The 72,089-nt window shown below is 36.2% G+C and overlaps 1 protein-coding gene across 1 annotated transcript; it reads right to left on the bottom strand.

The window, feature by feature from the left end:
* Positions 1 to 17,712: 17,712 nt before the first annotated feature.
* Positions 17,713 to 52,293, bottom strand: rcn1 (reticulocalbin 1, EF-hand calcium binding domain). The gene is made up of 7 exons (XM_039749625.1): positions 52,064 to 52,293; positions 51,678 to 51,927; positions 42,319 to 42,512; positions 40,681 to 40,859; positions 37,938 to 37,998; positions 23,246 to 23,445; positions 17,713 to 18,234 (listed from the first exon to the last, which is right to left on the bottom strand). The coding sequence occupies exons 2-7, from the start codon at positions 51,896 to 51,898 to the stop codon at positions 18,127 to 18,129; spliced, it is 963 nt and encodes a 320-aa protein (XP_039605559.1). The 5' UTR covers positions 51,899 to 51,927; positions 52,064 to 52,293; the 3' UTR covers positions 17,713 to 18,126.
* Positions 52,294 to 72,089: the final 19,796 nt, after the last annotated feature.

Here is a 72,089-nt window from a genome sequence, read left to right as displayed (position 1 = left end):
TATAATGACAGCTTCCTACTTCTTTTTGAATTTCACATCCCCCTCATCTTGAAGCACTAAAGACACCCCACAGAGCAGCTGAATGACTAGAGTGACAGTGAAATGGAGCAGCACCTGGTGAATGAAGGAAGAGAGGCACCCAATGCCTGTGCCATTTCTCAGTCTGAATGTCAGGACTGTGCTGAAACTAAACATGTTGCTGAGACTTGTTAGTAGAAACAGAATTAACAAGACATTACATTTATTAACACAAACCATAATCCTAGTCTGAAAAGTTGAGTGGTCTTGGTGAAGAGTCCAGAAAAGACCTGCTTCAACCACCTGAACCTATGCAGCAAGCATGAGTATCTGCCTATCAAGATTCCAATGAGCACAGAAGAACACCATAAAATGATATACACACACAATTTAAAGGCACCAAAGAAAAAAAAAAACATTAAAAATGCTTAAATAATAAAGTCAAAGCACTATGTGTACGCTTTCACAGTAAGGATCTATGATTTTGGTTTGCATACCCCTTTTGAGATGACTCTTTCCTGCCAATCTCTCTAGATTTTTTATGTCACATTACAGTGACACCCCAGCAGATGCTGCTTCGCTGCTTCCATGGCTCATAGACACCACCGTCTCAATTTCTGTCCACATCCATCAATACAGTCAAGCGCCAATTTATGTCCAAGCAAGTTGAGGCCAGTCATACTTACAGTTGAAGGCCATATGTATACAAAAGGGTGATAACCGCCACTAAATGATACACTCTGCACAGAAGCACTGCGAGAAGCAGTGGTGGAGCTGCACAGCTGTTTTCCTGCACTAATGCTGCAAGAAAAAAAAAGGTCACAAACTAGCAATCAAGTTAAGTCAAGTTGGGAAGCATGCACTGGTACAGTGCATTGCCGCCCCCACTACACGGCGAAACAACTTGGGATCCTGGTTTGCAACCCCCCATGCAGACACACGGTCCAGTCCCAGCCTCTGGAAATGACCCTCCATCTGCCGTAGCCAGGTGTTACGTGGGCGACCTCTTGGCTTGGTCCAGCTACTCGGGTCCCCAACAATGAGGATCTTACGAGCCGAATCACCCTCGGGGAAACATGCCAAATGTGCCTCATTCAGGACTCGATGAGAAACCGCTCATTCGACACAAAGTCAAACCAATGGTACCCAAGGATTTTCCAGAGAGACACAGTACCAAAGGAGTCCAGTCTTCGTCTCAGGTCACTGGATAGTGTCCAAGTCTCACAACCATATAGCAAGACAGGAAGCACCGGGACTCTTGGTCCTTTTGCATAGATATCGGGAGCGCCACACACCCCTTTCCAGCAACCTCATGATCCCCCCATGCTCTCCCAATCCGTCTACTGACTTCACAGGAAGAGTCACCAGAGACAGGAATGTCACTGCCAAGTAATCCTCTCAATAAGGTCAACACTCCGCAAACAGACACACTGCTGATGGCTGTGCCCAAGAGGTCATTAAAGGCCTGGATCTTGGTTTTTATCCAGGACACTCTCAAGCCCAGACACTCCTCACTCAGAGACTCCATTGACTCTGCAAAGATCACAGCATCGTCAGCAAAGTCAAGATCCATGAATCTTTCTTCACAAACAGATGCCCCACAGCCGCTGGACCCCACGACCTTGCCCAACACCCAGTCCATACAGCATTGAACAGAGTAGGAGCAGAACACACCCCTGACGAACCCCAGAATCAACTGGGAAAAACGCAAAAACTAGGAATAAGTAAAACAAAATGCACTGTATTATTGGGCTCACTTTGTTCCAATTGACAGGGCACTGATTGTCTATACATTTTTTGAAGTCATGCTTCATGCAGCTGGCATGGCTTTTTTCAATCCGATCTGTGAATATGGTTTGCACTTTTTTCTTTCTTAAACAAGATAAAAAGTCTTGTAAATAGTAATACATTGTTCATTACTGTTATTATTATTTTACAGGATCTCATATGTTTTCAGATTCTTGGAAGGCCCTTTAAGGTTTGTTTTTATTGGTGCTGCTCCACATGGCTAATTCCTATACATTAGGCCCACACCACTTTTCCTTACATGACACTGTGTGCGGCCACCTAGACTCAAATATTGGTTTGTACTATTTAATATCAGCTGTTAAAGTATGCATAATGGTGGCCCACACCAAACTTAGAGAATGTCAGTTGCAATGACCTGTACTCTTTGTGACCAATGTAAGGCTAATTTGACATATGGCCACATGGCCGGACCCAAATGAAGCCGTAAGTCGGTGCATGACAATCAATGATAGTTGTGCAAATGTTTCTACATTTAAGGACTTAGTATGCAACAAGTAAGCTTTGACCTTCGTGATCTTTTCAAATCACTTGAAGGCATTTTCAGGATGTTTTTCTTTACGGTTTAGAACACGGGTGTCGAACTCCAGTCCTGGAGGGCCGCAGTGGCTGCAGGTTTTCATTCCAACCACCTTCTTTATTAGTGACCAGTTTCTGCTGCTAATTCATTTCTTTTGCCTTAGTTTTAATTAACTTGACTCTGGGCCCCTTAGTTGTCTCTTTTTCCTTAATTAGCAGCCAAGCAATAATGAAACACAAAACAAGCCACCACATGACCAGCTCAACTGTGCCCATCACACAATATCTGAAAATAAAGGGAGGTGAAGGTCTTGGCAAGGTTGATCTCTCAGGTCACCAAAACATCTTGACATGTTTTCTTAGAAAAAAAGAGAAAAATCAACAGTTTTGGAAATATCTACTGTGGCAGAAGGAGATCAGCAACAAGTAATGGAATTAAATAACGGGTTTAATTAACAGCAAGAATTGGCTTCTCATTAAGAGAGTGGTTGGAGTGAAACTGGTTGGAGTTTCAAATTCCAGTTCCAGTTAGCTGGTCATCTGTTGGTTTGTTTCACATCTCATTCCTGTTTGGCTGTCATTTAATGAAGAAAAGAAAAAAATCAGGGAATTTAATCCACAAAAACAAGGCTATTGAAATGAAGGGAAAAGAAGTTAATTAGCAGTGAAAACTGGTCACTGATTAGGAAAAGAGTTACAATGAAAATCTGCAGCCACTGCAGCCCTCCAGGCCCGGAGTTCGAAACCCCTGGTTTAGAATGTCTAATATGTTGTGAGTAAATAAATTTTTTTGTTCTGCTTTTGGTTTGAATTTTGGTTCCATCTTCATAATTGTTCTTCCCATTATTTTCAATGTATCCTCTTTTTTACATAGTAACTAACTTACTGTCTCCTAAACCTGAAATTATGTGTAAGTTCTTGTGGGTGGCACTGTAAGAAATCTTTTTAAAAGAACACTTTTTAAACGTTTTTTATTCTTTTTAGACTTAGCATTTGGGCTTGTAGGACATTTGCCATAATCGATGGCAAAAAACGATGACTAAACTCGTCAAACAGCACAAACTATTTCCTTAACTCTGTGGTTTTTTATTGTAGCACTGTGAAATAGTTGGAAAAAATCTTGAAGGTGCTGGTAGGCCTATAAAAATTTACAAAAAAAGGAGCATTATTTTACATTTCTAAAAAATGCTTGCTGTGACTTCCTACAAAATACAAGCAGACAGACCAATGCCTCATACCATGCGCAACTAAAACATTTACCACAAGACAATGTAACAGCACAAGCCCCAGAAGGCAGGAGATAGTCAGCAAGATAAAAATGGAAAGAAAGCAAAAGTATTAAAAAAACATTAAAACAACTATTTTATAGCTGACACCAGTAAAGGGAAATGGGACAGCCATTTGGGCTCCTGCTGTCTGTGTGTGTGTGTGTTTACATGCACTGTAGCCTGCTTAGTGTTACCCTGGAAAAATTAGACCAGAAACTATTTTTTTTCAACAACAAAAAATGTTATATGTAACAGAAACATGGAAATACCAAGGCACCACGGAAAGGTATGTCTCGTGTCCACCGCTGTACTGAAACAGATTTAGCATACACTAGCTGCATAAGCCCATGCTGTAAAAAGCCGAGGCTCCTAGAAACTATTGAAATTGTCAGAAAAAGACTGAAATGCAGAGTTGGCAGTTTTGTTTTGCGGACATGCTTGTCTATCGGCGGCTAATTTCTCTCTCCTGGGAGGTTTTGCTTTGCCGATGTGCTTGCCTCGCTTGTGTATTAGCGGCTAAGTGAGTTTGTCTTTCCTCAGCGGATTCACTTTAGCAATGGAGTCGCTTTCTTTTAGCTTCCTGCTGTAGCCTCGTACTTCGTTCTTCTTCTGACTCGTTAACTTGGTGCCGGGGCGGCACGGTGGCGCAGTGGTAGCGCTGCTGCCTCGCAGTTAGGAGACCCAGGTTCGCTTCCTGGGTCCTCCCTGCGTGGAGTTTGCATGTTCTCCCCGTGTCTGCATGGGTTTCCTCCAGGCGCTCCGGTTTCCTCCCACAATCCAAAGACATGCAGGTTAGGTGGATTGGTGATTCTAAATTGGCTCTAGTGTGTGGGTGGGTGTGTTTGTGTGTGTCCTGCGGTGGGTTGGCACCCTGCCCGTGATTGGTTCCTGCCTTGTGCCCTGTGTTGGCTGGGATTGGCTCCAGCAGACCCCCGTGACCCTATGTTCGGATTCAGCGGGTTGGAAAATGGATGGATGGATAACTTGGTGCCGCCTTGCCGGGTCTTTGAGCTTCATGCTGTAGCCTTGCACTTCCGGGCCGGATAGACAGACACATACACTTCCACGTGTAGACGTTTATATAGAAGAGGCTTTGTGTGATATGTTTTGAAACAATCACCAATGTAACTAGGCACTGTTCAAGCAGATGTCGAAGTATTTCTTGTAATATTCTGAGGTTCCTTTGCATAGCATGTAGAACTTAATACCAGATAATGCCTATTTGGATGTGATGGACTCATGATAGCCTTCCGCTGAAATGCATAAAGCTTTTATGTCACACAACATACACCTTCTGCATATTTTTCATGATTGCTTGATACACATTCCACAGTTTGTACGGTTCCAATGCTGTTTTTATTGGCTTCATCATGGTCATCCTCATTATTAGTGAAATGCAGGAATTTTATAATGAGTAAAAAAATTACACTCAACTCATACCTTTGCTGAAAATGGGTGTCTGCAACAACCAGTTTGTGGACCAGTACCATTATTGGTTTACCCATTATGCTTGGCAGTATCCAATGGCTGAAAAAAAAAACAAAAAACACATCACCTACAGTGACAGGCTGCCAGTGACTGCAACAAACTAATGGTTTTACTGTGATGTTTACATGGCATAACAATAGCAAATCGGTTTTAGAGAATATTATGTTCTAAAAATACTGTATGCTATGTGTTAACATCACGACTGTAATATGGTGTAGCATGTTTGATATTTACAGTTAAACAGTAACGTTAACTTACTTCAGTTATTAGTTTAGATATGCAGTCAGAAGGTTTACGCTGCACAGCCTCATCCATAGTTCTGCTGGAATGGTCAGTGTCAGTGTTTCAAGTGTATTGAGTACCAAAATCTGCATCTCCTGTGGCTCTTTGTTATCAACACATTTAACAGGAGATCAGTAAAATGGGTGTGACAGCATAGCATTTAATTCAAATGTATATTTTACAGTTCATCGCTTTGCAAAAATTAGCTGACAATTAATTTTTTTTTTTTTTTACTTTTAATTAATTTTATTAAAATTAAATAACATTCCATACAAGCAAGTTAAGTTTAACAAAGCTAGGTTCAAAACAAATCAACCCCCCGCCATCTGACAATTCTTTAAACCTCATACTAACTGCAACTTTAACGTCATAACTTAAAGTGACATTAACTACATGCACCAGTGGCAATGCATTATTTACTTTTACGATTTAGCCTAGTGATGTGTTTGTATGCTGTTTATTTTGAACTCTTGCAATGTATTTTCTGCACACACAACACACATTTATGTGATTGACAATTTTTTTAGGAGACGTCTCACACATAAACTCGGTCCTGTGGGCCCACTGTGGCAGCAGGTTTTTGTTCTAACCAGGTTTATAACAACTGATGGCACTGATCTCATTTAATTAACTGGTATTTTTTCCTCTTATTCTACATTCAGAAAAGCACAACAGCATGATTTTTACATTTATAAGACATTTAGAAACATTTCTGCTTTTGCTATAGATTTAAATGCTTAAATCTCCTTTGTTGATTTCATTATATTTTGCCCTTTCTCAGTGCAGATTTCCCCCTTCGTTTTATCTTATTAATGACAATTAAAAATGAGCAGAACAGACACAGAGGCAAACAACACTGAATAATGAAAAGCTCCAACTACTTTAGCGTCAGACCCACTAATTAATAAATAAAGGATTAATTAAACAATTAGAACAGCTGGAAAAGCAGAATGAAAATCAAGCCGAAAATATTGTTAAAAAGAAAAAAAAAACAAAAAAAACACATAATTCCCATATAACAGCTTGATACATACATACACATTATATATATATATATATATATATCCATCCATCCATTTACCAACCCGTTGAATCCGAACACAGGGTCACGGGGGTCTGCTGGAGCCAATCCCAGCCAACACAGGGCGCAAGGCATGAGCCAATCCCGGGCAGGGCGCCAACCCACATTATATATATATATATATATATATATATATATATATATATATATATATATATACACATACATACATACATACATACACACTCACACTATATATATATACAGTATGTATTTTTAACCAAACTTAGTTTTGTAATTTCTATTGTTCCCAAAACACAGACCTTGGGAAATAACAGTTCACTTAATTAGCCCAGGAGTCCAATTAAAAAGAGAAGTTGGTTGGAACAAAAACCTGCAGCCACAGTAGGTCCCCAGGACCGAGTTTGGAAAGCACTGGTGTACACTGTTTAAATCACCATTCCCAACTTTGAGCACCGCCTTCAAGAGGCACAGGATTGGTTTAAAAATGTGACACTCAGCAAGCCAACTAATTGTTTCCACTTGCATTTAGGCCAAATTCACTGATGGCTGTTCCCAGACATACAGTATGTATCATACGTCAGCCTCTGCAAGACTAGAAGAGTTCAGATAAGGCTTAATCTTTTATAGCATTTTACAATCTTTTATAATCCTGATGTCACATGCAGCACAGAACATGCATCATGTGCCTAGCAACTACACAGCATCATATGGACAAAATATTTTAAATGGCAGTACACATGACAAATTAACAAAGAAGGGCAATGAAAAGACTTCATTGAAATAATGGCAAAAATAATAAATAAAAAACTAAGAGTGTTCCAACATTTCTCTGTGTGTAGTACAGCTGAATCAAACACAGTTATTCAGATAGAAGTAAGAACAAAAACAGAGTAACACTAATAGCCACAAAAGAAAGTGAAAAAACCAGAGGCAAAGGTCACCAAATCCTAAATTAGAACTTCACAAATAAGCATATTGCTGAGTCACGCAAATTGTTTAAATGCATTGTTAAATGCATGCAGCATAATGCATTGCAGCCACAATGTTTGAGGCAGGCATAAATACTGCTGGATCCTCTGCCTTCTTTTTTGGGAGTATAAAGTCTCCAGCAGAAGGTCAAGGATGTCATTGTTATATGGGCCAGCCAACCAGCAGCAATTCGCTAGAAACTAGAGGCTGCCGTCACCAGGTTTTTGTGATCATTGGTGGTAGAAGACCCTTAAGTTTTTATCTACTTCAGAGATGAATGCAGGCCTTTTTAGTAGAGACAATGATTTACCGAATTTGAACACTCTAGGTTTGAAGCAGCTCAGCCCTTGTGTGGTTCTTGGTAAGATCTTTCAGGTGAGGCTGATTAACTGATGTGACAGAAGTGTAGCTGCCACTTCTGCTTCACAGCTCCATATATATACTGTATATATATATATATATATATACTGTATATATATATATATACATACATACACACAGTATATGTATGTATATATGACTATTTGACTATGAGACAACTGATAAACTCATTAGCTAATTTTTCCTGATTGTATTCATTTATGGCTTTAGTCTCAGGGGAGATAAAACAGAAAACTTCCCCTTGGGTAATGGAGCTCCAGGAATTAACTAAATAGCACAGTCATATGAACAAAGTAGTGAAGTGTAATGAAGTGATGGACATTTCAATCCACTTTACTGATTCAATTCTTCTCAACTTCCCAGTTAAGTTAATCAATATATATGATTATTTGATTCATCCATGATAAAAAACAAAACGTTTTCAGATAAGGTTCTCCTTGTTATGTTAGGTAGAATGCCCAGAGGGGACTGGGCGGTCTTATGGTCTGGGATCCCTGCAGATTTTATTTTTTTCTCCAGCCGTCTGGAGTTTTTTTTTTTTTTGTTTTTTCTGTCCACCCTGGCCATCAGACCTTACTCTTATTCTATGTTAATTAATGTTGACTTAGTTTGTTTTCTTACTGTGTCTTTTATTTTTCTATTCTTCATTTTGTAAAGCACTTGGAGCTACATTTTTTGTATGAAAATGTGCTATATAAATAAATGTTGTTGTTGAATGAATCATTATTTATAATTATATCTGTTAAATGATATATTACACATTCTGGTCATTCATAATGTATAGTATCAACCTCTTTAAAAGTATGAAACATGACAATAAACTGGAAATACACAATTAAGACACCAAGTTCAAGAATCGTAAGTGAACAAGAAATGTGCAACTTATTCTTGGTTAATGATTCACTTTGCAAACATTTGACTTGTTCTCAGGTAATAATTAAGTTCATGAAACAAATGAACAAGAATCGTGTTCAATGAGCTGTAAAAAGTTAAAGTAATGTTGAAAGCAAATAGTTGTTAGAAGTTAGAATAATATTTTTATAAGTTTTGGATTTATGTGACTAATTTGTTGAACGTAAAAAGGGACATAAACATTAGTTAAATATCATGTTTATATATTTTGTTTATGACAATTCCAATAATGAAATGTACAAAATAAACAATACATTCTAATATAAATTTGTTGTTACTGTATTGTACTTATATATGAGGAACAAGAGAATGATCGATGACAATTGATCAATCAATCAATCGAGTACTCTCTCGCCAATAATAATTTAGTTCTAACTAGAAAGAAGTCCCATCCGGGTCACTGTTTATACAGAGTTGTGCACATTTTCCTTGGGTACTCTGCCTTTCTCTCGCATCCTAAAGGCACGCAGCAACAGTTGTGCCTGGTGATGAACTGATATCTCTGACATTTTCAGCTTTGTGCCCAATGCTTTGAGTGGAGGCATTTTTTAGTTTTTTAACACACACGTGAAAGTGTTATTGTAATATTAATAACTAACTTTATTGGTGGGAATAAATAGAAACCGATTAGCACTACAGATTAAAACAAGTTCCTTTCAGTCTGCTATCTTAAAGGCATGACAGAACCCATACTATGTGCTCTTTATACTTTAGGGAAAGATATGTTGTTTTCATCCATCTGTCCATTTTCTGAAATGGCTTTTTCCACTGCTGAAGCCACACGTACAAGACAAAGCCCTGAACGTGACATGATGTAAAACAGCTTTTTATACATTTTTTTTAGTGTTCTACATTTGTGGGTTTAAATCTGTCCAGTTAGCATTTTCTTACTCTCTCCAGGTTCAGACGGGTTTTTCTCCAGGTATTCTAGTTGTGCCCCCGCCTTAAAGATTTATCTTTTAAGCTAATTAAATATGCTGAATTAGACCCTATCGGCGATTGCACCCCCTGCTGCACTTGCACACTGTCCAGGCGTGCGCTCCCACCTGCTGGGGCCAAGAACAGAATGGATAGCTGATATTGCAGAGAGTGTTCGGTGTCATTGTAAACTTACTTTTTTTTTTAGTTACAATATAAAAGTCACATATTTGTTCATGTGTTTTATGAACCCATTTATTTGGACTCAACATCAGGCTCAAGACAAAAACAAAGTCAGGTCAGGCTGACAAGCATAGATGGATGATTTGATTAAGGCAAAAATGTATACTTATTCCAAAAAACATTCAACAAGCACATCTGTATTGTAAACTTACAATCTATTTACTAAATACTTAACTGTGAATCCATTCTCTGAACCCAAGTTTTTCCATCCAATTTTCCCCAAGGCAAAAGACGCAACCCCATCTTGAAGGACACCTATCATAGGGATAATAAAATCATTTCTAGCAAAGTTTCTTGTTTATATTTAAAGAAAAATCAAGACAAGGCATCACACCACATTGATTAAGCATTGAAAAAATACAGTATTGTAAAAGGGTAAAGAAATACGTCTTTAGAGGCATTTTTTGGCTACTTCATTTATTACTGCCTGGGAACAAAATTAATTTCTATTGTTCTTTTTTCAATGGTGACCTTTGCCAGTTTACTCCGACTGCTGCCTGTAATGCTGTGTGTCAATAGTGTTTGCATGTCAGCTTGTCTTCCAATTAAATGATCTCTCTGTACAACGGTAAGAATTCTTGTAATTTCCACATATACTAAATACAGCACTGTATATTCTAATTAGATGGTGCACTCTCAATTACCATATAAATGCTGGTCAGGGAGGCTGTAAAATGTGGGGACAGGACTGACCAATTACCGACAATTTAGGATAAGCTTAGAAACAATTAGAGGTTGACACTTAGTGAACAGCTAGGATGACTGACAGCTTCATGACTATGAGACGGCAATGTCAATGGTGTTTATTTTGGGTTCTCCGACATGTTTAAATGTGTATATATTTCAAAAGCACTTCAATTCCTGCAGCTCTCTTATCGAGCCTCCCTTAATGTGCATTTCTTATTCTGCTTAGGTTTCCAAATTTAGTAAAAGCTCTAGCTGTGTTAAATTAGGCGGAAGTTCTTAACCTTTAGCTACTTTCCTTTGAAAAGGCTGTTTAGAGAGCAAATGTTGTTGCCAGTAGAATTCATCTGGGGTGGGAGAACACTTTATAAGCCTAACGTATTCTGCGACCCTGTCACCCAATGAATGGAGAAACTTTAGGCAGCAGAAAATTACGAAGGCTTCCTTCAACAACTCCAACCTTGGGCAGAAGAAAAAAAAAAGTTTTTTTTTTGGCTTGCAAATGTTTTAAACTTATTTAATTTTTTGAATTCTAAGTAAACCCATTTAACTTCACAAATTACAAGTAATTGCTTTGAGGGTCTATTTTGAATCAAGCATTTGGTCTGCTAATGGTGGAGTACTGCTGCACTCAGGTGTTCAGCTCTGCGGTAAAGCATGTTTATCTGTTTTCTTCCATTTCCTTGAATGACTTGCATTTATCAAAGTAATTCAATTTGTCGAGCGTGAAAAGGCGGCGAGGTAAACTCCTCAAAAAATTTGGCACTTATATTTATGAAAATGCAACGTCTTATTTAAAGGATGTTATTAAAGATGACAACCAATTGTTAAGCATGACAACAAAGCATATCGACTATTGGTGTTTATACTGGTGGAGGAGTGTAAATATTGCTCATCCTAATTATAAATGCCTTAGAGTTTGGAATGGTGGGTTTAGCACAAGAAAAAAAAGTCTTTCTTCTTTGATGGAGATTTCAGATTAACAGGAAAAAAACGGCACCTTTCACAAACCAGAAATGTGCCATCATGGTTCACATTCTTATTGTTCTTGTTGTAGTGGTTAAGGCTTTATACTAATAATATTATTTTGTTCTCAAAATGTGCAATATTAACTTAAGGTGCAACACTCTGTACTTTAGTTTGATACTTACATTTATTATACTTTATTTATATTTACACGATTACTTTATACTTGCTCTTAGTGTAACATGTCCCTTGTCTGTTTTTAAGTTGTAACACAAGCCATTTCTTTCGGGATTAATAAAGTTTTTCTGATTCTGATTTAGACTTCAAACCCTGAAATTGTGGGTTCAAATCCCACTACTTACACTGTGTGACCATGAGCAAGTTACTTCACCTGTCTGGTCTCCAAGTGGAAAAAAGAAACTTAACCAATTGCATTATAAATGTTGCAAGTCACCTTGGACAAAAGGCATCATCCAAATAATAATAATGATGGCAAAGAAAGAAAAGTTATTCAAGTGTTTACGGAGGAGTACCTGTATTTAAGCCTTCATCCTCATCTCGCTTGGTTCCCTTCCTTTAAGAGTCTTCTCAATCAAGGTCACTTTTCAGATAGCAACATTGCAGAATGTTCTAAGAGCTTTTCCTGCACAACTGGTGCCGCACTTCAACACAAGAGTTTGTGGACGCAGCTTTAGAGAAACTAATGGAACTCCCCAGGCACTTTAAAAAAAGAAAATCATTATGCAGCCTGACCTAGATTTTCATAACTCTTGATGTACCTTGCATTGGAAATCTCTCTTTTTTTTCTTAATTCACCCCCCACTCTCACCCTGCAGGAGTGCATGCTGTGAGTAAAATAGGACTTTGACTATTAGACTGTGTACAAATGGCTTACAGTGCTAACAAACTGTATAATAGTAAAGTTAATTTTGTACACTCAAGCTCAAGAGAAGATTTTTCACCTTTTAAAAAAGTGAATTCAAAAATCAATCTACTGTATTTGTGTGGGTAAGTATTAAAACACACACACAATATATATATATATATATATATATATATATATATATATATATATATATATATATATATATATACACACACACATACACACTCTGGCTCCTTGAATTGAGTGAGGTGGCCTCCTTTACAGTGTTTCTGGAAATGCTCCAGGTGCACCCAGATCCTCTTCTGTCAGCACTACTGGGTGTGGCAGTAGTCCGGGGCGCCAGAACTGTCCAGGCACCCACTAGCGGTGGCCACGGGCCCCAGCAGGGCTGAGCTACCAATGCAATCCAGGGGGTGGCCCTCTTGTGTTCTGGGCCAAAACAGAAATGTTTGTGATTGGCAATAATGGGTATAATGAGGTTATTAGAAATAAAGTTGATGCATTTAAAGTCAAAATGGAGGTAAAGAATTTAGGGGTAACCATTGACTCTGACCTGAATTTTAAATTACATATTAGTCAAATTACTAGGACAGCAATTGTTCCACTTAGGAAATATAGCAAAAGTTAGACCTCTTATAACATTGAAAGAAGCAGAAAAATTAGTTCACGCTTTTGTTTTCAGTCAACTAGATTATTGTAATGCACTCCTTTCAGGACTACCCAAAAAAGACATCAATCGATTGCAAAGGGTGCAGAATGCAGCTGCTAGAATCGTAACTAGGAAAAGAAAATCCGAACACATTTCTCCAGTTTTGATGTCACTACACTGGTTACCTGTGTCATTTAGAATTGACTTACTACTTATGGTTTACAAAGCCTTAAATAATCTTGCTCCATCTTATATTTCAGAATATCTTTCACCTTACACTTCCAAATTGTAACCTTAGATCTTCAAATGCGTGTCTACTTAGAATTCCAAGAGCTAAACTTAAAAGAAGTGGTAAGGCGGCCTTCTGCTGTTATGCACCTAAAACCTGGAATAGCCTGCCAATAGGAATTCGCCAGGCTAATACAGTGGAGCACTTTAAAACACTGCTAAAAACACATTACTTTAACATGGCTTTCTCATAGCTTCATCTTAGTTTAATCCTGATGCTCTGTATATTCAATTAATTATCATTATTATTCATGGTGGCTCCAAAAACCGTACTAACCCCCACTTTCTCTTCTGTTCTTTTTCCGTTTTTTTGTGGTGGCAAACTGCGCCACCACCACCTGATTAAAGCACCGTGATGTTCCTACATTGATGGATTAAAGGTCAGAAGTCCACATGACCGTCATCATCAAATTCTCCCCCTGAGAACCCTGAATACAAAGAGGACTGGTTGAGGTCATTTAGGTTAGGAAGAATGCCTAGAGGGGGCTGAGTGGTCTTGTGGCCTCGGAGCCCCTGCAGATTTCATTTTTTTCTCCAGCCGTCTGGAGTTTTGTTTTGTTCTTTCTGTCCTAACTGGCCATCGGACCTTACTTTTATTCTATGTTAATTAGTATTTCCTTATTTTAATTGTTATTTAATTTTTTTTTCTGTTTCTTCATCATGTAAAGTACTTTAACCTACATTACTTGTATGAAAATGTGCTATATAAATAAATGTTATTGTATCGCCATGAACATGTCCTCTCCCCCAGTCCTCCCATGAGATAGGCGTCTCAGCCATCTGCCACTCTCTCTATATATTATATATATATATGTATATGTGAATATATAAAAATATACCAGAGAATGCATATGGAGACATACATTTTAATATATTACAGAATTTTTTTATTTATTTGTTAATTGAGATTCTCTGTTTTGCAGTATGACTGCAGTTCTTGGATCACACAGCCCACTTTTGACCTCAGGGCATCAGACTAAAATCCCTCTAATGGTTCTTGGTGTCCACATACATTTAAGTCTCTAGTTGTCCTTACGCAAGTCCCAAACATGCCACACATTCCATTAGAAGGAGTGTATGATTCTATGCATGACTTCTGCCAAACATGTCCTCTAAAGTCATGGTTGAAACACTGAATCTTTTTACTCAAGATGCTCCTCTCACTTGGCCTGCCTAATGAACTCTCAGAGCATGAAGAGTTTTCTGCTCCCTAATTGCTCCCCTGCTCCAACAACATCATATAAAGGATATCTCCTGGTACCTGTGTGGCTCCCTCTCCTTTTTGGAAATTTTTTCCGAAACTTCCCCCTGTCCTGTGTTAACTTGGGTATGTCTTTACAAATTCTTGCCAGCTTGTCACCACCTTCAAAATGTTTTATATTTTATCATTATTAATAAATATTTTCTATACAGTATTAGTACTATGAATATTAATCTGCAGATCAGATCTAAAAAAAATGGAAATTCGCACACTTGACTTTGTTTGGGGTAAGCCTAGTGGCACTGTGTATAGATTACAAACAATTAAAATGTCTTGCTTGTTCAGATTTACTATTTTGTGTTTATTTACTTACAAAGCTGTGTATGAGTCTCTGTTTTTTATCCAGGCGATTTAAATTTACCTCAGCAATAATCTCACATTTTACTTAACTGTATACAAGGCTCATGTTAGGTAAATTGATGATCCTAAATTAGTGCTTTTGTGAGATCAAGTATGGTTAAGAAGTGGTATGTGGTGTACGTGGTCCTGGGGGACTTGTTCCGCAAAGGACAAACTTCCCATTCAGTGTTGGTTCCGGCTTTGTGACTGACGCTGCCCGGGCTACCTTCTAATCTCCTATGATCATGGACTGATATAGCACATACTGTAGAGAATAGTATGTGGAAATATGACTGTATTTAACTTTTCTTCTCTAGATGATGCACGGTAACTCTTTGTCTAATCGTGCCAACACTTTTTTTAAATAAGACAAACGCTGGAGTTTGTTTTTTTCCCCAGTAGCTTCCAAAACAAAGCAGCAACCCACCTTATGAGGAAGAGCAAGTCCATCACAGAGCATAATTTTGGGATACACATGCATGGAGTTTTGAGATGCTTATCAACCTAATCTTCATGTCTTTGGGATGTTAGAGGAAACTACAGTATCCAGAAAAACATGAAAAATGGAAACAATAAACTATTTTATATCCTGTGGATGTGACAAAATAATAAAACAGGCAAATATACTAGAGTATGGGATTGTCCATTGTAAACACACCATCAGTTTGTGTCAAGTACATTAAATCATGACGGGTCAAGAAACCCAAGTATGCGGTTGAGGTAACCCACCCAGATTATACCCTGCACAATAATAAGCTGAAACAAGTGCAATGGTTTGTACGCACTCCAGTCCTAGTATCTGATATGAACAGCACAACATGCATATCCTTTGCTATAACATTCCGTATTAAGACACATTGCTATGGTCATCATCATCAACTGAAATTAGTTATCCTATCATTGCACTTTGATAAGTCTGTAGTGGATTCACTATAAGGGCTGAACCTAACTGCATGAACCCTTTATCCTCTGTGGTAATTTAAAACTAGACAAGTATCCTCATGGCTTACTATTCAAGTTATCAAAGTGACACATTTCATGCTGAAAACACGAGTGGAGATATAATGGCTTACTATCTAAGTTATCTGAGAGTCACTGTAATTACTGAAAACATGAGTGGACATTCAATTATATCTTAAATGTACAGTATTACTACATTAAGCAACAGTATAGTTTTTAACTAAGACATAGCATATGGTCTGTAGATTAAAATGTATTCCAATCTCAAAATTATTACAGAAAAAATACGAAAAAAACATATTTTGCTTATTAAAAGAAACTGAAAAACACACTTAGGATGACAAAATATCAGTCAATTTATAAAAAGGTAAGTGGGAACTACAAAAAATGATTAATTTACAAACTGATGTAAAACTCAATAACAATTACATTACATGGATCACATGCTTCTTGCAATATGATAAAACAGTGTAGTGTACTTTGCCTTAAAAAAAAAAAAAGCTTAACAAATAATACATGATTTACTGTAAGAAGTTAAACAAGCAACATAGCACCCAATCACATTTCTCAAACTGGAAGACTTTCTGTGCTCTTCAGATAATTTTGGGTGACTTTTGGGTGAGGGATGGTAAAGAAACAGGCAACAGAATGCTGGATAATTATAAACAAACTTAAGACACTCACTAAGCCAATTAAAGTCGACATTATATACACTTAGTTATTTTACACATGCATTAATAAAACACATGAATCAATTATACAAATTTTAAAATGTTGTCTTTAGTAAGAAGCAAACCATATTTACACTAGGGGTCATCATATGTTTTGAAGGTCTAAAGAAATTAAAAAAAAACACAAGTTTGACCATTCTCTATCGCAATTTTCAGTTTCACTATATTAGCATTTTATTATGTTTTATACTGTCCAATTTTTGAACATACTATATAGTACTAGGGCTGGCAAACTATATATATTGTATGGAAATTTTCTAACCTTCAGAACCCTCTAAGATTTTTTCTTTTTCAAACTTATTTTCCTCTTTTTGACCACATCTACAGTATACAAAAGAATTTGGAGCTGCAGAATGGATTACCTATCCAGGATTAGTTCTTTTATGCATTTCTATATTGTGGAAAAACCAAGTACATTTGTTCCTTAGTGCAATTGAGAAAGAGGAAAAGGTTACTAAATGGGTTTGTTACTGTAGTGTACATTTGCGGTTTTTACTAGTTGACAGGAAAAAAAAAAAGTTTGCTCAGTTACTGTTATATACTGTATATTATATGTTATGGAAAATATTTCTTTTTGATTAGGAATGTGTATTCTATATAAATATTTGCCATCAAAGGATTCTCTAACCTTTATAAATGCTTGGGTTGGGTGGAATTATTTTGATGTTAGTGATAAGAAACCATTTATAGACAACAGAATTTCTTGTGTGAATATGTAGGAAGACTTGTGCTACTGTAAATACTTAGTCACCACAGAATTCCTGAATTTTATGATATATGAAACATAACAAGAATAAATATGAGTCATAAAGTGGTATATTCCTACTGGACTGAACATCTAGTTTCTAGAAACATCATGCTCTGGTCTTCAAAACATATTTCGATAATTTAATTTCCTGAAGATTCACATTATATACGTTAAAACATTTTGCTGCAAATGTTAAGAAATGTTCCATTAAGGAATGATGGAGTTAACACTGAAAACACACAGTGGAACAAAACATTGAAATCAAGCACAAAAAAGGAATACTAAAAGCAACAATAACCCGCTGTGGATGCTGCACAAAAGTATTGCAAAGACGTACAAAAATTGTAAAAATGGCATTGCATTATAGATTTATTACAAAAAACAAGGCTTACTTAACATTACTATACATCACTCTAAAAACTGCATATGGATTCACCTGAATTGAAGTGTCTTATCTTGAAGATGTCAGCCCCATAAAATCTCCAAACGACTAAGGAAAAGAAATCCATATCATATTTCCAGAGACACAAAAAAAGCAGCTTAGTAAATAGAAAGAGAAGAGGCTGCAGCACATAATCACAAAAGTTATGCTGGCGTGGCTCAAACCTACATGTAAGCAGCTAAAGGTCACTTTCCACTTAATCTGAGGTAACAAAATACTTTTGCCACTGTGCTGATGCAGTCAGTTAAAATACTGTTGAAAAGTGCCCAGTTGTACTCCACATACAGTTTCTGGCAAGAAAGGGACTCAGAAGTAAACCAGAGTTAAAGTTCATCGTGGTTTCTGGTGAGATCCTCTCCATAGTTTGTTGCTTGGCTCCCCACAAACATGTTCCATTTTTCTAAGATTTCTTCTTTAGTTAATATTTGATCCTAAAAAACAACATGAAAAATAATTTAAAAAAAGAGAATTTGTTTATATATATTAAATATAATTGTCAGGTCAAATGGACATTATTAATGATTGCTTTCAAAGAAAGTCAATATTTAATGTTACTATAAGCCATTTTGTTTCTGTGCTGTGTGAAACAGTACATTGTGTCTGAGGCTAAGGCCTATCCCAGAAGCAACAGGCACAGGGCAGGCAGCCATCTGATAGGATATATCTATTAATCCAATGTTGAGAAGGAAAAAAAAAAAATCAGATTTTTGCTGTTGTAGTTCCTGCTTTCTTTTCTTCTACTTGTTGTTTAGTAATAATGTGACAAACTCCTGATATTCATGAATGTGGAGCAATGTGTGAATAAACCCACACTGGAACATGCATGTAGCTAGACTGTAGCCATCCTCCTCAACTGTCTTTCTGGTGCCAACCATGGTAAATTTAAGATGATTACATTGTTTCCCATTATCAAGTACCTTTATTAAAGTGTCAGTATCACTGAATAAGAACAGTATACTAAACACTGATTAACTACACATACAATGCATTTTTGAAATTATATCCAAACCAGAAAAAGGACAATTACTTTTCACTGCAAAATAAAGTATATATTTCAATTTATGAAAATAATGTTTACTGATGTTATAGTATGAATAGCATTTATTAAAATAGGTTGACAAGATACACTCTAAGCTACACTATTCTATACTGCCAAGAGATAGATATCTATCCATCAATGACTCCATTGCTAAGGTACAAAGTCAGTAACAAAACTTTGGGCAGTTTCGAACCCCCAATGACATTCTAACCTATAGCAAAACAAAAGCACACCTATACACACATCACTTTCAATGGAAGTGATACTCTTTTTTTTTTTTGTATCTTTCTTCCCTCACCCCCCTTAACTTTTAAGAGTCACTTAATTTCAGTTGTCTCCTCAAATTACAGATGCCAACCTATTCATTTCTTTTACAGCAACAGACACAAAATAACAATAATTTGTCTTATGACTATCCCTTACCTATAAACATTAATCAGAATATTTAAACACGTAACTGCATATATAATACACTACCGTGGCTGTCCGTTTGTCTGTCCAGGATTTTAAATCACGTGTAGCAAGCAAACCGTTGAACTATTGATCTGAAATTTGGTACACATATACTACGTGACGTCTACTATACGCTTTCAGGTTGACGATTGACCTCCAGGGTTATTCCTCTTTTTATTTTTATTTTATTGTAGAATCAACTCTTGGCAGCGGCCAGCAGGGTGGCCATGCAGCACACGTGTACGGGCGCCGTTCTCATCCCTACCACCTTCGTTATCACTTCCCCTACCTCTTCATATCTTAAATCATTCTTGGAGCACATTGAAGACTTAAGTGCCGCTTAAGTAAAAAATTAAGGAACACGTACTAAGTAATTACAGTACAAACACTGACTTAATCAGTTTTAACGCGAAAAGATGCCAGCGAATGAAGAGAAGAAGCGGCTGCTAGGGTGGAGAAAAGAAGAGCTGCTCAGGAAGCAGCAAGCACATCAACATCTGAACAAAGGATTGCTAAACGTACAGAGAAAGAGAATGAAAACTATGAATGCTCAAGTCAAGTGTATTCACTGCATGTTATCGTGCAGTGCGCCGTTACTGGTAGTGTATATTATATTTGTACACCTCAGTGATGTGTAACAAGCAATTAATTGCAAATTAAGCTATCTTCATTTAATTGTTCTTCATGCTTACAATCATGGTGTATACGCTATTTGCCATGAGGAATTGTATTTTTAAGGTAATCATTTTTTATAGATTCTACAAAATACTTTGCCTCCTTTTGAGGATTAAACAGGGTTTATATGGCACTAGTCCAAATGTGAAAACAAAAGCCTTAAAACATATCAAATTTGTCTACAACAATGGGGCCAAAACAAGCCTTGTGTTTTTCTGAAGTATGCTTATGACAACTGAAGAAAAATGTGAAGTAATGCATTTTACCTCAGAGTATTTACACTATTTTACCCGAGATAACAGTAAACAGCAAGAAATCACAGATGTATCTAAAACTGTTTCATGATCATCCATTTCTGAAGCCAACTGTTGTTCCACACTTTGCCCAAATGAATCACAGCACTGCAGATGAAAGTGAAGGTGGATGAAAAATTGATCACATAGTAGCAAGCAACTGAAATGTCATTTTCTAGCAAACTGAATGCTGTGTAGATGAATAATTACTATGCAGGACGGCACAGTAGCACAGTTGCTGGTGCTGCTGCTTCACAGATCCAGCAACCTGGGTGTGAATCTTGCACCTAGTTGTTGTTCATGTGATGTTTATATGTTCCCCATGAGCAAGTGCAGGTTTTTCTCACACACCCCTGAAGACAAGCAGGTTATGTGACTCGATGATTCCAAATTAGTGTAAGTTTCAGTATGGATCGAGGGGTGTGCATGCGTGTGTGTGTGAGTGCGTGTTTAAGGACATGTATAAGTATTAACTTATGTGTCTAAATCCTACAAAAAAATGACAGAAAAAATTTAAGAAGGTGGCACTGAATTAGTTGGTGATGTATGATTGCAATACAGATAAAATTCACAGCATTTCCAATTCCTAGCAAATGACTGCATATGCAACAGACTACAGCAAACAGAGCCTCATCCTACAAGATATCACACCTGAGGTTAGTTCTGTTCTCAACATGCCCAAAGCCAAGCAGAGACAGGCAGATCTATCAAATATCCGTAAAGTGGCACCCATAAGCTCCATGGTCTCATGTAGAAAACCCAACACATAATAATAATAATAATAATAATAATAATAATAATAAAACATACCACTCTGTGCAACAGAAAATCATGAAGGAAAAGTAAACATAGGCATAAACATTCAAGAATGACTCTTCAATAGCTTAGCCTTTCATTACAGCTAACAGGCCTAATAAAATAATGTCATTAATGCACTGTGAGATTAGTAAATAAACTAAAACTACACCATGGCTGATGCATAATATTGCTAGGTTAAAATACATATATAAAAACAAAGTTGTTAACCCATTGAACTCACCACTAAGGAGTGGAACTCAACAAGTCAGGAAACTGAACCTCTTCAAAACCCTCTGTTTACATTTGTTCCTACATTCTGATACAATCTACACTTTTTGCCCAATAGTAATTTTTATTAAGTTCATATTTATTATGTGAAAATACATGCATTAAAAATGAAAAACACATGTATATATAAAAATACTTTTTTTTAAGAATTCACACTGGGTGGCAATTGAACATGGGATGGGAGGGAGGCTGCAGCAGAGACAAGCAACAAGATAAACAGCACAGGTGGACTTCCTTTAAAATGGCAGAAACTCAAAGTATTTTATTTTGCATAAGCAATTTCTGTTTTAAAATATGTGCATACTTTCAAGACACAGTTCCACATTCAAAACCATTATTTGCTTGAAAATAGACATATTCTGTAGGTTTCAAAGGTTTTGCTTTTGAGCTTTGACCCATGTCCCATACATGCCATTTTAAAATGTAAGAACAAGCGTGTAATTTTTTAAAATTTATAAAAAAAAAAAAATGCTATACTTAGGAATATAATTTTCTGTGGCACATTAATATATACGAATTACTGTGAAAAAATAGTTTAGCTTTGACTTGAAAAATAATGAGCTTATCCTTAAACAAGTCTCAATCTAGTAGTAATCACACAATTCTTGAATATATCCTAAGAATATATATTTTATCTTCCAGAGGTCTGTAACCATACTAGTGCATTGGTTGTTATAGCCGATTCCCAGCTCAATGAGACTGAATTTGAATTCCTGTCTAATCACTCCCAGTAAAATATACAGTCTCCATTTTTCTTCACTTCACAAAAGACAAATGCTACCTTAATTGGTACCTCGAAATAGGCAAACCAGTTTAGAGATACCAAAGTGAGTCCAAGTGTAGGAGTGTGAGTGAGACTTGAAATGGACTGGCTTAATAACCACAGCTGGCTTCTGCCTTGTACCCAGTGCTCAATGGATGTCTGTATTGTTTAGTAATTGTATTTAAATATTACTTTCAAAATATGTACTCTATTGAATATCAGTTTATATAACCTGAAAGCTTGAATAAACAATTAAAACAGAAAAATGCTTTTCTTTTTTGGAACAGGAAATGTTTGACACAAAGAAAGATGATGAAAAAGGCATGGATGGTGATTATAATCAATAATTCCTATTTTGTAGTTTAAAAATAGAACTTTATATGATAACATGCTCAGTTTATCTATTAATTAAAGATATGTTGGATTATCTTCTATATCAAACACAGGAATTATAATAGCAAGAAAGAAGACACATGTAAATGTAATGTACTATACTGTGTGAACATTTAAAATCTCTTTCATAAATCTTAATTTTGAATAATAACAGTACAAAATAAAATATTGGAAACAGACAACTAGCATCAATTTCATACTGACAGTAACAAATGTGAAAACCTAGTGTATGCCATTCAATGACTTATAATATCACAGGTTGAATAATTACTTTATAAAGCCTCTCAAAAGATTTGTTGGTCTCTGTCAGGGGGAGCTGGTGAGTGTCACAAAAATCTGTTGCTCCTTTGTTATACTATGGAATCTTTTTCTATCAGCAGCTGAAACATCTGAGCGCTTTGCTTCTGCTGCTTAAAGTATGAATGGAAAATGACTGTACATCCCACACAGAGTGGGAAAGCTTCCTGTTTTCATTCTTTTTGTTCTTCTCACAGGTGAAACAAGTCTACAGCATCTAACAATAAAACAAAGTGGTCACACAAACAGGACTGTATACTTTGGGACTGTACTGTATTACAATTACACTTTAAACATGAGTCTAGCTAAACAGTTTAAATATTTAGTCTTTATTTATTGGCTATAAGACGCCCCTCCTAGATCTTGTTTAAAACCTAAAAAATCTTCTAAAATAGAGCAAATCTTACAACAGTATATTGCCATCCTCAAAAAAGGGAGTTTACCTTGTCTGAATCTGACTCGTACATCAAATGTCTCGCTTCAGCCTGAGCATGATCATAGTCCTGGGGAAGAATCCAGTGTCGAATTTCATCTTTGTCCATTTTTCCATCTTTATTAGTGTCTCTGAAATCTGAAAACTGTTCTCTTTCAGTTTTAACCCAGTCAGGCTCTGGTCCACCTTCTTCATGAGAAAACATGTCAGCTAAATGAAGAAAAAGAAACCAACTTAATGGAAAAATATCATGCTACTTAGACACCTTATTACCAGTTTCTCTCAAAAGCCTGATTGCTAGATTGCAAAGTGGTAACTTTCCTAATGATGGAAGAAGCTGTACAGGATAAACAATTACTTAAAATTCTGGTATTAAGCAAAAAATACAGCGAATTTTCCCCTATTTCAGCAAACTTTATGCAAGTGATAAGACAATTATGACACAAGTAAATAAATACATACTGCAATCTGGGACAGCTTACTATGATACTTAGGGTGATGAAAGAAGTCACAAAATCAGCCGGAAGGTTCAAGCAATTTATAGAGAAAAACCTGATCTAAATCCGTCAAGTAGTTCTGTCGTGACAAGTGGACAGACATAACAGACGTTGGATTTTTTAATATATATATATATATATATATATATATATATATATATATAGATGGATGACGATTACAGTTATGTAGTATTTGTTTCTTACCAAAACTTATGCTATATGACACATTGAAATAAATAATAAACACTGTACAAATCTGCAAAAAAAGCCTACAGTTTACTAAGCAGCAATTTCAAATTAGTTTTTATCTTTTCTTTGTCCAATTAAAAGTGCAAGGTGTAACATTTTAAACAAGAAACAAACTGCAGCAGTTTTTAAACTCAAGCAGTGTCTGTTTTAACTTAAAGGATAAAATAAAGTTCTGAATTACGTAAAGTAGTTTTTCTTTCTGTTTGTCTAATTGCACAGCACGACTTATCCAATTTTTTTTCCAGTTTATTTCACCTCTCTTCACCTTTCTTTAACATTAATACTAAAATACCAATCACCTCACATTCTCTGACAAAACAAGATTCCAGTTGCTGCTGTTTGTTTACACTGCAGGAAAAAATGGTGCACTGGCTCAACTACCATAATACTGTGCATAAAGGTGCAGTGCAACTAAATTACTGTAAAGCTTTGAAAAGCATGGGGTGAAAATATATTTTTTGTGATTATCCTTTTCACTGACTGAATGTGTTTTAGTGAAACATAGGTTGATTTCGATCGGTGGTTGATCAATCAGAGCATCTCTATTCGTTACTGTCTTGATCCATGTTCAATAATCCAGGTAAGGAAATTCTAGAAAGTTGATTCAGTTCATCTGAACATAGTTCTTTTCCAGGGAGATACATTACATCACTCATCCAAGTGACTTCCTGAGACTGAGAAAGTCACTTGGATGAGTGATGTAACAGATCTCCCTGGAAAAGAACTATGTCCAGATGAACTGAATCAACTTTCTAGAATCTACTCATTACTCTTGGATTTGTTCATTCCTTTTAAATGTATTGCCATCCATTCATCTGAGAGGAGTTTGGAAAGCTTTATTGTTTATTTAAAGGGCAATGATTGTGTTATTTTCACATAATTCTCATCTGAGGCTCTACAATTTCCTGCAGGTATCTGTACTGGAGATTAAACTCTTTAATTTCTACAGATGAACAACAAAATTGTGCTCAGTAGTTAGTAGAAGAGAAAATGCAGTCTGTTACATGTCTGTAAAAAGCTACCCTGCTTCCTGTTGGCACACCTATTTCTCATATTTTGTCAGGAAAGCTAAATTTTCATTGCAATATTTTGAACACTGTAATATATATATATTTTTTAATTTTTAAAATCTTCCAATGAAAAGCATTGGAGAGTTTTCAGACTCATCTATCTTAAATATATTTAAAACATGACTACATTTATGATGTTTATGGTTTTCATTGAGAGATGTCCAAACCCACTCCTTTTGTGGATACACAATATAAGTTAGTTAAATAGTGGGGAGGCACGCATGCATGCTTTACCCCTGGTACATTAGCTCAACTTTATTGCTTAAGACAAGTTAACTGTAAAAGTAAAAAAAAAAGCAAAATGTCACTTGTCTACAAATTCATTTAAGAGGACAGGAATTATGCAAGTGTCACTCTGTGTAGAGTGCACCTATAGTGAATAAATATATATTCAGTTTTTACGATGGGTTACACTAAAAACAAGGCCTGCTCTCCATGGTCTGAAGATTTGAACAATTTTACCTTAAGACTTGTCGGTACACTGCTTTCACACTGCTAGGTGCCACTGCTCTACTTTCAAGCTGCTTCATGCCCATGGAAAGACATCTGAGACACTGGGTGCATTGTAATCAATAGAGGTAAAGATCATCATATTATACTGCCCAGCACAAGCTCCACTGTAGAATGCCCAAGATTTGCTGGCTGGTCAATCGACCAAGGCCTCCAGGACTATGACTGTGTCTGACTTTGTCAGTTATACTGGCCAATGACCCCCAAGAGGTTTATCTTCTCCACGGATGTTCCCAATTGGAGTTTAAGTTTTTCTCTCCTACGTTGTCATTTGGCAAACAAATGTTGTCATTTATCTTAATAACTATTTGGTTTTCATGTCTGTTTAAAAAACCTGTCTTTATGTGTATTCATTAGGTAATCAGTCATTTTTAAAGTTTGTAATTGTATTTACTGTATCTATCAACTTGCTACAGCACTCTGAGGCTGCACTTACTGAACTGAATTAAGACAGGTTTTCATTTCTTCAAGCACACCTTTCAAAAATTTTGACAGCAACACTCATAACAGTCACAAAACAATTACATTGACAATCATGTTGCGTTATTTTTAAAATGTTTCCTTTTCTTTTTCATAACTTCTTTAACACACTACTTCTCCGCTGCGAAGGGCGAGTATTTTGCTAGTTTACAATATACTGCATGCAGAAGAGCAGTATTGGAAAAAAATATATTTTATTGCTTGAATGATTGGTAGAATATGTTTTCACTTTGATTTTAACATTATGTCGATCAATAACAAAAATATTAATTGATTAATTTGGTGCTTCACACCTTAATAAAATTAATTTGGTTCAAAGGTCATAAATATTTGTACAGCCAAGGTTTATGTAATCAGACTATATCTGTATTACAAGTGAATATGTTATAAATCCTTAGGATATATTATTTTAAAATAATACAAATATGAAAAGTTCTAGCTGTTAAAATGTATTAACCCTTTCTGCCATTTTACGTCAAACTGCACAAATCTTCCACAGATGCAGTTAATTTAACTAGACAGACTACTAATTTTTAGCAAGTTGGCATGTTCAATTAACTGTGTCATAGAAGAGGCAGACCCTACCAAAATAATGTGGCCTGACCTTTCTGGGGTTAATATCATAAGGACTGTCAACATCTTAAAGCAGTGACGTTCAGCAAACCCATGTCTGAAGACAGTAGACAACACCACTCATGGCATAACAAATGCTGACAACTACCTAGTAATTACATGAAGGTAATTTCAGTGAATGGACTTTAATTACAGTGGAAATTGTACTTCCCTATTGTATTACCCGTACATGTAAAGCATTCAAATCAGTGGACTAAATAGAAATTATGAGAACAGAAGAGAGCTGTCATATTTTTTAGCTAGCACTGAGTTGCCTCATACCATTAACAGGTAATTTTTAATCACTGACCTGCAGGGAACAATTATTTGTATTCGTGTGCATTAAAATAATTCTAATTAGCTTGAAAGAACAGCCTAACCCCAATTGCTGTAAAGGTCCACTAACAAAACTGGAATATATTACATCTGCCTATATTTCCGTTTTTGTGCATTTCATTAGAAGAACCATGATGTTCCATTTTATAATGCTAAAAGTAAAAATCTTTTTTTTTTTTTTTTGTCTCAGTACTTGGGCGAAAGCTGAAGAAAAATCATATTTGACATCTACTGACCCATCCTGAACCTCTCTGTAATGTTTGGGATTTGATCATTGTTTACCCATGTCAAAGGGGACAGGAAATTCAAATTAAATGCGAACAAATAAGAATACAACCATTTTAATTTTCTCAACATAAACATTAAATTACAAATGAAATGCAGTTCTTTGATTTTAAGAACAGAAAAAAAATCCTGATTTTGTTTTTGACAAAATAGTAACAAATAATGTATAGTTAGTGAACAGAAAAGAGAAGTGACAAACTGAAGAAAGTAGAACTGGCCTACTCTACCCAACTAAATGTCTTTAGAATATAAAGTATAGAGTCTGTTTTCTGAAATTTAGAGTAAATTTAAAATTCAATCTGATTAAATAGAAAATAATCAATATTTATTATTTTCAAATTCTGTAATTTCAAAGCTGAATTCAAACATAAAAAACATTTCACAAACATAGAAAAAAACCCTTATGGATATTAAAAAATAAAAACTGGAGCAAATTGTACAGAACAAAGAAGCATGGCTATGACATTTTTAGACAATATTTGTCTGGTTTTCTTTTGTGAATTAAACATTCAGGGCAGACAGATTCCTTATTTGAAAAAGAATTGCTTGCCTGTTGACAAACGGCTTCAACATTTCAAAAACATGTTGAATTACTCTTCTAAATACAATGGGGAGAGGAGCTTTTTACATTTACCATTACTTGAACATTAATTTTGGGCTGTATTAGATACCGGTGGCCAAGACATATGTCTGCCATCACAGACAATAAAGGAAGAATTATTTTTAGTTAACCAAAAATAACTTAAATAGTGTTCTCAAAGCATAAGATACATTTTGTTTAAAATGTACCAATATGATACAAAAACATATTAATTTCCAATACAGTACACTTCTCATTAAACAATGTTTTATAAAGTGTATTTTAACAGGTATAGCTTTTTAAATTGCATACAGCTGATGTACTTTTTAGAAAAAAAAAGCAAAGCTATTAACTTTTTGCAACTATATTGTTTTCTTAAACAGAAGAATACTGCACATTTTGTCTTGTGGATACAGTTAATTAGATACATTTTTAACTTTACTGTTCCATAATAAGAAAATATGGTTGCTGATTCAGCCAAGACATTGTTTGGTATAGTACAACACCAAAGAAAAACATTATTGACATGTACAAATCTAGGAGTAACATGTAACGTTTCTCCTACTTTATTTTTGTTTACAAATGGGTACACTGGATCACGGAATGATTTGAACTCTGGGGTCACTGTATACAAATTAATTTTTTATTTATTGTTTCAAAAATAAATACAAACATGATATGCAAATAACTGGCCAAACTCAGCACCTAATTATTAAAATAGCCACAAAATATTACATACTCAGCAGAGATAATACAGTATATAAAAGCCAATGACACAAGAAACGTACAGCAATCTATACTTATCAATCTATCACTTAAAAAAACAATTAATGAAGCTGTTCAAAACCCATTACTTACTACCACTTGAAATGGCCCCTATGTTTCATACATTTTACAAATATCTCATTAAAACATCTTTTATATTAATAAGTAACTAGTAATGGAAAAGGGAAAAGAAATATGAGGGTAAATAAAAAAGTAAAGGCAATTTGGAAAATTATACAGCAATTAAAATGGGTAGAAGCTGACACAGTACAACATGTTCACAATGGCTTATGGGTAGTTTTAACACTCACAGGGCAGCACTCTGCCATTAGTCTAATTCAATCCAAGGTCAAATGTACATGAATGCTCCACTGTGGGATTGCACTATTGTTGGACAACACATCGTAGTGAGATTTCTTTGGGCAGAGGGAGTGAAACCTGCTTAAATTCCTCAAAGGATGTTCACTCAGTACAGAAATGAAAACAGCATGACTCAATGAGAAGTTGATGAATAGGTAGAAAAGTTTAAACTGGAAAGAACAAGTGTAACTGACAAAGCCGGATCCGATTAACTATCAACATCTCACATACAACCCCCCATTGACCTTTGCGAATACCTTCATCAGTGGAGACAAGTTGATTATGTTGTTCACCGTTGCTGCACATTTGGATAGCAGCTATGGATCTGCAACTGCCATAGTACATGATGGCTTAGTTGACTATACAGCTTACTGATGTGCAAAAGGTAAAATCCTTCAGTGAATTTCAGTAGGTTTCAATCCCTTTGCCCAAAGAAATCTCACTACAGCACACTGTTGAACAATATAACAGTCCTGCAGCTGAGGGTTCATTGTTCATCTGACCTAGGACATGAATATGCATCTTCTGGACTAAAGAGGAAAGGGACCATCCAGTCTGTTATTAACGCTCAGTTCAAAAGCCTACATCTCTGATGGTATGGGGGTGCATTAGTGCTTATGGAAATGGCAGCTTGTACATCTGGAAAGGCATCATCAATGTTGAAAGATATATACAGGTTTTACAGCGACATATGCTCCCATCCAGACGATGTCTTTTTCAGGAAAGGCCTTACATATTACAGCAAGACAATGCTAAACTGCATACTGCATCTATTACAGCAGAATGGCTTCACAGTAGAAGAGTCTGGTTGCTGAACTGGCCTACCTGCAGTCCAGACCTTTCATCAAATGAAAACAGTTGGCACATCATGAAATGAAAAATATGACAAAGATGGCCGAATACCGTTGAGCAGCTAGAATCCTGCATCAGAAAAGAATGGAATAACATTCCTCTCCCAAAAGCCCAGACATTTATGGACTGTTGTTAAAAGAAGAAAGGATGCTACACAGTGCTATGCATGGCCCTGTCTTAACATTTTTGAGACATGTTGCTGCCATCAAATTCAAAATGACCTTATTATTTTAATAAAATGGTAAATTTTCTCAGTTTAAACATTTGACAAGTTTTCTATGTTCTACTATGAAAAAATATGGGCTAATGAGATTTGCAAATCATTGTATTATGTTTTCATTTAAATTTTACACAGCATTCTAACTTTTTTTGGAACTGGTTGTATTTTGGTTGTATTTGCCTTGTTTCTACACACTGCCTAGAAAGGTAAAATGTTGCATCTATCTATCTTGCTTCCACCAAGTTATCACTGCCTATTCATAATTCATATTCCTTCTACTTGTATTTATCTTAATTTAGATTAAACCGCATTTTCAAAGTGTTTGTTCACTGTTGTGTAGGTCTTCCTAAGACTGGCATCAAACTACATGACTTTGAGTCAGAGAGCATTTCACACTTAATGACTGCAGTAGTTGGATGTCATCACCTTTAGAATGTCAGATTACATGACTAGGTATCACAAGGGATGACAGACGGATTGCATGACTACGTTTCAACTTGCTTCTGTGGAGTTTCAAACTTGAAAAGTACTGCAGACTTCATACATTCTGACAGCCATTTACTTTGCTGCCTGACTGCACCATTGGTTGTATGAATGTTTTCTCAGGTATGAAGATTGCAGCCACAGCCTCAGACTATCTGTCCCTTTTACATTCTGTTATGATACAATGAATATGAAACATCGTACGGAAAAGCCTTTCTTGTGTTTTTGCAATCCAAAACACTCATTTCCTTTCTCTTTTGTGGCCAAATTGTATGTACTAAATATTTAGATGAAAACTCATTTTTGTCAATTCTTACACACACACACAAGCCCAGCACTTGAACTTAACACCAAAATAATGGCTCATTGTAAAGCAATCCAACTAAGTTGCTGGGATGTCACAGTCTCACTACACAAACTATTGTCACAGGTGCACACTGTGTCAGACCATGCCTTGCTAAGATTATGTAAATAGAGGCAACATCTAAAAATTGCTACACAAGTCATTCTGTGTGACACTGGCCTAATTGTTATTGTTATCTCATAATTCTTTGCTATCCTCAGTTTTAAAATCATCTGAAAACTTCATAACTTTGTAACGTAAGAAAGTTATTCATTGTTTATCAAGTACTGTAATGTTACTTAGTGTGTAAAGCTCCAAAATCCATAGAAAATGTATGTTACACTGCTATATCTACTGCTAACACAAATGAACATCAGAAATGTTGCAATTACAAAAATAATTTTTTTGGGAATACCTATTTTAAATGAAAATCTGTAATCATACAAACATATTGAACTTGGATTTTCAACATGTGAAGTTAGACATTCCAGGATATGTTCTGGTAACAACTGCACAGACAGTCATACTGTATGTAATTTTTGTGTTACTGCCCTTGATTTTGCCTGTCAAAACCTATTAAAATGCAGCATTTCCTTTGTGAATATTTTCTTATATTTCTTTCAAGTCTCAATATTTAACCTTTACCTTCTTGAATAAATATAGCAGGCCAAACATAACTGTAAAATTTGAAAAAATTTTTTAGCATAGGAGTGAATGATCTGTAAAGCTTTTTTGTCGAGCCTTTCAGTGCCACACAAGTCTGCCTCTGCAAAAACAATACACACGATCTACAAACTCAGAGGCTGTTTAGTAGAAAGGCAGTTGTTCTTCCTCCCCCACCAATATCTCCTTTGTAAACTACAGAGGTGGGGAAAAATGGTTGGAAAATTATTTTCAAGGATTCAGCTTGCCTTCTTAATTATGCACTAAAAATTGATTCATTAAGCTCAAGTTACATGTCTGCCACAACAAGAGGAACAATGAATGAAACATTCCTTAAATATCATGTGGACCTGTTGCAGAGTCTGCTATGCACAGTCACACACCCATGAATGTCAAATAGGTCAGCTTTGATTGACGCTTGCAAGTGAATTTAGCCTGCAGTCAAGCAAAATTTGCTTTCTGCCTTTATGTCCACATGTGCTGCTCTTCAATTTGGCTGCAAGCCCAGAAAACTACCCATCAGGCAGTGAAAGATAGCTAAATTACACATTAGAACAAGTAACACATTTAATGCCAAGTATATAGAAAGGACATCACCAGTCAGATCAAGCTCAGGACGAATGGAGAAGCATGGGAAAAGAATCATTTGTTAAGACAGAGCACCACTAGACGACACTAAAGCCCAAACTTAATGCATTACAGTCTACCGAATATCTGTGGCAGAAAATTTAAATACTAGTATTTATGCAGTTAATGTATTGCTTTCTCATATGTAACTGTTACTGCATTAATTCTACCTTGTGCAGACTTTTTTAGCTTTAACTCAAAAAAATCAAGGCAAGTGAATATTTCTCATAATATAGATCTCTCTCCCACTCAAAAATGTACATCACAACAGGACAGGCTCAATCTCTGTAACAACACTTGGGTTTTGGCTCAATTACAAATCTCTTAAAAAATATATATATTGTATACTGTATATTAAAAGAAAGGTATTCCAGTGGGGGAAAAAAAGTTTGCCTTTATGCATTTCTTCTGATTAGTATACCTGGAATCTACTGGAGTTGAAGTGTGTAGAAAATAGCCTGCTAAAGTTTGCCAAATATCTTGGTGTCCTCAAATAAGATCCATTGATGTTTATGCAAGTAAATCAGTCATGGTTTCTAAGTCCTCCTGCCACCAGATGAAGCAGTGTGAGTGTGTTATTCACTTTATAAGTGGTGGTTTTCAAAAGAAGTGAGCAAAAGCAAAACTAAAGCATTGGTGAATAGTAAAAACACAGTAGCCAGCCTTTTCAGATATCTACTGCTTCATATCATCTCTGCTCTTCTTCAGCTACTTCTAAAGCAATGCATTACTGTCTCAAATACAATGATTCACATTAAAAGGCCTTGCTTTAAAAATAATTCAAGAAAATGGAATAAATGCTGTACCTGACCTAGTGCTGCTCACAAACAAATTTTCATTTAACCAAGCATAAACACAACTGCAGCACTAGCAGTCCCCAATTTTTAATATGATTCTATAGGTCTCTGTCCTCCTACCTAAAAAGAGATTTATGCCCATGAGCTCTGTTGATCCAGGAAATCACTAAGTCACTGTGGTATATGTGAATAAACATATCCAATTGAATATCTGTGATGATTAACCTGGTAATTTCCTGGCTTGTATATAGAAATGAAACTACTGAAACATTGTCTTCATTTGATGTATACTGTAATCCACTAGTGTGGTGAAAATATCGAAAATATTGTCACTTTAAAAGATTCAAGTATGTAATATGCAGTACTCTTAAACTCATAAGACACATACAATGTGTAGAATAATAAAAAAAGATAAACCACTAACACACTACATCCTTCATAAATATAATCTGATTATTACACAATGCCTTTCATGGACATTAACTCATTAACACTATAAAAGCGAAATTCTTTTATTATATTTCAAAACAGTATTTCAATGTCACCACTATCCAGACAGTTAACAGTTGTTATTTGAATATAATTCAAATTTATTTAACAAAGGCTTTAGTCAAAGGCAACAGCAGACATTCAGTTGTAAAACAACCGTGGTTTGTTTTATCCACAGTAGTTTTGGCATTGAGTTACTTCAGATACGCTATGCAAAGCTCCAGTATTTCACAGGTCTGTTTTTGTGCTGCACTTCAATGATCATTCTTTTGGTAATTTTGAATGGTTAGCTGATCATCTTCATTAGAATAATTTACAGCCAAACTCCTTTTCATTCTTTTCTATCTCATTAATCTGCACTTTGGTCTACAAGTGTATTTACAGCAGTTTATCTAAATGCTTCTCCAGTGCCCTCAAAGTATTTGGACGAATGGATGGATGAATGGATAGAACTTTGTTCCTAAGGAGAAATTTAGTTTTTAAAGAAACTAATTAAATAAATCAATATAAAGACAGACAATATATATACTAGGGTGTCAGAGAGAGGATGTGCAACATTGTTCAAAATGGTTCTTAATTTTGTTTTATTTCTCTCCTTCACTACTACTTCCAGGAGATACCGAGTGCATCCCAAAACTCACTTTGCCCAGCACACCACAAATAAAAAAAAAAAATCACAGTGGCCATCAAAAGAGTTGTAGAATGTCATTACCCACATTAAAGGAACACGGTCTCCTAAGACAAAGAGCTTGTTATGTCCTTTCTTATATATTTAATCTGTTTTACTAGAATAGTCCAGCCTGTCATTGATGTGGACACCTAAATACATGCAGGTGTGCACCACCTCCACATTCACTCCCTGTGCAGACTGGACATACAGGCTCTTTGGAGTGGTGAAAATAAATAACCAGTTCCTTTGTTTTTGCTAATGTTAAGTTGCAGACAATTTTTCTGTACAAAGAAACAAACTTTTCCACCTGACTCCTATATTCTGCCTCATCCCTCCTATTGATACACCTCATAAGTACAGAATGATCTCAGACATTCTGCAAGTAACATGACCTTGTGTTATATTTATAGTCTAATGGGCACAGAGAAAAGAAAAAGGAAAGGGGACTGTTCATTTAATGCTAAAATCTTTTCATTAAAGCAAATGGAAAATAACTTGTCATAATTCTGATCTTCCTTTTATTACAATACCTCAAAATCCCCACTTTAAAGAGCTGGTTGCTGTTTTGACACATTATGCCTTAAAAACGAGGAGTAATTAAAAATATTCAAGACACTTTTATTAAAATATTGTTGCATCTGTAAAAGAGAAAGTAGACAGATTATGCGGACCTTAAATTGATACCTTAATTATTCTGTTTTTCTGGGTAAGTCCACAGGAGCCAACTGTTTTTTTATTCTGGATGCCATAATATAAACATTACCCTGTCACTGCCCTTTGAACATCTCCAAAAATAAGTCAAGTCACCCTGTTACTATCTTACTAACTAACCCATATTCCTCTAAATCTTAAATCGCCCAGCTTTTTGTCACGAAAGCACTATGTCTCAAACCTATCACTCAACTCATCCTAAGGAGGTGCTCTGTGCATTCACTGAAGGTGCTTTACTCTGTGCTCCACTCCAACCATGCTTCAAAGTCCCAATATCTGTCCATACAACAGGAAGATATATGTTACAACATGTCTGTAGCTTGAGACACCAGCTGAGAGCTACAAGCAGGACCCACACAACATCATGCTTTGCAGACGCACTGTAAGTCAAAAAAAAAAAAAGTACAAAAATTTGTGCACCCAGCCAAAAGTACTAGACTAAAAACAAGATGATGGTGCAGATGTTTCCCTTTTATTAGGGTACACCTGCTCAGGATTTTGATTGCTGTTATATTTAAAAAAAACTGTTACTAGAGTACTACTACGATTTTCTTTTTCTTTTCGCTGTTGGTTTTTGTTTCAGCTGTAACCACTATTGCAGTCATTACCATAACAACAAATTATAAATAAAAAAAAAAAGGTCATACAATCATATGAAAAAGGCTGGGAACCCCTCTTAATTCTTTGGATTTTTGTTTATCATTGGCTGAGCTTTCAAAGTAGTAACTTCCTTTTAATATCTGACATGCCTTATGGAAACAGTAGTATTTCAGCAGTGCCATTAAGTTTATTGGATTAACAGAAAATATGCAATATGCATTATAACAAAATTAGACAGGTGCATATATTTGGGCACCCCAACAGAGATATTACATCAATACTTAATTGAGCCTCCTTTTGCAAATATAGCAGCTTCTAGACGCCTCCTATAGCCTTTGATGAGTGTCTGGATTCTGGATGGAGGTATTTTTGACCATTCTTTCATACAAAATCACTCCAGTTCAGTTAAATTTGATGGCTGTCGAGCAAGGACAGCCTGCTTCAAATCATCCCAAAGATTTTCGATGATATTCTAGTCAAGGGACTGTGACGGCCAATCCAGAACACTGTACCTCTACATGAATGCCTTTGTAGATTTCAAATTGTGTTTTGGGTCATTGTCTGTTGGAATATCCAACCCCTGCGTAACTTCAGCTTTGTGACTGATGCTTGAACATTGTCCTGAAGAATTTGTTGATATTGGTTTGAATTCATCTGACTTTAACAAAGGCCCCAGTCCCTGAACTAGCCACACAGCATGATGGAACCTCCACCAAATCCAACCAATCTGGTGTTGCAAGTAATCAGTATTGAGTAGTTACATGCATTCAAATCAGCAAAATTACAAGGGAACCCAAATTTTTGCACAGCCAGTTTTTCACATTTGATTTAATTTCAAACAAATAAATACTGCTTCACTAAAAATCTTTGTTTGGAAAACACCCCTGTACTCAGATGTTCCTAGGAAATTAAAGGCATACCACTGTTATATTTTTTGTTGAAAGTAGAGTAAATTATTATGCAGGCTGAGAGGGGTTCCCAAACTTTTTTTTTTTATAACACCCAGAATCATTAACCTAAGTTCAAATGTATTCCAACATATACTTATTTTTAATCTGAACATTCAAATCTTATCTTCCGGCTAATTTGACAGCTTCAGTTAACATTCTCATTTTGATAAAGTAACCCATGTTTTTACAACTATTCAAGTAAAATAATGAAGTATAGTCAATCCTCAATATTTGGGCGATAACTTTTGCCACTTCAAGTACTCACATGATTTTTATTAGTCGCCTCATTTTTACTTTCATGTTGGCAACCGTGCTCATTTGTGTGATGCACACAAGTCTATGGAGTGTCTAGTATCCTACTAGATGCTTCACTGGTCTTGTTCACACTACTGTTACAGAAAAAACAGCTGCCCATACATTTGTTGCAATTATGCCACCAGATCATAATGCAAATCATTTAGGTTCTAAGACCAAGTGTGTAAAGTCAGAGATGCAGCTTAGTAAAAAAGTAAAGGTATTAGATGAACTTCATGCTGGCAGTCGCCGTCGGCCACAACCAGTTGGCCTGAGACATCAAGGCTGCCGATCTCACCATCGATTACACACTCAATGTTAAATGTGAACAAACTTCTGCTATGCTCCCACACTCGGAGACTTGTAAGGATCTCGCTACTTTTTATCTTTGCAATTGGTCTAGAGGGAGAATCTTGTTTTGCGGTTTTCCTTATAGCATCTAGCAGAGTCACTTGAAATCAATTGAACTCGACTACAAAAGAATTACAAGTTGTAATAAAGTTTCTGTAAGTGAAGAAGTGCAAGGATCATTACCAAACCTCAAGGGGCAACAGCAAGGAGAATGGTATATCTGCCAGACTCCATCTCCCCCCGACTGGTCCTCTTCCCAAGCTGGCATCTTGCCTGAACCTTAACCCCATTTTTCCCATAGGATCAATGCTGCAGATTCTGTGGTTTCCACACCTCCATGGATAAAGAGAAAAGACTGTACAAGGCGTTTCTTTTAAACTGTAGCCTTTGACTTCAGAAGGAATGTAGACACTCCAACTATTGGCAATACCTATGGCATCCAACTTTTTGTACGGTGTAACATAAAAATAACTAATTACTTCATCACATTTAGGGTTTGTAGAATGCCCAGTGGGGACTGGGTAGTGTTTTGGCCTTTCAACCTCTATTGTTTTATTTTCTCCAGCTGTAAAAATTGTTTTCCTCTCCTAACCAGCCATCTGACAATAGCTTTGGATTCTTTTTTTAATACCATAAACATTAGAGACTTAAACACTCTTTGTTTAATAGTAATTTAAGCTATGCTTAAGTACTCTTCCATTTCTATTATTTATTTGTTCTGTGTATATGCATTTACCTTTTCTTTAGCTTTTTTGGTAATTTTAAGTAATTTCTTTACTTGTTACCCTTTGAGTTACACTTTTTGCAATACAATGTGCCATATAAATAAATGTTATTTTGCTGCTGTCAGTGACCTACATTAGGCAACACATCTTTATTAAAATAAAGTGGTACCAATCATAGCTTACCAATGTACTCATCTTCATCCACATATCCATCACCATTTTTGTCTATATCTTCCAGAGTTTCCTAAGAAATACATCACAACAATTTTAAAAAACACACAGTAGAACAGTTACCAAATAAACTTACTCTTATCCAAAATGTAATCTTGCCCTCATGAAGAAACAAGCAATGTCAATCTTTATAGTTAAGTTGGTGTCCAAAAGCTGAAAAAGTATTTGTTATAGTAAGCATTAGAACATAATCTTGAAAGAGTATGTAGGATTTACTGCTTCAGAGAACAGTACGTTTTCTTATTAACTCAACCAATTTTTCTATTTAGTTTGCATACTTTCCTTGCATTTTATAAACTTTATTTAAAACAACTGCTACCTTAATCAATATGAATCAGTGCTATATAAATATCAGTAGTAATAACTTTGACTTAATAATAGCATTTAATCAGATGTAATTATATTGCAATTTCCTCCAATGTATGCAATGCCTTTTAGATCTAAGCATAACTTTGGTAACTATTTACCACTGCACTCTACTACACAGGATTGAAAATGTACTTGGATTATTAAACAGGGTTCTTTTTTTGTCATCTAATATGTTCAACTCATTTTCAATACATACATACTGTAACTCGGAAGACAGTACAACCTCATTCCTGTCTGCATTTAAACATAATGTTCCTGTTACAAGACCTTTTTTTTTTTTATATACTACCATTTTCATATATAATTTACAACTGTAACACCAACTGTTATTCAAATGTTGATGACAATCGCCTGTACTTATAACTTAAACTTAATGCTACTACAATTAAGGCAATAATTAACAGCTTTGATGAGCTAAAAAAATTTAAGGAATGAAAACTGTTTACCATTAGAAGAAAATGAACTCTTTTAGCAAGTAGTATTCTTCAAATATAGTACTCTTGAATCAAATTTTAGTTTGACCCACATCTGAGATTGTAAGGGTATTCTTAGAAACTTTAGCATTCATGTTTCTTAAGAATAAAGGATCTGAAAAGTGAATTCATTTGTTGCAAGTAGAATTGACTACTGTGATGCTTTATTATAAGGCTGTTCTACTGCTTTAGTTAATTTAATGCAGAAAAGACAGTATCAAAACTAGAACTGGCTTCATTAGATGTGTCACTATACCGACTTCCATAAAAGTTTAAAAGGAATTTTTTCAATCCTTCTTTTCATATAAATGTTATAAAATAATATTCAAACTAGCATTACAATAGCTAATCTCTGCTGTATGTAAATGATAATATCCTCTTAGCCTTATGAAACTGATGCACCCGTTAAGAGTTTTGGCAATATTGTACCAAAATGTTAACAGTAAACAGTTTTGAAGAAAGTTTTTGATTTACCAATCAAGACAGATCCTTATGCTCACCTATGGTCATGTATTCCAAGTAGCTGCTGAAGGAATGTGCAAATGAGTAGCAGTGTCAAAAAAATGGTTCTTATTCAGGAACACTGATCATGGACTCTCAGTGGCAAAGTGATGAGTCCTACAAATATGAGAGGTCCTGAAAGTAGCAACCTTGATTCTCTGTACTGAGAAGGGTCAGGTGATGCAGTTAGGACAGACCCTTATCAAATCCCGTTATAGGTGTCCCAAACACATTCCAATAGGAGAAGACCTGGATCAAACAGGACATGCTGGAACAATTATATTTCTTAGCTGGCCTGAGAGCATCCGGGTGCTTCCTAGGAGAGGATGGAGACTATTGCTGGTGACAGGGTGTCCTGGTGTCTCCAGCTCGGCATGTTATCCCATTAGAAATCACAGCAAAAGCAGGCTGACCTAACATGAACTTCCAAACTGCTCCCAGTTTACTTATGTTAAGGTGCCTCTTGAAATAGTCATGCTCTGCTCTCTTTCCAGATATCTGCAGTTTTACTGACACTTGCTTTTGTAAACTGGCTTCTAAATAAAGGTATTTGCTAAATAAAGAATCAGAACTTTCAAGAATTACATGAAAAATGAAAATGAAAAATTACTGAAAAATGAACATGCAGTAAAAACAAACGGAGAAAAATACTTTTAACAGTCTAATAATTAATTGATATAATTGGGCAAAGTGTTTGGCTACCTTTTCTAATAGTATCTTTTAAGGCTATAGGTGTCACAAGATTCCCATGATACTTGCCTCAAAGACAGTCTTCTGGCTGGACAGAGTGTATTACAATTTGTAAGACTACAGTTATTTAAAAAAAATCATACTGCTTTCCAATTTCATGATTTTACAAACCAGAAGATAACTTACAACTATCTAGCCAATACCAAGTCTTAGATTTATATAATTCTAACCATAAATGAATGTCCTCAAATATCAATGAACTAAAGTAGATGGATAAGGAGGATTATATACAGTAGAAACTCACCTGTACAATGCAATACAGAAAATAAGTTAAGTTACTGTTTTTTTTTAAAAGTATGGCTTTGGCCTTCTGGCTTATTTTTGGTTGAAGAAATAATAACAAAATAAAATCAGTTATTTTCTTCTGATTAATTAATTTTAGGATTTTTGAGGACTAAATGATTGTTAGAATGTCTTTGTACATGAAACAACAAAATTAAAGCAAGATGTACATTGTTCTTCACAAGACTATATGCAAAGGTAGGAATGGCACATATTAAAAGCCCTGGAATTTATATTTAATGAAAATAGATTTTCCCTTATTAATCATATCATATGAAACATAAAATCATTAAATCATATTAAACAGTATGATTACTTACAAGAACGACAATATCCTTCATATGCTCAAACTCTTCAGGGTGAAGAAATGCTGTAAACTCCTCTCTGCTGGCTGCCAAATCTTCATCAAGATCAGCTGCTTTGAATCTTCTTTCATCTCGGGGTAACATTTTTTTGAAGCTAAACTGGTCATTAGTGTCTTGGAACTCTTCAGGATTTGCTAATTAATGAAAAGAATATGCTTACAGTAAGAAATGTTATCATTTTTCCAGGGTTTTCTCTTTATTTCTAATCCAAATAATTGTAATTCATGATGAGGAGACATAATATATCTTATTATAGTGTCAATATGAAGGTATTTTTATGACCTTCCAATAAACAATGGTGAAGACAAAGCAAAAAAAACATCAAAATTAATTTAAACTACAAATTAAAATTTGATGTAAAATTATTTGGCTGTGTAATATAGGGCTGGGCAATAAATGTAATATTCAATTTGATTCAATATTTAAGGAAAATCAATTTGCAAAGGCCAATATCACAATTTTCAGAATTTTTATTGATTTTCCTCTACTTCTGAATGTTAAATAAAATCCATAAAATCTCCAGAGTTCTTCCTAAGTGTGTTTAGGTCAAAACTGCCTATGCTGCCTGGCGGTGATAATCATGAAGAAAAAAAACAAAAACAATGGAGGGTCAGAAAAGGAACAGCTTGGAACAAGTAGGATTAACTCTGATGTATGCAAATGGTTTAATTTTACCTAGGATAACAGCTGAAGCAGTACAACATCTAAAGAAAAAACATGTAACTGTATATGAAGAGGTCATCCAGGCATGTGTGGATTCTGAAATATGCCCTCTCTTCTCCCTGGCAAAACAAGTCCTTGCTCAGCAAACTTTCTTATAATGTTCGCTGTTCTGTTGCATACAGTATGAGAGGACAAGCAGTAGGTAGAAGGGGCCAAACAGCTGCAGTGACCTGCCAATTGCAAAATACACTTGTGCATACTTATCCTGACCCCTAAAAAACTCTGACTTTGACATTGGTCAAATAACTACACTAATAACTAATTCACATCACACCAGAAGTCAGGCATCCATGCAGCTTAGGTGCTCATCCCTCCATCTCACACCATCTAAGTTCTATATTAAAACAGCAGCATTCATAGCTTTTTTTGTGTGAATTATTCAAAGCTTGTGTATCAGTTATGGAGTAAACTGCACTGGATATTTTATTTAGTTTTGAGTTTGTATTTTTGTCTATGGAATTTGAGCTTCCTGATTACAATAATGGATAATTAACATATAGCTCATTAATGTTTTATTATTACATTGTTCACATTTTTACATTATTTATATTTAAGCAGCATTTAGTTGCAAATGGATTGGCTGAGAATATTATGCATACATACATACATACATACATACATATATATATATATATATTTTTTTTTGGCCAAAGAAATGGTGAAAACTACTTTTTTAATTGAACTTTGTTTCTGATAGGTACATTTACAGTACTTACTATGGTGGTGAGTGTTATAAAATTAATACCAGCATAAATCATACAGACAAGAAAAACCATCCATATGTAAATAAATAATTCAGAACCATTATATAAATGATTCAATAAATGACTTTTGAGCAACGTAGATTATTATAATGAAAAATCTTCTTACCAAGGTAGTAGCCATATGTGGCTTGTTTGTATTCTTCCCAAGAAATTCTATTGTCTTTATTTAAATCATAATCAGACCAAACTTTAGCCACATTTTCATAAATATATCGCTTCTGTACTCTTTTAATCCAACTCTTCAGCTCTTCAACAGTGACATAACCATTGTTATCACTATCTATTCGGTCTACAATTTTTCTGAAAAACAGACAGAAAACAGTTACTAACACATTAAAAAATGCTACCTTGCAGTGTAAAATAAAGTTAAAAAATCAAAAGGTATTGGATTTACTCTTCATTATTGGAGTTTCGTCTTTTCCCAGTCCCCAAAATCAAGCAGGCCAATAACATTAGTGAAAATTCAAACAATGGCAAATCACAAAACAATACTAAAAATTATTATAGAAACACAAAACAAAAAGAATCACTGCAATCATAACTTTCTCATTGTAGGTACCAATTTTAAAAAGTTAATGTTTGCTTTTAAATACTTCATTTTGCTTAATTTCTACAGAATATCAGCTTCTTATAGCTACCTAGAATGTGGTATAGACTTTCACCCCCAGTAAAGAAATATACAGCTTTCTTAGCTACATCTGTAGAACAGAGTATAAATTAAGTTAATTAGGAAATAGGATGGAGCAATATCCACTAAAGTTACATCCACTGGGGAGGAAACTGAGAAGAGAATCTGACCTCTTTGTGGAGCCAGAGAAGAATATGTACTGTAGTTGTTCCCGGTTAAGGTAAAATCTAAGAAAAGCGAAAGGTAAGTAGAAACATATGCTTTTACAGACCCTGGTAGTACAGTAACAATTTGACCTTAAAAACTTCAGAGCAAGTTAAACCTTCATGGGGAAATAACTCAGGTATTCCTCAGAACTATGAGTAATTATAACAATGATTCAAAAATGCTAACCAAATGTTCTCTATCCTACAAGATTTTCATGTCTGTGGTCTCAATGGTAATGCATATATTGATTTGCCAAAAGGTTACACACAGGTCTCTGTTCCATTGTACCGATAAAATATTCCATGGCAAGAAGACATGAAGAAGTGGGCATATCTTGAGGAAGTACATCTGCCATTCACAGACTCTGAAGTTGCTCTTTTAACAGTAAGGTAACAACAACCCCAAGGTCTTTGAGCTGTGGCAAACCATACCTAGCAGAGGAGGTGGACCTCCTGTTGTGAAGATTACACTTGGATGGATGGTTGGTGGGCCATATAAGGAAACAGATGATTTTGCAAAGAACTGTGGTAAGCTGCCTAAACATTCAATCAGTTTTGTGTCAATAACAGAACTAGAAGAAATGTTGCAACAACAGTACAATACAGACGTTCCAGAGTACAGCTGTGAAGAGAAAGAAGAAATGTCACAGGAGGATATCGAGTTCATGCACATAGCTTCAGAAACTGCAAGACTGGCAGGTGGCCACTACTGTTTAAAAATGCTAGACAATTGCTGCATTGCTGAACAGTGTGCTATTGGGCACAAAAGAAAACTGATTAAAAATTCAGGTTTCCATGAAAACTACAAAGCTTTCATGAAAGACATTATTGAGACATTACGCTGTTGAGGTACCGGAAGAAATCCTGAACTGCAATGAAGGAAGGGTATGGTACATTCCACATCACCAGGGGACTTTATTTAATGAACAACTACTGAAATGTCCTGACTTAACTAACACACTCATTGGCATCCTTACAAGATTTAGAAAGGAGCCAGTGGAATTAATAGCAGACATTAAATCGATGTTCTACCAAGTAAAAGTTCCAGATGATACTGATCATTTATGCTTTTTTGTGGTGGCATGAAGGTAACCTATGTTAAGACTAGGAAGAATTCAAAATGATAGCATTTGGTAGTGATTTGGTGATACTTTTTCACCCACTTGTACTTCTTATGATTTGCACAGAACAGCTGAAGATGCCAGAGATACATTTCCTATGGAAGCCGTTAACACTATGCTCCATAATTTCTACGTAGCTGACTGCTTAAAGTCACTGGCAACAGAAGAGCAAGCCATAAACCTGGCAAAAGATCTCCAAGCTCTATGCCTCCGAGGGGGGTTCCACCTGACTTAGTGGGTGAGTAACTGCAGAACAGTTTTATTGTCCATTCCTGAAGAAGACAGCGCTCTTGAATGAAAGGATTTAGTATTAAGGCATTGTTTGCTCCCAAAAGAACGTGCCCTGGGCGTCCAGTGGTGCACAGAAACAAACAGTTTCAAATTTCAGATAAAGTTACAAAATAAGCCCGCTACAAGGCGTGGTATCCCATCTGTTGGTAACTTAGTTTATGGACCTCTCGGATTTTTAGCACCAGCTATACTGCCAGCAAAGCTTATTTTAACACTAGAATCCCTGAAGCCTATGAAAAAACTCATAATCCCGAGCCACCTTAAATTCCTTCGCACCTCTTCATTAGCGTCTTTTGTTTTGCAAATGTGTTGATCAGCACAAGCAGTAAGCAGCCTGCTTTCCCATTCCCCCTACCGCCTTAGCTCAACTTGGGCAAAAAGTTCTCCCAGCTCAAATCTGTTTATCTAAGTGTGAAGTGCCTAGAGTTGTATAGGGTAAATAATATATTGTTATTTGGAACAAAGACATTTCATGTGTATTCCGTGTCTACAATGATCTATGTAAATGTAGGATGACAGGCAAGAAATGAACACATACCTAAAACAGAAAATTTGTTGAATGTTATAATACTAATTACAAAATTTTGAGTGTATTATGTGTCATGACTGAAGTCCAAATATCAAACACTTTCACAAAAGTTACACATTTAATAAAACAAAGTCTGCTTTTATTCAAGAATATAACCAAAGAAAAAGAAATCAGGTTAGGGTACAACGCCAACACGACTGCTTGGCTTGTGCTGTGGTAAGAACTGCTGACTCAGAATCAAGAGGTCACGGGTTCGATTCCGGGAGAGACTTATACAAAGAGAAATGTGGGTGGGATAAAGAAGTGGAAGTCAAACACATTCAGAAATGGATGACTTACAGTTACTAGCTACCTGCAATGTGAATAGATGCATTATACCTGCATGATTTGGAACCATAAAGTCAGTCCAGATGTACCATTTTGCAGAACCAGTGAACATAGATATGGCATTGCTATATATCTTCTTTTGTCCAATGAAAGAGGTGAAAAACACTTTTCACTCCTCGTGGGGAAGTCAAAGAGTACCGTTGTTATCAAAATGGACAAGAAGATAAAAAGCAAACTTCAAATACCCTTGCAAGAATCTACATACATTTCAAACAAAAACACTCAATTCAAGACCTTGCCAACAGAATCACAGTGGTGAGAGATCATTCACAATCATCGCAATGGAAGTACGTCACACCTGCCTGTGATATCCCGTGGAGTGGAAAAGTGGCCCCAACCTACCCTCTGGACATCTGATAGTTTATGAACCGAACAGGATCAGTGGAGAGATGAGACACAGACAAAAATTGAAGGGTGAATGGTGCAAGTTTATTTACAGGAGTACTATACAACAAAAAACGCAGTAGTGTCAGGCGGGCTTTAAGGCACAGTCCTTCAGCACTGGCACTTCTTCAAACATAAATAAAAACAAAAAAATGAAAAATATGGTGTATTTACAAAAACTACACGCACACTCCAACAATGCAGTCTTCCTTTATCTCTGGCTGAAGAAGCTCCTACAACAGGAAAAGCAAAAAAATGCACAAGAACAAAAATAAGTGTGTGTATATACAAAAAGAAAAAAAAAACAATTGCACCAAATTCAAAATCAAAAAGTTTTTCACACCACTGTATACTTATTTGGCGCTGGGAACATTTTGCCCCCTTCTTGATTTCTTATTCTTTTGCATGTTTGTCACACAAAATGTTTCTGATCATCAAACACATTTAACCATTAGTCAAATATAACACAAGTAAACACAAAATGCAGTTTTTAAATGATGGTTTTATTATTTAGGGAGAAAAAATCCAAACCTACATGGCCCTGTGTGAAAAAGTAATTGCCCCCTTGTTAAAAAATAACCTAACTGTGGTGTATCACACCTGAGTTCAATTTCTGTAGCCACCCCCAGGCCTGATTATTGCCACACCTGTTTCAATCAAGAAATCACTTAAATAGGAGCTGCCTGACACAGAGAAGTAGACCAAAAGCACCTCAAAAGCTAGACATCATGCCAAGATCCAAAGAAATTCAGGAACAAATGAGAACAGAAATAATTGAGATCTATCAGTCTGGTAAAGGTTATAAAGCCATTACTAAACCTTTGGGACTCTAGTGAACCACAGTGAGAGCCATTATCCACAAATGGCAAAAACATGGAACAGTGGTTAACCTTACCAGGAGTGGCCGGCCGACCAAAATTACCCCAAGAGCGCAGAGACGACTCATCCGAGAGGTCACAAAAGACCCCAGGACAACGTCTGCTTCAGGACCTGGAAGGCTTGCTGTGATAGATGGAACCATGAATTCTATTGTCTACCAAAAAATCCTGAAGGAGAATGTCCAGCCATCTGTTCTTCAACTCAAGCTGAAGCGATCTTGGGTGCTGCAACAGGACAATGACCCAAAACACACCAGCAAATCCACCTCTGAATGGCTGAAGAAAAACAAAATGAAGACTTTGGAGTGGCCTAGTCAAAGTCCTGACCTGAATCCAATTGAGATGCTATGGCATGACCTTAAAAAGGCGGTTCATGCTAGAAAACCCTCAAATAAAGCTGAATTACAACAATTCTGCAAAGATGAGTGGGCCAAAATTCCTCCAGAGCACTGTAAAAGACTCATTGCAAGTTATCGCAAACGCTTGATTGCAGTTATTGCTGCTAAGGGTGGCCCAACCAGTTATTGGGTTCAGGGGGCAATTACTTTTTCACACAGGGCCATGTAGGTTTGGATTTTTTCTCCCTAAATAATAGAAACCATCATTTAAAAACTGCATTTTGTGTTTACTTGTGTTATATTTGACTAATGGTTAAATGTGTTTGATGATCAGAAACATTTTGTGTGACAAACATGCAAAAGAATAAGAAATCAAGAAGGGGGCAAATAGTTTTTCACACCACTGTATATACCTCCACCACAAATTATCAATAGGAGATATATAACTATATATACACACAAAATAATATCTACAAAGCCACCAAAATCAGAACTGCTCCTCCAGTCGCTCAGCAGTGCTTAACCCTACCTCGCCTTTAGTTCCATTGATGACCCCTGCTGGCCGGCAACTCCTTAAATATAACCGGCTAGATCATCCAGCCAATTTGCCACCCTGTCTACCATACGTACCTATCTAGTTAAACACTGGCACATTCACACCACGCGCCACAACTTGCCCAGAGCAACTTTGTATTTAAACTCAAACCCCTGCTGATCATACGTGTAAACCCATTATCTACTTTTCAGAATGCCTATGTTTAAAGAAAGCTGTGGCTTGGTTTCTTAAGTTTAAAGACATACTGCTGCACTTAAAAAAACGAAAGACATTTCAATTCGAAGTCAGTCAATCTGAAAATATCCCAGAACAACAAAAATTCATCAGAGAGTACATGAAAAAGTACAAACTAACTTTAACAGCAAACCCGATTTCTTCAGAACACTTGACTAAAGCTGAAACAGAGCTTATCCGCCTCAGTCAAGTACAAGAATTTCCAGAAGAATTAAAGGCTTTAAAGAAAAATGCCCCTGAAAAAAAGAAAAGTCAAATCTTCAAACTTGTCCCAGTCATAGAAGATGGAATACTCAAGAGTCAAAGGCAGACTCAAAAAAGCTGCAATGCCCGAAGAAGCCAAACAACCTGCAATTCTCCACAAGTGTTGACATAATGCTTCTCTTATAGTGCAGCAGACTCATAAAAAAATTGGACATTGTGGGCCCAACTATATGCTTGCACAGTTATACCAGAAATATTGGATAACTCAAGCAAACTCAATTATCACAAAAATAATTTCAAAGTGTGCAAGATGCAGAAGACACAAACGAAAGGGGGTGAACAAAAAATGGAAGATTTGCCAGAAGATTGCTTGTTACCTGACCAACCACCTTTCTCCAATGTAGGAGTTCATTATTTTGGTCCTCTTCAATTGAAAGAAGATGAACTTTGGTCAAGAGGTACCATGTAATTTCCACTTGTCTAACAATTAGAGCTGTAGACATCGAGATTGCACACAGCTTAGGCACTGATTCTTATATCAATGCCATATGCTGATTCATTTGCAGAAGAGGACAAGTTAAAATCATGCACTCAGATAATGGAACAAACTTTACTTGAGCAGTAAGAGAGCTACGTGAAACAATTAAAAATCTTGACCAAGAAAAAATTTGCAATGCAAAACAGAAAAAGTGTTGACTCAAACAACATATTCCACTTAAACGTTAGCTTATAGGGGGTTAAGACAGAACCTTACATAATCTATTTATGTGTTCTCTATAGTGTAGTAATATAAGCCAAATATTTTAACATAGCTAAGTGAATACTTATAATAAAAACATTTACTTACTAAAAAAGGCTCCTACTACTATAATTTTCAAAATGCAGACAATATATCGGAGCAAAGCTTTCGTTAAATCCTGAAAAGCCTTCTGTGCTGTTTTACACATAATTCTGAAAAGTTTGCACAGTGGTTACTAAGCAATGAGTTAATTATAAGATTTTGTAACAATTATGTACTTATGTGGCTTTTTAATGTGTTACTTACTAATCTGTAATTTACCATGCTATATAAAGTACTGTGGAATAACCATCACTATGAAAGGTGATATATAAATATAGACTGATTAATAAATGATGTGATTGCACTGTTGAGTTTATTGTTAATTAAAACAAATTAGACAAGAAGCAAAGAAAATAATAAATTACAGTAAGTTCTTCTATAACTGCAACTGGACTCCAATGATATCAAGGTATTATTCTCCTGAATATAATGAAGAGGTGCATAGGTCCTTGAATGTAACTTTTAAAAAATGTGGGTTTCTAACTAGAATTAAAAATAGTCATATTTAGAATATGTAAAACAGCTAAAACTTCTATGATTAAACAGAATAGATTTAACTATATTAAAAAACAAATAAGGACGATGACATTTTAGATTCTGCTCGTAACATAGCATTGATCAGCCTGGAAGCTGAGATATACTAATAATATCATCATTATCCAGCAAATTGGATAAATTTGATTGACATGTACCTTGGTTTTACAATGTATTTTCTATAACTGTCTCTTAATGAGTTTTCTAAGTGATGATTCTAGCTATCCATATCATTTTAGGTTTACAGTTTGTCGCTTCATCCTGAGAAAGACGTTAATCTGCATCCGGCACTGCAAGCAGGTCCTCCAACTCACAGTGAAAACCTGGTGGTTGGTTACAGGATTGGCACTCCAACCACCCTCCCAATCCCCTACCCTCCACCCTCTCTCGCCTAATCAATTCCATCTCCTTTCTTGGGTACTTCAGTTATAACAGAAATATTTGTGTTCAGCAGCCTAGCTTGACATTACATATCCATGATTCTCTTGTACACGGTTGATACAAATTAGCAAATAAAGTTATATTTAGTGAAACTGCTTTCTTACAGCAAACTGTGCAGCCCAGGCAACACAAAACTGAACTGAATGGATAAACTTTATCTGATTTTTGTTTAAACCTATATTATTTGTTAGGTTTATTGTAGCATTTAGCAGCTCTTGAAGGCATTTTCTTTTTGAAGTAATATTGATTTAGAATTAATTTGGAAGCATTTATGTTTTCTGTTTAAAGGTCTTAGCATTACAACAGTATACTGAAGTCAAGTGACACAGGATATTTTAAACTACTCATTAGATTTGTTTCTTTAAAATTACATCAGAAATGCAAATTGGAAGTTGCAGAAAGCAGCATATGTGGTTTTTCACCCTAAATTAACTCATCAAAATAAACCAATAAATAAATAACAATAATTAGCTCAAATGGTCTGATTGTGAATTAATTTGCTACAGCAAAACTTTAGTCAGTTGAATTCTTTCCTTAGTTCTCTGCTTTTTATCCCCATTGACAGATATTTTCTATCTTGTGTGCGCCAGTCTTACATTAGTATTACTTGTATTTCTGTTTTAACTCATTAATAGTGCAGAAAAAAAGTTATTTTTATGCTGGTATACATACAGATCAATATATCAGCACATAAAATATTGGACTTCTATCTACTGATGTATGTATAAAAAAGACAAAGATGGAATTGGTGCAGGGACAACATAGGAAGCAATCTTGCTAATTAAAAGAAAACTGTGTACTGATCAGTGCCATATATAATAGCAAACTGGAAATGATCATGCATTCCCATCCTTAATTTCACAGGAGAACAGTACTTCTCAAAAGTAGACATTGCCACATAATAACTAAGTGACCCAACACTGCTCCTCATAGCAATAATGCCCTTATGCTCATTCAATGCCAAAGTTAAACATTTAGCGGAAATGTAACCACCACTCATGCAACATACTTTAATATAAAATTAACAAATTGTGAAAATTATTTTAATAAACCTTGCTTGTTGTAGTTTAAACTTGTAGTTATTCATGAAATAACACATCTTAGTGCATCAAATAAAGTACTGTTCTTTTTGCCACGTCTAGGATGAGCTGTTTTTGGATGTTGTAGTCAGAGACGCCCTAAAGTTCCTGTGCCACGTTGTTGTGTTTATTAAAGCCAATCTTCCTCCCCTCCCTTATTTAGGGATATCTGTTGCTGCTTGTTCACGTCAACTATGCTCTGTGTTTTAAACGGATGTTTGAGAATTTAAAATGACACCGATTACTGCAAAAATTACCTATGTCTTGTACTAAAATTATAACGGAACGTAGGACTGTGTTACAAAAAGGCATCTGATGTATATTAGTTGTCACCGAGTTTAAGGCAATAGTATTATACTGCATTTCTGCGTTATCTTAAGCAACACAACAATAGTTTAGCAAAGTTAAATTCTAATCAAAGCAGCAACTTTTCAAGCACCTTTTGGGATGAACAGATAAGAAATGAAAAATTCTGGCTTTACTACATCATCCAAGTAACAAACTAGATAGACAACAATGAGCTGCAAGAAATCCCCTTGAAAACAACAGGTAACGTCGTCTGGGGCAGAACATAAAGAAAATAAATGCGTAATATAACATCAACTTAACATAGTATACATGAACTTGGACATGATAAGCTGTCCTCATATCTGCAGTATGAAAGCACTGACGTGACAGTGAAATAATGAAAAAGAAAGCCCAAACGTAACCCCATACACTCCAAAAAGCAGCGATTTTAACAGCTTAATTAAGCGATTAACAGTAATAAATAAATAAATGTAAACATGACACGTGTTAGGCGTGCTCAACTCACCCTAGTCGGTCTTTACTCTCTTCGGGGGTTAACTGATCAAATGTCTTGGCTTCTTCTTTGCCCAAAAAGGCCTCGTGGTCGTATCGATAACTCTGGTTGTCTTCGTGGCGATCTCTGCTTAGCTCGGGTTCCACATGGACCCTCTCTTTCTTGTAGGTTGGCTTCGCAACGATCACTCCAGCATATACACATAACAAGCACGTAAAGGCACGCAGGTCCATTGCAGTGTTATACTGTCTGGCTTCTAAATCTGTGAAGATACGAATTCAAAAAAGTTAACTAGGCACCCCAACTTGCGATGTATAAAAAAGCAACGTAGCCATAATCATAAAGGTAAACCACTGATTAAAGTTATAGAATCACAAGCAATAACACATCTCACTTACACACTGATTTTTTGAAAGATGCCGGCTGACCGCTATCAGTTTCAACCAAAGGCACTAACTCCAGAAATTCTTCAAGTGGTACCTTCGGCCACTCGCGTTGCGCGAAACATAAAAACTGAGTTCAACTCGAAGCGTAACAAGGCTTGCTATTGGCTTGTTTGCAGCGCCGGAAAGTGACAGTAAAGCCAGCGCCACGTTGCAAGCTTACGCCGTACACTAGTCTCTGGGAAACTGACTCTCTTGCAAGGATTTGTGCAGGAAGTGGAATTTTTGTCTCTTCCTTATGTGGCAACGAATTTTGGATATCACACGTGGAGCTTCTGGAAATAGCCCTCATATGTTTAAGCTAAATTCAGAGTGATTCGTGGCAGGTACTTAAAAAAGCTTACGATCTTTAAAGCGAAAAAAAAAAATGGAATGAATTGAAAAGTTTCAAATTCTGCCTTGGAGCAGTTGTTTTAGGGAAGATATCGTTATCCTGTTTGTATTTTGTTCAGTGCCAGATCTTGTCGAGTTGGTAAATGCACTGGACAGATTCAATTTTGGATATGTAGTTCATTACCATCTGCATTTAGATTGGTACGCCACTTTCACAGAAGCTTAAATCTGCTTGCCTCATTCTTTGTATTCCTGTGTTGGCCCCTAATATGGCTTTAACAAAGTTTAATCCTCGTTAAGTCCCGCACGCGTTAAAGTGCTTTCAGTCAAGTTCAGTTTCTTTGGTATTGAAAATATGCAAGTTAGAAAATTGGTACGGTATATTTTTAATTAATCACCTTTGGCTCAGTTGTTAGTCATAATTCATAAATGAAATGTATTCTAAGTCATCAAAAGTAACTTTCTAAACCACTTACCCAATACCTGGGCACATTGGGTCTAGATGGGACACTTGCAGGGCACATAGCCCACTTAGATGCCACATATGTGAATTTCCCCTTGGGTGTGAATTTCCCCTTGCGATTAATAAAGTATCTATCTATCTATCTACCATATTTGACACGTTTTAAAATTTTGTTTCCGATTCTGCTTTTTGTTGCTACTAAATTTTCCAATCCGTCATTACATGAAAAAATAGTTAAATTGTCCTGCCAATGTTCTAAATTCTCTTTGTTGTTCTCTTAGTTTGTTTAGTACCTGATTCAGGGTTCTCATTTTTAATTTCTGTAGCAACAGGAAAAACTCCACTTCCTATTTTCCACTGTATTAACTGCTTTAGACCAGTATTGTTCACCATTCACTAGATGTAGTCTATACCAGTAATCAGATGATAACAGTAAGGGCCCTAAACATTAGAATGATCTTTCAAAATAAGTGGTATGTAAACTGAGGCTGAAGACCAATTATGCATTAATTACTAGTGCTGGTGCAGCGGCATATGCTATACTGTATTATTGTATTTTGTAGATCATGTTCACCATCAGCTCTTCTTCAACCCTGTACGGGGATACACAAGATCTGAAAACAAATTGATAGCTCATCTTTAGAATTTTGGCTAACATAACTACTAGAGGGTTGCACACTTGTTGAGTTTAAATCCTGTTTACCTAAGGTCCAGAATGTAGGCCACAACATTAGGTACAAGGCATGAATTAGCCAGGGACTAGAAGCCAGAGCCAGTAGTCATCCTAATTTTAAACCCATTTAATTAAATTCACTGTCATAGGAATCAGAACCCATTCCAGAAATGTTGAGTGCTAGGTTATTCCACTGCACACTTATGCTCAGACCAGCACTCTCACTTTGTGGAGCCTACTTGGAATTGACAGTTGATTTGTTACCCATGTCTTTTTTTGTCCCAAATAACTGTCATCTCAGGATAAAAATCCATGAGGAAATTTGGCAAATAAGCATACTCAAAAAGACACCCATCTAGGAATCAAACCAGGATCCTTTTGCTGTTCCTAACATTGTTTTTTGTTCAGGAGGACTTTTATAGTATTCTTTTTTGTAATATAAAAATAAGTGTTATGAAATTAACAGGAGAATACAGTTCTTAAAATTAAAGAAATTGAGTCTCTTACAAAGAATTTAATCAAAATAATATAACATCAAACATCTTAGTTAAGTTAGGGGTTATGATGGGCTAGATCTTATCCTGGCAGCTTTAGAAGACAGGCAGGATAAATTGAATAAATAAGAATACATTTTAAAATATTTTATATTTCATATTTCTTGCCTTACTTGTAACCTCAGTTTGCATCCATTGCCTTTCTTTGGCAGTCTTGTGTTTTTGAACTTGACTCAATTGCATTCCCATTAAATCTGCTTCTAACACTTTGTCACTTTGAGGCACAGTGCTTTGTTCCTGTTCGCTTTTTGACTACCAGCAGTAGTAGATGGGCCCTCATTACTGGTTTGAAAACATCATTCCTATTCCTGAAAATACTTTCCGTGTTTGAAGGTGAGTTTCCTTGGTATCCTCGTGTGCATCAACCTGCCTTGCCCAGAGCTTCCTGTCTCTATCATGATTGTCTGAGCAACCACAGAGAAACTCTACAAATGTGATTGTTCAGAAGGATCAGACTAATTGACATTTGATTTTAATACACAGATAGATATGTACAACATGCTAGATAAAGTACAACTAAAATACTCATAAACTTATTGCAAGCACATTGCTAGGTATTTTGTGCCTGGCTAACACATGGCTCAGTGTGGTGCCAAAATTAAAATGGACAGTAACAGGAGGTTACCTATATTTTGTGAATAGGTTTTCTCAATAGTTTTATATTATAAAAAACAGACGAGAAGGGATGTCACGTATTATACAGATGTTATGGAGGACCCAAGTATACGGTAAAGTGAGTAAATAGCCACTAAATAGAAGTGTGCCCCAAAATAATTGTGGACTATCCCAGAAGGAGTAACATGCATTACATTTATGGAAAGGTCATAAGGAATAGGCTGAAAGCCAGGAGTGCCTTCTACACAATTAGGTGGATTCCATTTTGGGACAGGAGCGACTGTATGCCCTCTTAGATGTGTCTGGCCCTTGAAATAAGAAATGGACCTCAGTAGTGCAAGCAGACCTGTGACCAGAAAAAGGAGCACTGGGAAGAAAACCTCAGGACCTCCAGAATGTCCCTGACCCTGGATTTGGTTACAAGGTGTGCTGCAGAGGTAATTATTGGGTTGTAGGTTAAAGTCCAGTCCTTGCCAGTGGCTCAATGAGATTCAAGTTGGGATGTAAATTAAGCAAGAGCTGAAAGTGGCAATGAGATATTATGGCCAGAGCTGAAAATGAGAGAGAAGGGGAGTGAAATGTTGGAAGAGAAGTGATAGATAGGTTTTGTATCTGTGGAACTATTTTTGAATAGGTAGGAGTACACCAGCTAAACCACTGGAGATAGAGGAACATCACTGTAGTGAGGCCCAGGGAAAAATGTCTGAAAAAATCTAAATAAATAATTTCCCATATGATTCCATACAAAGCACACTTTGCAGTGTTTAATGTGTTATAAAATAGTCTCACTTTGGCTATATGTTCAGTTCCAGTTAAATGACACGTAGTACATGAAATCCGTTTTGGAAAAGGGTTGTCATGCAACAGCAGAATTAGTTCAAAATATATTAGTTTACCAACTTGAATGCATCTAAGTGGATTTGAGAATTTTATGTTACATAAATATAACACCAGGTCATGTCTCTTGAAAAAATTCTCAGATGATTCTGCACTTATGGGGTGTATTTATAAAGGGAATGAGACTGAGGAAAGAGAGAGAAGGTTGGATGATGTGGAGATAGTGAATCAGGAAGTGCAATGGATTAGCAAGGAGGAAGTAAGGACAGCTATGAAGAAGATGAAAAATGGGAAGGCCGTTGGTCAAGATGACATACCTGTGGAAGCGTGGAGGTGTTTAGGAGAGATGGCAGTGGAGTTTTTAACCAGATTGTTTAATGGAATCTTGGAAAGTGAGAGGATGCCTGAAGAGTGGAGAATAAGTGTACTGGTGCCGATATTTAAGAATAAGGGGGGTGTTCAGGATTGTAGTAACTACAGGGGGATAAAATTGATGAGCCACAGCATGAAGTTATGGGAAAGGGTAGTGGAAGTTAGATTAAGAAGTGAGGTGATGATTAGTGAGCAGCAGTATGGTTTCATGCCAAGAAAGAGCACCACAGATGTGATGTTTGCTCTGAGGATGTTGATGGAGAAGTATAGAGAAGGCCAGAAGGAGTTGCTTTGCGTTTTTGTGGACCTGGAGAAAGCATATGACAGGGTGCCTTGGGAGGAGCTGTGGTACTATATGAAGAAGTCGGGAGTGGCAGAGGAGTATGTAAGAGTTGTACAGGATATGTATTAGGGAAGTGTGACACTGGTGAGGTCTGCAGTAGGAGTGACAGATGCATTCAAGGTGGAGGTGGTATTACATCATGGATTGGCTCTGAGCCCTTTCTTATTTGCAATGGTGGTGGACAGGTTGACAGACAAGATTAGACTGGAGTCTCCGTGGACTATGATGTTTGCTGATGACATTGTGATATGTTGTGATAATAGGGAGCAAGTTGTGGAGACCCTGGAGAGGTGGAAATATACTCTGGAGAGGAGAGGAATTAAGGTCAGTAGGAACAAGACAGAATACGTGTGTAAATGAGAGGGAGGTCAGTGGAATGGTGAGGATGCAAGGAGTAGAGTTGGTGAAGGTGGATGAGTTAAAATATTTGCGATCAACAGTACAGAGTAATTGGGATTGTGAAAGAGAGGTGAAAAAGAGAGTGCAGGCAGGGTGTAATGGGTGGAGATGAGTGTCAGGAGTAATTTGTGACAGACAGGTATCAGCAAGAGTGAAAGGGAAGGTCTACAGGATGGTAGTGAGACCAGCTATGTTATATGGGTTGGAGACGGTGGCACTGACCAGAAAGCAGGAGACAGAGCTGGATGCTAAGATTTGCACTGGGTGTGACAAGGATGGATAGGATTAGAAATGAGTACATTAGAGGGTCAGCTCAGTTTGGACGGTTGGGAGACAAAGTCAGAGAGGTGAGATTGCATTGGTTTGGATATGTGCAGAGGAGAGATGCTGAGTATATTGGGAGAAGGATGTTAAGGATAGAACTGGCAGGCAAGAGGAAAAGAGGAAGGCCCAAGAGGAGGTTTATGGATGTGGTAAGAGAGGACATGCAGGTGATGGGTGTAATAGAGCAAGATGCAGAGGACAGAAAGATATGGAAATAGATGATCCATTGTGGCAACCCCAAACGGGAGCAGCTGAAACAAGAAGAAGACAGAGGAGAGGAGTCAGGTGGAGAACAAAACTGTGTGTTATTATGAGCAATGCGGCACACCATCTCTCTGACACACTAACACTGAGGACTTTCAGCCAATGGATCATTCATCAGAAGTGTGTCAAAAACACTACGGAGACTCCTTTATACCAACAATAATATACCTGCATAATGCCACACTGTGACTAGGACAGCCAAATCAGATGTTTCCTTTCTTTTTAATTTTCTTGCTTTTAATTAATTCTGGTATGTGTTCAAACCTTAGTGTGTGTTTTTATTTATTTATGTACCTATTTATGTATTTATTTATGTAAAGCACCTCTGTAAAATGGCAAAATACCCCCTGAGAACAAATTATTAAAGTATTATTCAATCATGTTTTGACTTATAAAAAAGTTCTTCTGAAAGTGCCAAGTAATTCACCCTTGAAACAGTATAATTTTGATATTTTTATATATAACATATATCATCATACAGACTACTTCAGAGGCTTCCATAATTGAAGTTGAAAAGTTAATTCTTGCTCAGGACACAATTGAATACTGGTGACATAGAGTAAACCTTTTGCACCAAGTTATAGTGATGGTGCAATCTGAACCACTGAAGAGTGACTTTCGCTGCAATTGAGGAAGTGCAACAGCTGGTACTCTTCTGCTGAAAAAGAAAAATGCAAGTTTGGCACACTGATGTATACCATCCCATTTCTAGCCCGGCTACATGGCTACCCAATATTTTCTCTCACACATGTGCTTTAACAATCTTGTGCCAGTTTCTTTGCAAACTAAAGAAAAAACTTCCATATTGTAAAATAATTCAAGCAATCATATGACTTTTTTAGTTAATAATAACTAAATAATAATATCTAGTTGTCAACAGAACTGAGATAGCAATTCGCATCTGAGCATCAACATTCGATGTCGATAATAGTGCTTGGTAAATCCACATCTTGGGGCTAAAAAGATGCTGAATCTCACAACAATGGTTGCCTTTTTTCTTTCTTAAAATGACATACAGTAGATATGCTATTTTTCAATACGTGTGTAATCTCAAGATGCGGATCAATACTCAATAATGTTTTTGGCTTGAAAGATTGGACATATTTGATAGTTTTAAAGATTTTTATTATAATGGGGCCTCAGTATTCATAAGTCCATTATAAAATGCAAGAACAGACTATGTTTTAAAATGTATAAAATATGCTTCATTTTAAATGCAGTTTAATATAACAAACTAATATGTAAAATAATTGTGAAGAAATAACTTTGAATGAAAAAATACTGAACTTACACTTTAACTGTTTGCTGTTATCTAAAATTATCCAGGTTAATAATTATTCTCTTTAACTGCTATGTTTGTAAAACCCACTTTCATGAACTTGGGAGTACCTTTGTATTCTTCCAAAAACTGTAGCAAGCAGCCCCATAAGCAGAAGAATCTGTCAACCTTCCATTTGAAGCAGAAAGGGACAACAAAGAATCTTTATAATGAAAGATAATTTTTTTAAAATACTCTGGGAAAAAAAGGAGGATCCGAAGACCACAAAGGTCTGGAAAGAGTTGCTAGGCAAACAAGTTCCAAAAACACAAATCCAGAAGGCAAAGCTAAAAACAGAGTATATACATCAAAAATACCAAGCACATTCAAATGAATTGCAAGGAACTGCTTCTTTTCTCAGCCATTGTAAGGTTGAGGGCAGTCCCTTGATAGAAAATGGACGGGTGGCCTCACCTCTTGTGTCACCACTCACAAAATGCACAGTGCATGGTAAACCAGTATGAATACAAATAAATTACATTATGCACAAAACTAATAAAAAATACATAATAATACAAATAAATAACAAAAGTAAAAATACTAGCTCAAACAGAAGAACCAAAAAACACAGAAATTCTAACCCATACCAGAAGCGGAATCCTGACTGAAACATAAAACCCATTATTGCGTATTCGTACATTACCGCATCTCCCTAGAATTCTGGCAAATTTTAAACATTTTTTATTCTCTTACCATAAAGTGACCAACGTTGAATGTTAGCAGCCAAAACTCACCTTTGATATTTATTAGGATTATTTTCATTTAATTATTACTCTTTCTTATTTTTTAAGAGAAAAATTACCTGAATTATTTTTTTTATATATTGCAACTCCATGTTGATTTTTTAAGGCATCACCATTTTGTTGTTTGCAGGCCTGAGTGCCATCATATTGTTTATGTGTTTGTTGTCACTCTGTTCATACTGTGCAATGTCTGATGTCGATACTGCAGGTATAAAACATGGCCGCGCATTTCAGTCAGCGTCAAAAGTTTTTGGATTTTCAAAACATATTGCTTTTAATTATTTTTCTTTTTTGTCTTTTTGGTTTTTAATCCATTTCATTCAACTTTTTTAATCTTAAATTTTGTTGTTCATTTTTGCTTTGCTTTGATCTAATTTTAATTTCAAGAAAAGATAAATAAAGTAAACATAAGCAGACATATATTGTTTTAAAAAGTATACAAAAAAAATCCCCTGACAGGGGAGTATCGGAGTGCCATCTAGGAGTTATAGCACTTGAGCTTCTCCACCTATACACATTTATCTATTCGGTGAACGACCATAAGCCTGCCCATTCATCTCCTGTTCCATTCTAAACTGTCCTTTTTATGACAAGCCTGATTTTTCTTCTCAAATATAATACAACTTTTTTTCTATGAATTCTATTTTTTCATTCCATTTACTCCATATTTCTCTCATTTGTTCTTCACATATTTACCTTTGGATGTGCTTATTAATCCTTTCTATAATGTCCTTGAAAAAGAAAGACTACAGGCTTACTTAATTTTAATGTAATGACCTTTGTCTTCCTTAGTTCCATCCTAAAGTCATATCTCACCATGACTTCTGTCTTTTATTGTAGCTGAGTATTTTAACACTGCAACTTTATGGAGATTTGTTATCAGACTTAGGGGACGCAAAAGGCCCTGCTATTAAACATTCCATAATAAATAGAAACAATTTCAGTCTGAGTTCTGTTCCTATTCTCCCCTTTTCCGTTGTCAAACTCAAGTCTTGATCCTAAAACTGGGTGCTCAAATTGAATATGTACTAGGAGCAAGGTGGAAAATGGAGAGATGTTTTGGTTCTTACACAGCATGACATACTGTTACTGCTATTTTCCATGGTCCTGCCTTGTCTTTTGGTGGTGTCGCAGGTGGCTCGGGGGGCGACCCAGCTGGGACACCCCAGAACACCGGAAGAGGGCTTACGCCCACCTCATACCACATGGGGGCAACCACCCTGGTTGCTATGGGGACCACGGGTACAGGGCTTTGAAGCTCAAACCTGTAGGGGCCCATGGTCACCGCCAGGGGGCGCCCCAATGCATTGGGAGCCCTGGACCTCAGCACTTCCGCCACACCTGAAGTGCTGGGGGGAACAGAAGCAGGGACACCCGCTTCCAGGTACGCAGCCGGCACTTCCGCCACACTGGGGAGTGTCGGTGGAAGATTGCCGGAAAGCACCTGGAGCACATCCGGGTGCATATAAAAGGGGCTCCCTCCCTTCAGACCAGGACTTGAGTCGGGTGGAAGCAAGACGAGGTCTCTGGAGGAAGGCAAGGAGGCGGCCTGAAGGAAAGTGAAGGCATTGGACTGTGTGGCTAGGACTTTGGGACTTTTGGGGTTTGAGCACTTTGTAAATATGGAACAGTTGTATAATAAATGTGTGTGGGGTGATTTTAACGTGTTTGCCTGTCTGTGTCCGAGCCAAGGTCCACAGTAGTAATTCCATTATTTTCCCCACCTTACACTTGTAGGGGTATTAATACTCTGGATGATATCTTTATATATAATACGCTACCGTGGCTGTTCGTTTGTCTGTCCAGGATTTAAAATCACCTGTAGCTCGCAAACCTTTTGACATATTGACCTGAAATTTGTTACACATATACTCCGTGACATCTACTAACCACTTTCGAGGTGATGATTGACCTCCAAGGTTATTCCTCTTTTTATTTTTATTTTATTGTAGAATCAACTCTCCACAGCGGCCAGCAGGGTGTCCATGAGATGCGTGCGTACATTTCCTACCACCTTTGCCATCACTTCCCCTACCTCATAATATATTAAATCATTCATGAGGTAGATTGAAGATTTAAGTGCCATCTTAAGTGAAAAATTAAAGAAAACGTACTAAGTCAGTCAGTCATTGTCCAACCAGCTATATCCTAAGCACACACTAGGGACTATTTAGGATCGCCAATGCACCTAACCTGCATGTCTTTGGACTGTGGGAGGAAACCGGAGCACCTGGAGGAAACCCACGCTGACACGTGGAGAACAAGCAAACTCCACGCAGGGAGGAAACAGGAAGCAAACCCAGGTCTCCTTACTGCGAGGCAGCAGCTGCCTCACGTACTAAGTAATTGCAACACAAACACTGTCTTAATCAGTTTTAACGCAAAAAGATGCCGACTAAAGAAAAGAAGTAGCGGGCCGCTAGGGTGGAGAAAGGAAGAGCTGCTCAGGAAGCAGCAAGCGCATCAGCCTCTGAGCAAACAAATGGTAAAAGTACAGAGAAAGAGTATGAAAACTATGAATGCACAAGTCAAGTGTGTTGTGCAGTGCGCCATTACTGGTATTTAATAAATTAGACCTCAAGCATTTTAGTTGCTAAAATCTTCCTTCACTATCCCATCTATTTCAGGGAATTTAGTTTTTTTAAAATATCTCTTTGGTGTCCAGAAACTCAAATTATAGCCAGACCAATATCAAGTCCACTATATTTTTCATGTATATTCCTTTTACATACAGTAAGTTATATCCCTATTTGATTTTTGGACAATTACTGCAACTTTACCCTTACCTCTTGCTGGAAACCTTCCAATGACCTTTCTCTCCCTCTCTACTGAAATCTTTCTTATTTTTAATATGACATTTGTGGAACTCTCAGTTGGGAGGATTAACAGGGTGTCTAGTCCCTACATTGATAAATTGCCAAACGTGATACATTTATCCCTTGAGTGGGTAGTCTATAATCTTCGCTGCAGTGCTGAAGTTAACATCTTATCTCCTTGACAGGGCTGATGCAGTGCTGCTCCTGACTTCGCAGTCCACTCAGGTTCCTTTTCTGTTGTCATCTAGAACTTTTAAGTTTGCATGGCTGGTTTGGGGTTAGAGGGGGTTAGGGCTGTGTATAGTGTTGTTATTATATGTAAGCAATTGATTTTTGCTTTCACCAAGATGTTATCTTTTGGTGTTTTTCCATGAAGATTTGATACAACAAATGTGTTTATGGAGACCTGGAAGATCTTTCTTTACTGTATTTTCAATGTTTTGTGTGTATTTTTTGCACTTATCATAATAATGTTACTGATGACACTTCTTTGAAGCATGAAAATCAACGGTGGAACAATGAATGTGCATCTCTGTTGTTAGTCATTAGCACTAAAACATAAGTAACATGATAGTTATAATTGAATACTAACCCATACCTATTCTGTTTCTGTTCTCGGTACTCAAATGTGGCAATTGGTGCCACAGTCCACCTGCCAAGTTGTTTGCCTGCCTATGGCCTATAAGTCATCCCTGATGGAGGATCACAGGAATCATGGGAAAGATGGGTCCTTTCATCGGATTGGCTGGCTGAGCAACGTTTCAGCCGTGGAATGGCCAAATGGGGGAGGCAGCTTGATGGATGAGGTCTCCAGGACTCTAAAAATATCCAAATCATATTATGTGATATCATCTACTATTACATTCTGCTCCGTACTTCTAAAATTTTTATCTTTTTGCTGTATTAAGGATTTGTTCTGTTCTGTGTATTGTATTGTATTGACCCCCTTCTTTTGACACCCACTGCATGCCCAACCTACCTGGAAAGGGGTCTCTCTTTGAACTGCCTTTCCCAAGGTTTCTTCCATTTTTCCCTGCAAGGTTTTTTTGGGAGTTTTTCCTTGTCTTCTCAGAGAGTCAAGGCTGGGGGGCTGTCAAAAGGCAGGGCCTGTTAAAGCCCATTGCGGCACTTCCTGTGTGATTTTGGACTATACAAAAATAAACTGTATTGTATTGTATTGAATGTCTTTAACAAAAACACCTTTCTATGTAATGTTAGGTTTCCCAGTTTTCAAAAATGTATATTTGTTTCACATTTCTTTCCAGTCATCTTTTTCTATTAGCTTGTTTTCACATTTTTTCCTATACCATTGTATTTAAAATGCAACCAACCAATGGCTTAAAACCACACAGCACCTCAAATGAAGCTAGGCTTACAACTCATTGCCCCTGCCTCAATTCAGGTTTAGACAAAGCATCTAAAGAATATCCATTCACACTTTTAAATTGTCCTTTGTTTAATTCAGCTTTTGTTCGCATTACCACATCAGTGATCAAATAAATATTAGAATGTATATAATGTACTGTTGCTTTATCATGTATCTTTCCCAACCAAATGCAGACATACCAAAAATCAGCCTTGAAAAATCTGTGGGAATCCCATCTAATTAGTTAAATTTATAATCGGTAAATCTCCTACTATAACTCACAACTATGCATATATAAGATCATTTAGCAAATCAAGTTTTTTTTTAAAATACAAAGTGTATAGTAAAAATTAAGTTGTGTAGTTCAAGAAATTCCCTTTATTCTAAATGCACATGTTCAGAGCATTCTTTATATAAAGTAAGTTACCCATGTTTTACATTCGGTTTGTGCTTGGTTTGTGTGATTATTAAGTCACAGAAGGTGACTTAATGTTCATCTGAAGCACAAAATCAGCCTGCATACATATCATATTGTTTTAATGTACAAAAGACTCAGTCCTCAAGACTGAAATCTGCTAAAAACTCAAACCATCTTGCAACCACCCACAGTCCATATAGCATGGTGTTTAATAGTATGCTACCAGTAGTCTAAAGAAACTAAATGCTTATGATGTAGTTGCCTTTTTGAATTTGTCTTCAAGTGAAAATGAAACAGCCCTGTGGGCTAATTCAATACAGGTAATGATGGAATATATGCACCCTATTTAGCATATGTTATAAAATTTAAACCCATAACTTTGCAAACTTGAACACAACTTGCCTTATTGCTATTTTTCTAACCTACTTCATATTCAGTAAAACATGTTTTTGTCGTATAATGTTAACATGAGGGGCTTCCAGCTCTCCTCTTTCTTGTATACTATGTGTTGCATTTCATAATTAATAAAAGGTGCCCGGAGCAACTGGCCTTTTCTTTTATTGTAATGAATTGGTAATGTATTTAAATAAGGCTTGCCCAGTCATTTTAAATTAGCTTGCTATAGAAGCTGTTAAGAAAATAAAGTCATTTTCTATTTTATACATCCTTTTTGTGTACAACATATGCTAATTAATACACATAGCTTCTAAGCGGCTTTTAATTTAATTCAAAGACATTTCATTTTTTTCTGTCTAATTTAGCTCACTCTCACTGGCTGTCACACAGTCAAGTGATATGACATAAACTACTGTTAATCATTTCAGAAAAAGACAGTACTTCAAAAGTAGAGTGAGGAATTTGCAGATATGAGCGAAATTTTATTATCACAACATATAATTAAGCATATGACAAGAGACAATAGCATCAGTGACATCCTGTTAGAACACTTGTTATATTTGCGGTTTTCAGCAGGGATATTTGAAAGAAACAATTATTGTTACTATGCACAATAGACATAAATTAGATTTATAAGGCCAAGCAGACTTACAAAAAAACAAATGGCATGAAAAGTTCAAATCTAAAATTTTTCTGCTCTTAGCTTACAAGGTCCTCACAAATACAAAGACCTTAAGTAACTGGAGATAAAAGTGGAAAGGAATAAATAAAATGACACATTTTGACTAAATAGTGCAAAGTTGTACATTGAGATGCATGTGTATTGGTGTGTACTAAGTACTGATTTTTACTGTTGTTTTAAATTAAATTTGAACTTTTTCAGATTATACTTTATGCATTTTCAGTTTTTAAAATAGAATGAAAAAACGATACTCTCAACCAATCATTTACTATTATTTTTTTACTAATGATATATTCTGCAAACAACATCACCAAAGGTAACTTAAATTATCAGTAGATTATTTTTTTTCTTTACGGTAGGATCTCAGGCAGGTTTTATGACTTGCATTAGAGGAATGAACTAAATATCATAAGGAATACAGTAGATACAATACCCATTTAAACTAATTTAGAATCTAATTAGCATAAAACACAATGAAGCAGTATTGTCATCATGTGACAGAGATATACACAGAACTGAAATAAAAACAATACAGAATACACCATAAATTTCCTTTCTGGGTCACCATCTTATTAAGATATAAGGATTCTTATTAATGCCGCTATTGTGATATCCCAATATTCTGATAAATATGTCTTTTACCCAGGTTACATGCTACATTCCTCCTCTTCTTTCCACATTTCCTCCCTCCACTGAGCTGTCATTTATTTTTTCCAATCCTGTGTCTTGCTGAGTCAATACATGCTCCCAATTCAGGGGTCGGTTTCTGGATTTACTGCTTTCTTAGCAATAGTGCAGCTATGACTTCCCAAACTCATTTTTAAAATGAGGAAACACCTAGGAACCTCAAAGTTTTAACTTGTTCATTTTTGCTTCCTGGCATAGAATCAGCTTACACCCACCTTGCTTGTGTTGTGCATTTCATCAAATGTTTTACCACATTTACTGTAAACGGCCCTGCCTGTAGAGTCTTCTTCTTCTTCTTTCGGCTGCTCCCGTTAGGGGTCGCCACAGCGGATCATCTTCTTCCATATCTTTCTCTCCTCTGCATCTTGCTCTGTTACACCCATCACCTGCATGTCCTCTCTAACCACATCCATAAACCTCCTCTGAGGTCTTCCTCTTTTCCTTTTCTCTGGCAGCTCGATTCTTAGCATCCTTCTCCCAATATACTCAGCATCTCTCCTCTGCACATGTCCAAACCAACGCAATCTCACCTCTCTGACTTTGTCTCCCAACCGTCCAACTTGAGCTGACCCTCTAATGTACTAATTTCTAATTCTGTCCATTCTTGTCACACCCAATGCAAATCTTAGCATCTTTAACTCACTGCCTCCAGCTCTGTCTCCTGCTTTCTGGTCAGTGCCACCGTCTCCAACCCATATAACGTAGCTGGTCTCACTACCGTCCTGTAGACCTTCCCTTTCACTCTTGCTGATACCCGTCTGTCACAAATCACTCCTGACACTCTTCTCCACCGATTCCACCCTGCCTGCACTCTCTTTTTTCACCTCTCTTCCACAATCCCCATTACTCAGAACTGTTAATCCCAAGTATTTAAACTCATCCACCTTCGCCAACTCTACTCCCTGCATCCTCACCATTCCACTGACCTCCCTCTCATTTACACACATGTATTCTGTCTTGTTCCTACTGACCTTCTTTCCTCTCCTCTCTACAGTTTATGTCCACCTCTCCAGGGTCTCCTCAACCTGCTCCCTACTATCGCTACAGATCACAATGTCATCAGCAAACATTATAATCCACGGGGACTCCTGTCTAATCTCGTCTGTCAACCTATCCATCACCATTGCAAATAAGAAAGGCCCTGCCTGTAGAGTATGGGTTCAAATAAGGAGGCATTGACTTTGGCTGGTATTAATTTAGCTGGCCATATCTGATTCTTATACCATGAGCTGTCCATGAACTTATATTTGTGGTCTTTTTAAACAAGTAATACCTATTGATTACTGTACTTTAGTTCCTATAGATCCTGACAGCAATTGTGCCAATATTTGGATACAGTACTCTAGACAACAACATAAAATCTACTCTACTTATACTTTATCAAAAACAATTTTTGAATCTTGCTGGTAATTGATACTTTAATATTCTGCTACAATAATTTAGGAATATAATGTAGTAAAAGATTGAAATGCATACTGCTGTGGGCAGTTTATATTTTTTATCTTTTTTAGTACAGTAAAATCTACATAGAGCTAGGTGCATTAATCTTTAAGGAGTTTTTTTTTCTCTCATTCAAAGTAGATAATATAATGAACAACAAAACAGTACATAGAATGAAAACACCAAGGATTTTGTAGTTGTCTGAATGTTCTCCCCAAATTCACCTCTGCTCTTATGGTTTGATTTAAATCTTTTCCTCAGTCTGAAAAGTGAGGTGGAATTTACCCGGCATTTCAATTTGTTAAGTAAATGTACTGCTGCACAGTGTTTGCCCCTTACTGGCACTTGGAACAAAGCATGAACACTTTTGAATGCATTCCCAAACCATCAAATCATTTGCCTGTGATCAAAACTTGAATAGCACATGGCACATGAAAAGAGGAACAGTTCAAGCCTTTGCAAGATGTTCCAGCAACAGAAGATCCTCTTGTGTTGACCTCAGGGAGCTACAGAGCAATGCATAGTATGATTTACTTGATAAAATGTGTTATTCACAGTCTAGGGACCTAAAAGCGATAAAAACATATCAAGTACGCATCAAAAAATCTAAAATGCCAAGAGCAGCATTTTCTTGCCTTTGTTATTTGTCAGCAATACTCATTCCAGTGAGGATAACAATTCCTTTGTGCACAGTAGAATAATGATAATAACAATAATAATAAATTAACCAATGAATCAATAAACCAGACAAAGACAATATTTTTACAAGGAAAGGAATGTCACTTTTGATCACAAGGATTCTTTATTTCATTTGTGTTATAAAATAGATTTCTACTATCATTACAAACAAGTTTCTCTTTCTGAAAGATAGCAAGCAGCTCTTGCTGTTGCTATTTGAATGATTTTTAAATTGTTTGTATGTCTTAAAGCAAATTCATATGGCTTGTGTGCTTTGAAAAGGAAGATAAAATGAAACATTCATATATTAAGAACATAAAGTTTAAGTGAACTATGGATGCATTATATGTGTAGGTAGTTTGTAGGTGTGACTAAACTGAAATAATCAATACAAATATACTGTATAATGCTTAATGAACTAACGAAATAGACTGAGAAACCAGTTTTAACTTAAACAATGCCTTTTTCTGACCTGCTTATATTGTATTATGAGATCAAACTAAAAGTTGTCCCGGAACAAGAAGAAAAAGACTTGGGGCAACTCCAAATGTGGCATCCAATTAAGAAACCATGTTTTACTGACTACTAAAATATACTGTTCTCCTTATTTGAAAAGTCTATAAAAATAATACATGTTCACAAATTTCAGAAGAGAAAAACTACTAACACTTTCTGAGATAAGTATACCAGTTTTACAGTTTTTCATTAAGCTTAGTATTAGCAACATCATTTGTAGTGGATAGTTTTTTCTGATCATTAAACATGATGGTATGAATCAAGATGAATAAATTCATAAAATTAAATATTAAAACGCAGTCCATATTGTGTAAATTACTAAAGAGACAGTTTTGAAATCACAGTGCAGAGTCAAGTGAGTTACATAATTCACACCCCAAATGAATTTAAGCTAAATAAACAGGTACAGCACCAACATCCTAAACATATAAAAGTTAGGTTGGCAAATGTACATGTCGTGGTATTACTGTGGCTGGGAGATGTAGTGTGCCCTTTGATGACCTGGCATCCCATCCAGAGTTCTGTCTGCTGTTTTTTTTTAATTAAGCAGGATAAGAGAATGAATGAGCAACTTTTATACAAGACTATCTACATATACTGTAGTTAATCTAGTCATAGCTTTATGGAGGATAAAATCTAAATTAATAAATTATTAAATAAGGTGCTTTCATTCCCAATTCAAGTAACTTTCGAAAACTGACTCATTAAAGAGATGTAATGTACTGCAAATAATTGTTAAACCACGGACAGTAGAAACACTCTTTTTAAGAAAAATCTGCCGCCTAGTGATTTGAGAAAAAAGTTAACAATTCTGCTTGATTTCTCTTCAAACTATGTGGTAATGCATTACTTTTTGACAACCATATTAATTTATTCCAATTTTACCAATTGGTTAAAATTATAAATAAAGTAGAATTGTAGGGATACTTTTTCAGTTGTACAATTACTAAAATAGATGCACACAAATAATTAAAAACTATAATCCATATGTAAACTATTTTGAATCTTTGTTTTAAAGTACCATATTAATTTGCTATTTTAGTAGTTAGTATACCTGTTCTATTGATTAAAGAGTAGTTTGAATTTGAGCTTAGTTAATGGTGGTTTGGGGTGACCTGGCCAAAGTCCAATGTTGCTTTTTATTAATATGTGAGATTAGGTTGGAGGAGACACTAAAAAAACCAAATCAGACATGGAGAACATCTTAGCAGGTTTATGTTGTTTCAGCTGAATTCATTCCAGATTGTTTTGGTTTATGAATCTCTATCAAAATAATAATTTGAATCAATGTGATTTTTTTTGTAGAGATACATTTAACAAGTAAATTAGAAAATCTTTTGGAAAAGTCCAACAAGCAAGGGTAAAAATTATAAAACTTAAAAGCAAAATCAAAAAAGATACAGCACAGAAAATAAGCAGGACAAAACAAAATCCCTGCGCCATCAATGGAATATGAAAGCATATTTTAGCCTCTGGTACTATATCTTTCCTTTAAAAAATAGCCCACGTTCAGACAATTCCTTGTAGGTGCCATCATGTTTTCTAATTGCTGCTTCATGACATCAAATACTATGTAATATCCACATCATGTGATGTGAAACAGTTGGTGTTGCTTTCAATAATTTGATGGCACCTGTGGAAAACAGAATAAAAAATATATATATAAAAAAATACTTTTTAAAAAACACACTTATATTAAGTTAAAAAGTGTACTAAAAAGTAAATAATAAGTCTCTCATACATCACTTGTCAAATAAAAGTGCGGATGCTTTTCATCAATCAACATTCAAAAAACAGTTCTTAAAATTTTTTATTTTACGTGTGATGTATGAGAGACTTATTTTTTACTTTTTAGTACACTTTATAAGTGTGGATTTAAAAAAAATGTATATATATATATTATTTTTAACTTTGGGCGGCACGGTGGCGCAGTGGTAGCGCTGCTGCCTCGCAGTTAGGAGATCCGGGTTCGCTTCCCGGGTCCTCCCTGTGTGGAGTTTGCATGTTCTCCCCGTGTCTGCGTGGGTTTCCTCCCACAATCCAAAGACATGCAGGTTAGGTGGATTGGCGATTCTAAATTGGCCCTAGTGTGTGTTTGTGTGTGTCCTGCGGTGGGTTGGCACCCTGCCCAGGATTGGTTCCTGCCTTGTGCCCTGGGATTGGCTCCGGCAGACCCCCGTGACCCTGTATTCGGATTCAGCGGGTTAGAAAATGGATGGATGGATAGATTTTCAACTTTTTAGTCTTGAGTTTGTTTTAATATAATTTTGTAATCAATATTTTAACACTTCCTTTAATATTTCTATCCGTTACTAGCGCCATCTATTGATGAAATCTTGAACTATTCTTCATATGAAAATTTCATTTCTTAACATGGATTAATTGATCAATTGGTGAAACTGATTATTGATTCATGTATTGTCATCAGAAGTTAGTAAGTGTGCAAAATTTGAAGTCATTTGGACAATAGGAAATGGGTTAAATATCGATTACAATATTTGTACCAGACAACAAACAGGTGAAGTTAAAATAAGCGTGGTAATAATGAGAGTGACCATTAAACAAAATGGAGACAGAGAACATGAACATTGTTAAGTAAAACCTACAGCTGATTCTCCAGACCATAATCTATCCAAAGAAACAGATGCTGCACTTGGGATCTCAAACATCTTGAAACTAACTAACGAACTAAGGTTCAGCAATCCACCATCACCACCAAGAAGGTATGTGAAAAGCGACTGCTAAAAACGAGAGACAAGAACCATCAAGTGAACTATGAAATCAGCTGTTAAACTACGCCTAAATGAAACCACAAGGACATATACAATATAATAAAATTTATGTGCATCTGGTCCCTCAGAGCAATCTGATTGGTCAACCTGGCTTTGGTAAATATCGAAATAGGAAGTAGGAGCGGGAGACACATAAGGAAGAGTAAAGGTATAGGAGGCACACTGAGAGTCGCTTTAGAAGATGGGAAGTATAAAAGCAGACAGGAGATAAGCAAGGCACCTTGAAATGACAGAGTCTGAGAACCAGACTTTATTGGAACATGCTTGACAAGGGCAGCATTGGGCAAGAGAGATTTAGACTCACAATGATTCAAAGGAAAGGCACTGAAAGTATACGTAGGGCAAAAGATATGAAATACTTTCAAACGTATTCTATTACATGTCTTTAACAGGTAACGTGGCTAGTTTTTTTAATAATAACATCAAGATGAAAGTGTATAGGCATCAAACAAAAGTCCTATGTAGAGAGCCATACCTTTTGCCAAATTGAATAGTCTGGGGGAATTTACCCTTTCTTATTAGCAAAACGTTCAGCAGAAATTCCGACTGTTAACAAACTGTCCTGAACTGACTGGCAGTTCTTCTTCCAGTCTTCTCAGGTTGCTGCAAACAATATGTTAGCACCCATAGGAATCAAAAGAACCAACAAGTGGCACCCATGAAACAAAATGGAGACACAACAAAATCAGAAAAATAGCCCTACTTCCTAACATCATTAACAAACCTGTAAAGATGGAATCAAATGTCACTTGTATACAGCTTTTGTGAATCATCCTTGTGTTGTCTGTAGGTAGGTGATTTAGGAAAGAAAGAATGCTTCCTAGACAACTGTAGCACTTGTTTTATAAGTTGCCAGCAATATTTTTATTATTTGTGGAGAAAGAGAAATTAATCTGTTAAATTGAAAGTTAGATATTTTACGGTTCAAGGTAGGTTTCAGAATATTAAATAA

The sequence above is a fragment of the Polypterus senegalus genome, chromosome 1 (genome assembly GCF_016835505.1).
Source record: "Polypterus senegalus isolate Bchr_013 chromosome 1, ASM1683550v1, whole genome shotgun sequence".
NCBI classification, from domain to species: Eukaryota; Metazoa; Chordata; class Cladistia; order Polypteriformes; family Polypteridae; genus Polypterus; species Polypterus senegalus.
Note: the sequence above shows the minus strand (reverse complement) of the source record. Positions and strands in the feature narration are given on the sequence as shown.

Coding starts and splice junctions, on each gene's coding strand:
- rcn1 (XM_039749625.1), bottom strand. CDS start 51,898: ATGGACCTGCGTGCCTTTACGTGCTTGTTATGTGTATATGCTGGAGTG. Junction 40,860..42,318: donor CACATATGGCTACTACCTTG/GTAAGAAGATTT, acceptor TTCATTAATTAG/CAAATCCTGAAGAGTTCCAA. Junction 23,446..37,937: donor GGATGAAGATGAGTACATTG/GTAAGCTATGAT, acceptor TTCTTCATTTAG/CTGACATGTTTTCTCATGAA.